The following is a 71233-nucleotide window of genomic DNA, read 5'->3' as shown; positions in this document are numbered from 1 at the left end:
GAAATAACTTCTGAGCCTCCTCAAGTGAAAGCATATTATTCTGTGAAACAATTTGTTCTTCTTGAATGAAAAAAACAAAATTCCAGCATTCATCATTTTTACCATTGTAAACTCCAATGAAGCTATACATGTTTCAAATTTACATGAATGTAAAAAAGGGAAAGATACATTTTTGGCTCACAGACTTTAAACTTGTTAAGAAGGCACAGATGCAATGACTGATAAAACTGAAGCCTACGCTTTCTTGCTTTGCTGTGCAAGAGAGGAAGTGGTTTTTCATCTAAAATGTGATACCACAAAGAACTAACTTTTTCCATGTCTGAGTTGTACAATGTTCTTTGTAGCTAGATTCTTGGCACCCATAAAAATGTGACTAATAAAAAGACTGCAGTTGAAGAGATATGTGCAGGATCCAGCTACTAAAATGAAGTCACGTTCATCTTAGCATGGTCATTCCTCATCAAAGTGCTTCTGAGTTTCTTCAGGTGAAGTGCTATTCACCCTCTCTACCTGGCTTTAAATGCTGATGAGGTGCAGTTTCAGGGTACAACTACATATGGTAGCTGTCAATAACTTCAGCTGCAATGAAGACCTGAATGCATGGGGTACCTGTCAGCTGCTGTAAACGTCCATTACATCGCACTTGTTAACCCCAAAAAAGGTTGGTTGTAACTGCTGGCCCCACTTTTCAGGAACAAATGGCATGTCTTGGGGGGTGAAGCTCTTGGATTTAAGGAGAAAGAGGATGCTGTGCCCGATATTTTTTCTGTGATACTTTACCTGAAGACAGTAGCTTAGAGCAGAAAATTTCCTGGGGAGGATGGACTCTCAGATCCAGGCAAAGGCCTTCTTTATGATCTTTGGAAAGGGTGGGGGTGCATGCAATCTGGGGAGGCAACCATAAAGCAGGGATTGCTGGGGGCTCTCTTTTAGCTCCCAGGACCAGCATGTTTCACCTTGACTGCTTTATAGCACTCCCCACTTCTTGCTTCTGATCCTTCTTGAGTGACATCTTCATGTCACATATCATAATGGACTGGAGAAATTGAACCTCTGCTCTGGCACAACCACTTAGAGGCTTAATAGTGGGGCAGAACTGCTCTGCAGGTGCTCCATGAACCTGTCTGGAGCATGCTGCAGCTGCCTTCTGGCCTACCTGATTGGTTTTCTTTCACATAGCAGCTAGACTGTTGAGAGGGGGAAGGAGAGAAAATCCTACACACCTTGCCACTTCTAGCATGGAGGTGGGTCATACACCCAGGTCCCTCAGTTTCAAACATAATGTCAGAATCACAGAATATTCTGAGTTGGAAGGGACCCACAGCCTTGGTGTTATTAGCACCAGGCTCTAACCAACTGAGCTAATCTCAGGGTTAGATGAGGCCAAAAGGTAGGTAGTATTGAAGTCTTTTATTTAGTTACATAACACCTATTAGGTCTAATTTTAATTGCGGTAAGGCCTTATTGCACTAATCTGAAGGGGTAAAGGTATCTCTTAATGGTATAAATTAGTTAGTTTTAATTTTAAAGCAATACTTTAATTCTTCAGTGTTGAAGAGTGAAGAATAATTGCATTGGCTTCTTATCACTACTTGATATATTCAGACTATCTATGTGCGTGCTGGCATATCTTGACAATGGCTGGAGAGCTTTAGTGCATGCAACAGAGCTGTGGAGCTGACTTAAGCTTTCCAGAATGTACCAGAATTAGGGTTTTGTCTCTGCACATCATTTAAATTATCTTTTAATTGATTTAAAAGAGAAAGTTTTGAAAGATGAAAATGAAAACTCTCTAAAAGCAAAAATTCCCTGAAGTCCACACAGTTTCTCAGGTTGCCTACGTGGTTTCTTGCTCTTACACCAGTCTGCTGAAACATGGCATTGTAAGAGCTCTCTCCCAGGTTCCCTTGACTACCCCAGCCCTTACAGAGGTCTGATGATGTTTGGTATTTCAGAATGCTTTAAGATCCATGATGAAAAGTGCTGTATAAATGCACCTTTTTACACAGAAAGAATAGTCTGTTTAGGACTCTGTGTGTGTGTATATTTATAGATAGATCTGTCTTTACTCCCATACCCCAGCTGCCCATCTAGGATGTAACGAAAAATTATTTTCCCTCTGTGCAACTGGGCAGGGCTGGGAGAGCAGGTAGAGTCATATTGCTGCAGCTGTCTGTATGATGCAAAGATCAATAAACCTCTTTACAAACAGCACAGAAAAACACCCCCATCTCCTCCAGGTGCAGGGTTTGTGCGTGTAGGTGACTTGCTGTGCTAGATCCAGGTGAAAATGAAGGGCTGCTGGTAGCTGGATTGCAGCAGCCAGGTGCCTGATCTGTTCCTTAATAATATGCTGTAGTTTGCTTCAGCTTTGTCTCAATGCTGGGGGGACTCCCCACCTTGCGTGATGGCATCGAGTGTCACTAGCTGGCACTGTAGCTTGCCTGCCAAATAATCAGGGGCTCTTCCAGCTGTTTGAAAAAACGTGTGGAAGTGGCCCATATTGAAGATGTACCGTGCTAGCTGAAAGCAACCCACAGGAGTAACCCTTGGCCACAGCCCGAGTGTGTGTGTGTCAGGCCCGAGTGTGTCAGAGAATGGTCTTGAGGTGGTGGGGAAAGACAAAGCAGCAGGGGACAGGTTAATTGTCTGGGTGCCTCTGTCAGTCCTGTGTCTCCATAATCAAGAGGCCTATGAGTTCTTAAATGTCTGTTGGTATTTGGCTTTGAGGAGATTGGGGTAGTTGGATGCCTAAACTGAGGACTAGATTTCTTTCTACCAAACAGCCATGGAAAATGCATGTTCCAAGGATATAAAGGGTGTAAAATACAGCTATTTACATGCAAGAGGTCTCTCATCAGACTCCTCTCTGTCTCCCAGATTTCAGCTGACTATGTAATAGATAAGAGTGTAGGAAAGATGTCATCAGGCCTGGATTATCTTCTTGCAGGGAAAGAGTGAGCACATATTTAGGAGATAGACTACACCCTGCACTGTGGTTAACCACATCAACAGGCAAAAAGTCCCCTTGCTTATATTAACAGCACGATCATGCTTAGCATCCTACTTGATAAAAGCATGTTTTGCTGAGCCTGTTTTCTGTTTCAGTATTTACAAAGGATGTAGGGCCTTGAATATGTTGCTAGAGAAATCCCATCCTGCTGCTGCTGTAGTCCTTGGGATCTTTCAAACTAGGATGGGAAGCACGGCATGGACCCATGTCTCCTGTGACTGGGTCAGCTGCTGGATCATGGGTTCTCCAGACTGGGTGGCTTTGGGTGCTCTGATAATTTTGCTGTTTGCTAATTTTTGTGTCCTTGATCCTAAACATAATAGTCATAACATCTGGCATGTGTAATGTGCTGTACATGGAAGGCAGGAATCATTTGCTTTTCTGCACTGGCAAGCAGCCTTCCCTTAGGATGGAGGGACTGTTATTTAACTGCCCATAGAAATACATACAGCAGCTGGAAAAGAAGTAAATATGAAACAAGAAGCAAAGTTTTTTCAAGAACTAAAAGGGTGGACTATTATTTAACACTTAGGGATGCTCTCTATCTTTCGTGATGCTCCCCGGGGGTCTTCTGAATCTAGGCTGGCCTTTCTGTTCATTTTAACAAAGGCTGGATGGATTCTGATGGAGTAGGTCCCCAAGAGAGTTGACAAAGGTTACCCAGGAATGTCAAGGGGGAGATGGCAAAAGAACATTTTTAGTCTTAGCGCCTGATTTCATTCAAGCTGGCACCACACCTGTACAAGGGGAAGAAAATCAACCACGCAGCTAAACTTGTACTTCCTTCTGATATAGCAATACATTTTGTTAGAAACAATCAGTCACTTATAATCCTTATACAACAGCTGCAGTTTCTCCTCTCAGCCTCGCATAGTGTGCCATTATAAATAGATTGTCATATTCCTTGCAGCACTAAATTGCTTTCTACATTCCCAGTCCCTGGGAGAACTGATTGACTTGGGAAACCTGCCATTTTGGTAGCCCTCCAGCTAAAGTGATTACTTATTTTTACATCTGTTGCCAAACGTGTATAAGTTTGTTACCATTAAAAAGATGGTATTTAACCACAATTACCATAAAGGGGTATTTGATATGACAGTTGTTTCCTGCTGTGTTATGTTTCTCTTTACACAAAGAGCAAATGGGTGGTTTTAATTAGAGGAGGGGGCCTTCCTAGCTATATCTACACTGTTTTGAACACACAATGCGTTCTTGTTTCTTTAACCAATGCAGTGATTAAGGATTTAAAAGTGCAGCCCACAAAAAAAACCCCGAAAACCCGAACAGAAGTATATCTGTTGGAAGGAGCACACAAGCAAGGAAATGTTAAGTGCCTAAGGGTGATGCTGGAAGTTGAGTAGTCGTGTGGCTGAGGAACACCAGAATAATAACAATAGCATTTGCCTGTCCTGTGGCCTAATACAGAAATGTGTGCATGGCAGTGTGCTGGTGACTCCAGAATTGGGGATATGTCTCTTTGTATAGCAAGATCTATTGCCATAATGGCCTGATCCAATTTTGGTGAGTCAGTGCAAACCTCTCCATTGAGGTGAATGGGTTTGGAACATACTATAATCCTTTAAAAGCCTTCCAAGACAAGACAATGTGCCTCATGCCTAGCTCTGCAAAGTAGGACACTTTGTGCTGCGTGATTCTTAATGAGACAATGTCTGTTGCATTTTAATAGCATTCTCTTAGGCATTGGCCCAGATAGGAGCTCCTTCAGTGGCTGTTTATACACTTAACATTGAGTGCTCATTGATTAAAACCCAAACACAACCTGAGAAGCAGGGCCCAGTCTGTCCTGACCAGGTTCCAGACTGATGTCCCCTCCATGCTTGTTCTCTCCCTCTTTCTCTCCAGTCCCATGAATGGTGGATTTTTTACTGCACAGTGACAGAGCCCCAAGGGGAGAGGTGAAGGATTGTTCTTGTCTCTGTTTTGCTTCTTCACCAACTCTCTTCCTAATGTGGACTGCATTCGGCAATTAAATGCCCCATGAGAAGGTATGAGATGGGCTGAGAAAGGAGCTGAATCTGTGCTTCCAGACCAGCTGCTATAAAAATGTGGTTAATACACAATGGCTAGGGGAGGAGGTAGCATCCCTAAAGTTTCATTTTTGAGAACTGATGACCATAGGAGAGGGCCTGCTGGACTCATCTTTCAAGGAAAGAGGAAGATAGAGGAGACATCTAGTTTATAGCTGAGGCTTGGGGTGAATATTATCAGGTTCTGAATATTATCATCTAGGGCAGCTGTCATTATGCAGGGACTTTCTGGTGAACCTGATAAACTTGCAATCCTACAGGGATCTCTTGAACATATGTTCCTTCAGGGCTTGGTGGCAGGTAAAGACTCTGTTTTGGGTACAGCTTTACACTTAGATGCTTCTCCTCTTTTGAAATGCTTAATTAAAATGAAACCTAAATACAGAGACCTTAAAAAAAGTGCTTTTTGGAATAGGTAAATATATTTATTTCATACTTTTCGATGAGGACAAGATTTCTAAAAATAGCCATATGTTTGCATCATCTGCTGCTTCTCTTATCTGTTCTTCTGTGAGGGATCCTGTTTGACATGTATTTTAGTATTGGATTATAATAATAATGGCCAGTCTTCGCGAACGAAGATTTGGGGAAAGGTCTTTCACCTTTCCAACCTGCGCAATGGATTTTTTTAGGTGAGACACAGCATGCGCTGAACTGAGCCCACCCTTTAATCCTAAGGTTCATCTGCCGGGGCCAAGCAAGTTTGGACAATGGCAGTGAGGTCCTCAGGACGTAGGTTTGTTTAGAGTGACCTTCTCTTAGATGGATGGCCTCACAGGGCTAACGAGCTCCATCTGCCCAGGGGACTGGGATTCGAACCTGGGTTGCAGCAGTGAGAGTCCTGCATGCTAACCACTAGGCCACCAGGGGTCCCCTATTGGATTATAGACAACAGACTTATACTTTGTGATTGAAGATAGAGGAATATGGGGCAGAAAACATTCATAGTGGATACTTACAAAAAGGTACAGATACACAAAATTCAATTGCCTTGATATTAATAAGAATTTAAAGTTACTTACTAGGCTGTCTGAATACCATTTTACATCTGGCCTGTGAAGTGTTTTAGCAGGCTCAGCCTATTTAGTTTGAGCAGATACTTATTGCATACTAATCAGAATACCTACTGATTTAGCACATTTAATGTTTTTCATTTAGCTAATAGGAATCTCTTTAGTTGTTCTTTTTCTCCATAAATACTTGTAATGTCCAATGCTCTTTTTTAATATACAAGTCCTTTCTCCTGAATCTGAAGAGCAAGATGAAATAGGATGCTTACAATATCACTTATAAATAAATAGCTCTATACTATTGAAAGCATCTGGCTAGTAAGTACTGTAAAATCAGCATCTTTTTGTACTTTCAACCTGAGCGTTAGTGAGCTTCATGGCTTGCTGTACTATCAAATGAAGGTCTGGGATAAGTGCAGAGATCCTAGAATTTTTTCCCAAGCCATGGAAAATAAGAGATCACAAACCATTACATATATACTGTATTTTTCCTGCACTACCTTATTGCTGAGCTGCAGCGCCTTATCAGCACTTCCTTCTGTCATTCCCTATCGCCAGACCCCTACAAAATGCCTGCAAAGCCTTTGACATGAAGCAGGAAAGATGATGCCTGTCTCCAAGTTATGAAGATTGTTTGCAATCCAAATATTTGAAGATGTTGCTAGTTATATGGTAACCAAAACCCGTGTAACTCAATGCTTTAATTAAAGGTTTCTGTTGACTGAAGCACAGATGATAGCTGATTTTAAAGCTGTTGCTGCAGCTAGGTTTTATCTACCTCTAAAGCTGACACCAGAAAACATATAATTCAGAGCAAATATAAATAAAGAAAAAAACTAACTAGTTGCTGACTGGTTGCTGTGCAAATGCAATCAGCCATTGGTAGTCTGGCATGATGGGAGGAATATCTCTGATGGGGAAAACTGCAACCTCCAAGAAAGCCTACTGCTTGTATTTTCTTTTATTTTGTGACTCTCTGCCCACAGAAAATGTCATCTGAACAACTTACTGTTGGCTCTTCACAGCTTCTGACCTCTTCTGTAGTTTGGCCAACATTGTTGATAATGGTATTGGATTTGAAGCCTCGATTATTTGTGTTAGTGAGAACCAGCGTGGACAAGCAGGTAATGAAGGACTTGGGTTGGAAGTCCAAAGGCATGAGCTCAAACTTTGCCAGCTTCTTGTTCCCAATAAATGTGAGCAGAAATCTTCCCTGAGGGGGATTTTAAGAAGGCATCAGCTGCTCTGGAGATGTATCCAAACCTCTGGACCTTCTGAGGTTTCCCCATCACTTCTTACAATTGGGAAAGAAATGCATGACTCTGTGAGGAAGGTATTTTAAGCTTATTTTCTTTAATCTTCTGGGTTCTGTGGTTGTGACTCCCCTGAGGTCATACGGATATTTTTAAATGAATTCTCACTGCTTGAATAACAGGGAAAAAACATCTTGGTTTTCAACTTCTGTATTCTCCAGCTTCCTAACTTTGGGCACTCCTCAGTGAAGCTGAAGTCACTGGGCCATTTCAAGAGTCCTTTTGTATTTACATTAATAACAAACCTTCCCCCTCAAAGAACATTTGCCATACTTCAAATGTTTATTGTTCAGCTGGGCCAGTGAACAGCTGTATTGAGCAAAGCCCCATGTGACACCCAGTGCATTCCTAGGTGATTATAGAATACTGCCAACGACTGTTTAATGTGTATGTTGCGGTAGAATCCGCACAGCCCAGAGCGCAGCTAAGGGGGAAAAAAAAAAAGCCCTTGCATCCCGAGTATGAAATTGTTACACGGGGATATAAAAAGCAAGGAAGAGGTTGTTGCACCCCTGGTAAAATGTCTTCTGTCCCTCTTTGTGCTGAATTTCTACCTGTTTTTTGACAGAGAGCACTCAGCCTGTGTATGCATGTGCCTCGTCACGGAGGCTTTGGAGCTGTTTTCCCCAGAGCTGGCTCAGAGCTTTTCTCCAAACCACATTTGCATCGGAAAATGGAGTCTGTCAAAATCGAAACATGTTGTGGGATCACACCAGCATTCAGGAGGTAGCAGGAGGGGATGCATGGCTGGTTTGACACCCTCGGTTTGTTCCAATTGGTGCCAAACTGGATTGATGTGACAAGAGGAAGGCATTTTGGTTTGACCGACAATGCTCCTATTATTTTTCATTTGGTCTATTTAAGTTGAAGGGAATGTTAATATTGAAACTATCAAAGGAAGCAGCACTTTATATTGCGGTATCATTGCAGAAGGGTGGTATTTCTGCACGTTTGAATTGATTTATTTTAAAATAATTTCTAGCTAGCAGAAAAATCTAAAAATTGGACTTTTTAGGTTTATCATGACACAGACTTGGAAATGTTAGAGTTGAATGTGTCCCTGAGACCACACCATTTCTTGCTCTGACCTGTGCCAGATATCAGTGTCTGAAAAATTAGATTTCCAGACCAAAACGCTTAGGAGACTTTTATTCACTGATTCACTTATAACCCTTTTTAAAATTTTTGTTGTAAGTAACACAGTGGGGCTCCCACAGAAGGTGTTGGTGCTTGCAAGAGGGAAGGGAACGTTTCCTCTGCCTAGTGCAACATGAGCCTCCTGCAGCCAGGTGTCCCTGAGCAAGACCAGCACATCTCACCTGTACCTGGTGCCCTATGGTAGGGTCTTGATCCCACTTTGGGGCTTTTAAAAAAATGCTTAGTTTTTTTCCCTAATTCTGTGTGCCTGTTTCGCCTTCTCACTTTTCCCTCATTCACGAGCAGCCTGTGCCACAGAGGAGCATCAGCTGGTGGTGAGGCAGGTATGGTTTGTGTCCTCAATTCTTCTTCATTAACTGCCTCTGCCATGGAGAAGGTGAAAGCACTGGAGCAGATTGGTTCTCAGCTTTCCTAAAAATAGAAATTTTTAAAATCATCCATGGTGCTTAGACTGCTGCCCTGCCATGAGCTCCTGTCTTGCTAATGTCATCCAACAGGCACAAGAAAGGAATGAACTACTGCAACTTGTTAATGAAAACAGTTTTAGCACTTGGGGTTGTTTCAAACATGTTCTGCTTGGATGGATTTTTGTGCTAAGAACAGTGTTTCTTCCTTACCCCAAAATCTTCTAAAACAAAAGAAAGGGCTATGTAGCTATTGATTGCCTTTTAGCAGTTCCCAAATAAAGAAGGAAATTATATTCAGGCAAGTCTCATCTGGACTTGTCTTGCGTGAGAGCCCTCCGCTTCACTAGCCTTCTGTGGCGTGCGAGCTGTCTATTCTCAGCTTGGCAAATAATAACGTCAAACATGGGTTAAACTGACAATCACCTCCTTAAAAAAAAGACTTCTTAAAATGGCTGTATGAGAATTTCCAGCAAGTCTGCAAAAGGTTTCAGGAAAATTGGATCTGAAATTAGCTCCTTCTGATTGACTTTCATGCAGCGGGGTATCGTGGTGCCACCTAGATTCCTCCTGTTAATAAGGCTTATTTAAGGGGCAGAATAATGATAATCTTGCAAAATGCCTGCTTTTGCAGGATTTTTAGTATGGTTTTGGTGACTCAGAATTATCAGATATGATTCTTTTGAATTAAATGTGGTCAGTAACTGTTAACATTTTTTCAGTGTTTTAAAGATTTTAAACATTTTCATGGTAGCATTTTTATTGGGAAATAGGAAATAAGGTTTTGCAGGCTGTGCCGAAATTTGATGCAGGTTTTGGTTTCCTTTCTTTCTGATGCTATTTTCTACAAAACAAAATACTCCTTAAAAGAATGTTTCCATTTGGAAAGAATAATTTCTCCAAACCTTACATTAGGCCATGGCTAATTAAATAACTTTTTTTATTTGGGAGCTATTACCTCAAGTCAGAGTCTTTGGGACTCACTTTCTTGAGATGGAGAAACTGGCAACAGAGCTGCTAACTGTGGTGCAGGCCAGCTCCCTGAACCAAGGGAAATAAAAAAATCACTTTTTGTGTACAGCTTTTGGTCTCTGACTTGCTAAGAAAGAAAGTTCTCTGGACTTCTACTCGCTATCGCTACCTTGATTTAAGTTAAGGTCTGTTCAATGCCTCTCCTTTTCTCTTTTTTTTTTCTTTTACCTGAAGTGGTGACTTTGGAGACCATTTTCTCCAAAGTCAGTGGGGACAGTGGGGAATGAGATACAATTTTCCCCTGAATTGCTTTCCTTTCCTGTTCCTATCTAGTCTTAATTAGCCCAGCAGGATCAAAGGGATGGCAGTTTTATTTTCTCAGTCGAGCAGGATGAAACTCTTAATGCCAGGGAGGTGGTTGCCCATGTTTCTGATGCAGAGTGGGGAGACGAGATATAAAGGGCTGTGAGCTGAAAATTAATCTGTGAGCCCATTGAAAGTTTGGAATAAAGATTTGACTGTGATATGGTTTAGATACAAACAAATCCATCAGATCTTTGTCTCAGTGAGGAAAATGCTGTTATTTGGAGAAAATGCTCCATTGCAATGGAGCCATGAGACTCTCAACCCTGGGAAAGGGATTAAAGATGCCTCTGCAGGTGCCTGGTGTCCATTGGGACGCCCTGACACATCCTCCCCAAGGGTGCTTCAGGGGAGGTGGAGGTGCAGCTGGAGCTGAGCCTCCACTCTGCCCCACGGATACTGCAGCCTGCACATACTTTCTGTCTGTAATATTTAGGGGGAAGTGTGGCGCGCCAATGGGAAGAGGCTAAAAATGAGCAGGCTAAATCTGTTTGGACCTGCAATGTATTTCAACTCTGACCTTTGATATCTCTTCTTGCCACTGTCTCGCGTCTTCTTTTATCAGAGACTTCCAGTCTCATGTCAATTTTAAGACACGGCTGAGGGCCTTGGGCAAATATTCACTGGAGATTAGGAGGAGACTTTAATGAACGCGGCGCAGCAGAAGTGCTTGCGCGACAGTGACTTTTCAAAAACCTTTCTCAGGGCAGTTGCAGCAAATCTGGAGCACGCCCTGATTTTGTTCACTTGAGATGCCAGCTGCAAGGCATGTTGTTCCATGTGAATTTTCCTTTGCATTTCACCCGCTCAAAATGTCCGCTCTGCGGCTGCTGGGGCCTTGAAATGAATTTGGGCACGCATCCAAAAAATGGTGGGTGGGTGCGTTGCGTGGGTGAAGGCTAGTGGGTGGAAATACTTGTCAAATGAGAGGATACAAAGAAAAGATGATGCCAGTGCATACCCTGGCCGGAGACAGAGCAGAGAGAGGGAAGGAACGTTCATTTCCACGGGGTGCATCAAGATGCTGACCCAGATTTGCGGTGCCGCGGTGGTGGGTTTTACGCAGCGCTGACTGCGCATGCAGCAACTCAGCAGGAAATGCCTGGTACAGCACGAACATTTCATCACATACCTTCCAGGGTGGTGAACACACTACCTGGGAGTCCCTGCAGCTTGACAGCCAGATTGGGAATTGCTTCCCACTTCCCACTCTCTTCCCCTCTGTAATTACTAAAACCCTGTAAAAAGGCTGAGCGGTGGGGTCTGGCTTCAAAGTCAGCTGCATCTTTGAGGCAAGCCCTGCCATGAGCAGGTGGTTGCACCAGATAACTCCCAGAGATCCCACCTGAATCAACAGTATCAGTGGCATTGTAACAGTGTGAGAGTGGTGTCAAGGTCAGGTCCCCAGGAACATACACACTGCTGCAGAGCTGGCTGCAGGTGCATCCACCTGCCTTGGAACTGCCTTGGTAAGAGTTTATCCATTTTACTTGCATCCTAATTAGTTGTTCAGTGACCAAGAAACGATCACTGCTTAGTGTTTCCTCACCATCAGTCATGGAAAACTATCAGTGTTATTTTATGCCTGGTACAGTTCTGTAGAAGAAAATGGTGCTATTCAAGGACCTACGTGATGCAGAATTTGGTCTGACCTAGAGCTTATTTAATAAAAGCTTTGTCTGTCAAGTGTTGCCTTCCTCTTTCAGTTTGAGTTACAGGACCACAACCTCCTTTCCTTTTCACTTACCTTCAGAGATCCAAGCTCAGACCTGTAGGAAGCACCAGGGAAAACAGGAAGGCTGGGCTTCCTGCTGAGGCAAGTCTAAGGTCTAACTCAGGCCCACTGAGACCCATTTCTACTGTCATGAACTTATGCTTCCCATTTTTGTCTCCTCCCTCTAGAAGGTAGAAATGATTGTACTGGCCTCTGTTATCAAAGTATTAAATAGCTAAGGAGTTGAGGCTTAGAAAAAACTTGAAAAGTGGCAGAAAAAGTACAAACCGTGGCAGCATCATGCAGTCCTTGAGAAGATTGTATTTGCTTCATCACACAGCAAGGCCACTGGGAAAGTCATGGCAGTTTGGCTTCTTGCTCAATCCCCCTCCAAGATTTGGAGGGAGACAGCCTGACTTCAGCAGTGAGCGAGCCCTTGGGTCTGTGGATGTGACTGAACAGGGTCAATTCTTGTGGTGTTTCGTGTTTTTTCAGTTTCCATTTATGATGAGGTAGCAAGAGAAGAGCTGGTGGTCTAGCTCCTTGTACTGAGTGACAGAACTGTCACTGCTCCTCCAGTTTTGGCAGATGAGTCATGACCAATGCTGTCCTAAGTAAAAATTACATTTCCTTATGTCCCATTAGGAGCTGTGATGGATATCTTCCTGCAGGTCCACTTCTGTAGTAACTTGGTCAAAGAGTAGTTGGGTCCCTCATGTGGGGCACCTTCAGGCTGGCAGCAGGTACCTGTTTTTTGGCACCATGCTGGGCCCTGCCTCAATGCATGAGATCACATTGCTTTAACCCTTTGTGTGGGGAGGCGGCAGCTCCCCTCGCTGCTGAAGGCCAACACATTAGTGCTGCGTGATGCCAACCATGTGTCTGCCCTCAAACATGCTTGTCGTGGCTGCCAGCATTGATTTCATTGAAGGGAAGCCCTCAGTTTATTGTGCCAAGTTCTTTCTTTGTGCCAAGATCTGCTTGGCACAGGAGAGAGGGGCGTTTGTCAGGAACTGCAGCTATCTCTGAGGTTTGCTGGTAGTTTTTAGAGCTGCTGCAGTCTGTGAATGACCATGGCACTCACTTGGTGGCTGCAGCTTCCAGGTCACCCAGGAGGGACTCGGTCACCCCACGCCTTGGAGATCTGCTGGGCTGCTCCTTCCAGCCAGCCCAGAGGGATGAGGGAACAATCCTGCCAGCACTGTACTGGTTAAGGCCACCTCTCCATAGCAGACCACTTAACGTAGTTCCTGAGGTCAGGATATGTCCCCTTTGTCTGGCTTCGGCTGCAGAAAGCCTGGGAGCATGGGGAAGAGCTGGGTCTGATATGTGTGATACTCCTATTTTCTGCCTCTTCAGTCTGAACTACCCAAGGCCTGCCCTGGGTAGGACAATAAATGCCAACTGAGGCACGCCTGATTCTTCCCTATCTTCCTCAGCCTGCACTTCTTTCCTTATTGGAGTGGCCAAAAATAACTTCTGCCTCCTTTCTGAACACTGTTCATGCAAGATTGGCCTTGCAGTACCCACACAGGAGAGTAAAGTGCACAGCTGGGGTTTTCTCCATAGACAAAGGGACTGAACCACAGCGAGCAGGGGATTTCCAGAGGCAAGGTTTGTCTGCAGCTACTGGGGATTTTCCAAGACGGACGATCCAAAGCAGAAGCCTTGAGTAGACCTCACTGCATCTGTTTGGTTGCATTTCATGGCCTATGTATCACAAGACATTGCAGGAAAAAGTTAGTGTTTTGGATTCAGAGGGCTTTTCTTTTTTCTCTTCTGCCATAGAATGCTTCCTTTCATTGCCCTCTTCTTTTGATGTGCTTCCTTGTGGTTATTAGATGCTGGCATGAAGAGGGTGACTGAAGCACTGGTGAAGAAATGCCCTGTGTGGAAACAGAGACCTTGATATGGGTAAATGGAAAGGGGCGAGATCCTCACAGGAAAGTAAATGCATGCAGAGCCTCTACCTACAAATGCAGCCATCCCTGTTTATGCTTCTCTAGAGACCTGTCTTAGAGAAAGCCAGCTGAGCTAGGGAGCTAACATACTTGAAAGGGAAAGTATGATGAGAGGTGTCTGTGTGTCCCGGCCACCTCCCAGTTGTTTTCTTGACTGCTCTTCTCTGGGGTGGAGGACATCTGAAGGACTCAGAGGTTGTTCCCCTACATAGGTGAACTTTCTCAGAGGTGACTGTTCAGGCCAGGATGGCTCAGGCACAGGGTGTCCCATGACCGTGAGTGCATTTGGGAGGTGTTGTGGGAGTGGCAGGGGTTTTACTGCATCTGGGGCTCTGAACAGAAGGGGGATGATGTGGCAAGAGCCTGCATGATGCAAGTGCCGCACATCTCTTGCATGTCTGGTGCATGAAGTATAAGGAAGCACGGGGAAAATTCTTGAGCTTTATAGACAGTTTTATTCATATCTTTCAGATAAAGATGAACTGTAAGGTTGCAAGTAAATCTCATTCCTCCAGGTGACTGGGAGCCCTTGTCACACTTTCTGAATCACTTTAGCTGTAGCTGAAAGCTTAGATGAACAGGGGTGCCACATGGACCTTGAACTGGGTCTCTGCACAAGGGGGACTTCTGTAAGTCAGAAAAGTCCACATTGTACAGCTGCATGTGGGAGGTGCAGGGAGATTAGGAGGAGTATGTGAAATGAGAATTTGTCTGTTTTGAGCTTTAAGCATTCAAAGAAACTCTGCAATTAAAAAAAAAAAGAACAAAAACCTCAGCCCTCCACCCTGTTAGTTTCTGTGCATCCATGTGTGTGTATTTGTATATAAAAAGTTATTTTAGAGGGATGTTCAACCATTTCCCATCCTCCATTCATTCAGCAGGGCACTGCTTCTCCTGGCATACTAGCATGTGGGAGAATGGTAACACAGGCTACACCTTAGGGCTAACAAAAGCATCACTTGAAAGTCAGGATTATAGCCAGGCTTTTGACATAGCGATCTCCCAGCATGACACTATGTAAATTTTTCTTCTTTGCATGATGTTCAAGCTCTTCCATTCAGCTGGAGACCTGTGGCGAATCTGTGGTATCTTCAGTAGGGCCAGGATGTTGATTTCACTGCCAAACCTGGAATACAGATTCTTGAACGTTGTGCACCACTAATGCACAATTGAATAACTCTTGTAATTATTTCCCAGGGTTTTTCTTCTCAGGTTACATGTAACCTGAGAATATATTAACAGTGCATGTAAGCTGGAGACAATGGCTCTGGCACCAGCTTTAACAGGCAAGCCTGGATCAGTGGCTGAATAGACCAGTGCTGCTGTTGTGCCCATCACTGCAGGCTGAAGATCTGGTCCATCCATACAAGTGGATATAGCTGGAGAGGAAAAACTCTTCCCTGAGGTCAGGGTCACCCAGCACCTATCAGGAGATTGGAGCAATATCAGAGCTGGTCACTTGCTTCTCTGAGGGAACAAATTGTTAAACTGTTGTTCCATCAGAATGGCTCAAGGCATGTGCTTATATGGAGTGAAGCCTTTAATCAGTAGTTTGTTACTAATGGGTTTGGTAGCCATGACAAAACATCTGCCCTTCTTTGGGATTATTAAAGGGATTTCTTGATAACTTCAACTATCCTTTGTAAATAAGGGTATGAGCCCCCAGTGGCATAAAAAGGCAAAACTCCCTTGGTGTCATTGCAGCTATTCTGCCCGTGAGAGGGGACATTGACCTCATTGTTACCGTTGGCCTTTGTTACTCATTTTTTCTGATTTCCACTCAGAATTACTCATACCATTTTTTCAAATGGGATATGTGTGGTGACTAAGCAGGGTTGGATGAGTCTAGCATAGTTCATTGTATCTTACACTAACATAAGATGTTGTTATTTTTAATGTATTGATTTATGAAAAGTATATATACTGGGGAGGATGAGTATTATATGTGAGTATACTATATAGGGGGACCTCTCCTTGTAATATCAAATTTCAGGCAGTCGATGCTTACTATTTTGCATGCAACTATATAGAGAATTGGATTTAATGCTCCACAGGGCTATGTAAAATGATGCACTAAGGGAAGCGGGATGCAAAAAGGCTTTTAAATTTGCTGTAATATTTAGCTCATGATGTCTGTGCAGAAGGAAGCAGTCTAAGATATTTGGCAACACTTGCCCACAGCTGTCCCAAGAAATACTGACCCTGGCCTTCCTACTGTATGGTGGGTGTGCAGTACTGATGGGTTATCGTGCTCCTCTGACACTGGAATACCAGTGTCTGGCTTTACACCCTTGGTGGTAGCAGCTCTCTGGTATCCGTTTGACTCGAGTGCCTGAAAACCTGGAAAAAAGTCCATCGGCATAGAAAAAGCCTACGAATCCTTTGTTTTCTGCCAACAAAGAGGTATCTTCAGAGGAAAGCAAAAATGAACTGCCTGATTTCATTAAGTAGATCTGAGCTGAAAAGTCAAAAGACCCATATCCTTCCTGCTTGTGGATTTATGTTTATGCATAATGTGCGCTCAGAGCTGAGCAGGCTCATGGGGTGATGGAGCTGTGGTACTGTACCAGCAGGAAGGTGTTTTGCGGCCCAAGGAGTCTTGTTCTTGAAATCTCTTGAGTCTCAGGAGGGACTGCAGTGTCCATAGGGTATGATCGTGTTTTATAGCACATCCACCCAACTGCTGATAAACTGTGGCACCTTGAAACCCTTGAGTACATGTTATCCCTTATATTGGAGGTGGCATTTCAACAAAACCTCTCTTTTCGCACCCTGCAAGAGTTATGTATAATTCTCTTGGAAAAGAAAATCCTCTCTCTGCAGGGTGGTGGTGACCTGGCAGGGTGTGAGCTGCACGAAGGGTTTGAGTATAGTTACTGAAAATATTCACCTCTTTTTTTGTATGGTTCACAACATTCACAGTGTAATTGCCACCTCTGTGACAGTTTTGATTTCTAAACGGTTAAAGCTCATGAGTCACCTTTTGTTTCCCTCTTCCATAGCTTGATAATGAATATTTTTCCCTTAAAGTCTAGCCATGACTGATCACCTCTAGTCATCACTGCTGTGAATGATTGCAAATTGTGCAATATTGTCCCTTGATGAAGACTTGTCCCTTGATGAAAAGGAGTGACCTCATTATTTAGGCCTCAGCGTGACTCTTCTCCCAGGCATTTTCTTCATTAGGAGGGGAATAAAGTCACAGAGGAGCAGGAAGGCTCCTGTAATGGGAAAGATCAAACTCAAAGATTAAGGAATGGCGCACTGAAACTGCCCGAGATTATCACAGCCCTTTTTACTCAGCTAACTAGCACGTGAATCGGGAAGTTAGCTCACCAAATTTTTATGGTGCTTCTTGCAGTGTGGGAGTATCCCAGAAAAATTAAGAGGCAGTGAATGTGTGTGGAGTAATAACACTGTTTTACACATGGCATAATTAACACATGGGAATTCCTTTTCAGAGAGAGTCTCAAGGTCAAGTGGCAGGAGAGAAGGGTTAAGAGAATGAACTAAACACTTAAAAGCCTAATAAGACTGCTCCAAACAGCTCTGTTAGAAGGAATCAAAGACTCTGAGGAGTCTCGCCCTTAGGAGCATTTGCCAAGGCTTGGATATTGTAGCTGTTACTTGGTTGTCTACTGAGGGATTCATTCAGTCTTTTGCTGAATCTCTCTGCTTTCAGAAGCTCAGTGACTGAGTAGTCGGTCACTGAGGTTGCCTGCAATGCCTGTTTGTTTTTTTAGCATGGAGGGAATCAGCCAAAAGCATTTTGTGTGTGTGTGTGTGTGTAGATATGCCTATGCACACAATGTAAATAGGAACCATTTAATATGCGTAGTTGTTGAAACCTCACTAAGTTTTATGGCTGAAAAGTCTGAAGGCATGACATTGTCAAGGAGAAATGTTGCATTTATCACCTTTTTGCTTGCAGGCTTCATTTTATATACTGACCTCAGCAAATGTAGCGATGAAGACAGCAATATCAAGGAAAAAAATCAAAACAAAGCTTCCCAGCTGCTTACACATGCATGTTCCCAAAGCCTATACTGAACTAGGTTTGAGTTTTGCAAAACCTTTTCTTTATAATTGGCTGAACAAGCAATCAAGTTAAAACAACGTCCTTTTCCCTTCCTCTCCCCACTCTCTCCCCAAATCTGCCCTAAATCTAAAATTTCCGAGCTCTTCCTGGTATCTGTGTTTGTTTGGAATATCTTAGTGGAATGTGCATGTCCTAATCCTCTGAGCAGTGGCTCAGGGTCCCTGCTGTTCCCCAGCAGGCCAGGCTGCAGGACATTGAGCCAGCCAGGATGACAGAATGCTTGGAAGCCCCCATCATTCTCCTGAGCCCAAGCTGAAGTTTATTTACACGGTTTGCCAGAAAAATGTTAGTCATGAATTAAATATCCATAAGATCACTGTCCTGCTAAGCTTTTATTTCATCTATTTTGAAAGGATGTATAATTCTATAATACAATGCAGTCTTTTAAGAAATGCTGTGGATGAGAGATGACTTGTATTTGCAGTGACAAATGGAACAGATGAAGAGACCTGTTGTTTATCGCTCATCATGGCAGTTACGTACATCCTTTGCCTGATGAAGCAATTCCTTATTGTGTATTGAGTGCTAATTGTTTGTGTTTGCTCTGTGTTTAACACAGAGGACATTGCTCACTCCCCTGGCATTTACAATTAGCGCTAATCATGAGCAGTGTAGTCAGACTACTACAGTGAGTAGTACACAAAGGGGTACTGATTTCGTTAAACCTATAGGTGGGAACATCACTATTTGCCGTCATCAGGAGCAGAGTTTATCCCTGCCACAGGTGCCCTGTGATATCCCAGGCCCTCCTGGGAATGAATGTATGATTCAGGAGTTGGGAGGGGGCCAGCCAGAAAACAGGACAAACCCCAGGATTTCTGGGAACTGCAGGACCCCTCTACTGGTCTTGATGCACTGAAAAGAGTGCAGTGGGAGGATGAGGGTAAAGGAGAAGCAGTGCTCAGGCTGTGCTTCGAATTAGAAATGTGCTTCCTGCCAAAGAAAGCTTTGGTGATTCATTATCAGAGCCTCCATGAGTCTGAAACAATTTTACTGCACGTTTCTCAATCCCTGTTCTGCTCATCCTACAGATAACTAGGCAACAGGCAAAGATTCTTTTGAGAAAAAAAAGTTAGAAATGAGAAGCAGCATCACAGCAGCAGCTGGCAGAGCTGCTGCAGATAAGGGCTTGTGACGATTTCCATTACCCTGTTGTCTGAGTGTGTGCGGTTCAACCATTAAAATTAGTTCAGAGCTAAAAACTGACATTGCGTTGCTCATCTTTAAAACTGAACACACAGAAGGTATGGTTTTTATAGCGTGGATTTCTCATTCTTGGCAAAATTTATTGTAAATAGATTTGTCCCCCTCTATTAGCTGAAGGCACAGACTTACATATACAGTTTGCAGATACAGGGCACAGAGCTACAAGGGAAATTATCCAGGTGTGGACTCAGGGCTTGTTCTCTGACCTCAAAACATGCAGGCAGCCATATGGCTGAGCATATAACACACTGCAGAGCTTCTCCATGTATGCCAGTGAGAACAAGCCCACACTGGTGCACTCAGCTGTGCCTACTGATGCTTTTGGACACTCGGGCTGAGTTGTGACATTTTCTGGCCCCTGTTTGGCCATGATGCCAGAAAAAAATATTTCTATTTAAAGATAATGCAAACCCTGTTTCAATCCTTTACATTTTTATTTTTGGAACCTGTTTAGGCGATAATCCATGCCCTTAAAAGGGTAATTAAACTCCAGTTCCCATCCCTTTCTGTCCTCCAACAGCAGTGCTGCTAATGCTAATAGTTGCTGAATTGTGGTTTAAGGCTGCCTGTGTGGGCAGGGAAGTACCTCTTCAGTATGTAAAGGGAAAAGTCCCTTTGGAGAGCTTATTTCTGAAGAGGTCATTCTGCACTGTAGGAAGTAAAAAAATAGAGAAGCTAAATCTTCCTGAACATGTGCTGCGCCTGCACAGACATGCGGGGATCTGGTAGCCTCTGTTGTCAGCATGTGTGTCTACTGCAATGTCTCTGGAAATACCTCTTGGAAAAATTTCTTTCTTAGTGATCTTCTGTGGTGTTGCTGAAACACCATGTGTGCCTGGTCACTGCATATGGAGTGGATTTTCCCTGGTCAAGCAGTAAAGCAAAATGGGAATGGGACTTTGAGAGGTACCAGGATATTCAAGCTGAGAAAGTTGGGGCTGTTCAGCGTGGAGAAGGTTGCATGGAGATCTCATAGGAACCTTCCAGTATCTGAAGGGGGCCTACAAGGAAGCCAGAGAGGGATTCAGGAACTGTAGTGATAGAGCAAGTGGGAATGGCTTAAACTGAAAGAGAGTAGGTTTATGTTAGATGTTAGGAAGAAATTCTTTGCTGTGAGGGTGGTGAGACACTGGAACAGGTTCCCCATAGAAGTTGTGGATGCCCATCCCTGGCAGTGTTCAGACTGAACGGGGCTTTGAGCAACCTGGTCTAGTGGGAGGTGTCCCTGCCCATGGCAGGGTTGTTGAAACGAGATGACCTTTAAGGTCCCTTCCAACCTAAGCCATTCTATGATATTTACACCAGATGAAGAGTGTAATCCCCTCTTTGTGAAGGGGAAGATCCAAAATGGATCAGGGAGATGGTGAGGAAGATAATTCTCTCATGGTATGAGGATGGGTACATTAACTGCCCCTCACTGAACAATAATCTCATATTGGCCAAGGGCTCAGCAGACTGGGTCTGTTGTCCCACCTGAAGACCGTAATCTACTCAGAGCTCCCCCAGGGCCTGTGTGACCATGACTTAATTAACACTCATCAAGAAAGAATCTTTCACTTCATTATATCATCACTTATTATTTTTACACTCCTTAGATTAAAACCTTGAGTAATTACTCGCACTGTTGACTTTGGCTTCTCCTCTTAGATCTCCAGGGACAAGCAGTGGGCAGTGACTCAGAGCACTGGAGTGATCCGTGGGCGGTGTCTAATTTAGGCAGTGACAGTCAAATGCCTCATCTGGGTGGTTTGGGTGCCTCATCTGGATGGCATTGCTGCCTGGAAAGGAAGAGGACTAAAATTCTGAATGAAAGTCCTTTGACAGTATTCGGAGCAGACCCACGTGATACCTGGGACGACAGTGTTTACCATAGTATCGTTGCATCTGACAGATGAAAAAAACCTGTTATTTACTTTCTTTCTGGCCAGATGGGATTAGTCATATTTGAAAACTACTTTAATCAGAATAATAGTAAATTTACTCCATCAGCTAGGAAAAATCCTTTCCATTCTTGAGGAAATCTGCTTGATTTGCCTGATGCAGCACAAATGATTAGCACAACTCAGAAATATTTGCACAGTGCTCTGTCCTGGTGTACAGGTGATTGTTTTACTTGCTTTTGCTATCAGAATCTTTCTCTTCCGCTAGGTTACAGCTGCTTACACTGGCTTCCACAGCATTTTAAGGCTGAGTCACCATCTCATAAAGAACATACAAAGTCCTGCAAGTTTTCCGTACCTTTATTACTATATCTCTGTAATTAATGGCCTTGTTTTGGAGAAGAAGAAGAGGAAGCAGTGTTTTTGAGTGTGTTTGTAAAAGCAAAGTTAATCGGGGCTTTAGGAAGAAGAGCAGAATTTGAACGCAATGATGAAAAACACCCAGGCGTTGTTTATGCCATCAGCCCATTTTAGTGTGTTCTTGCTGATGCAGGATTCATGTAGAACTGAAATTCTGATGAGTGTCCTGGCATGCTCTTACTGGTTTGATCTTGGGGCCGAGAGACATCTGGATTCTTCTTTCTGGGTCTGCTTCTCACCCTTTTATGTCCTAAACAGTCTAGTTTTAAGTCACCTGGGATCTCTAAGCTACCAATGACCCCTCTTTGGACAGGATCTTATATCTCAGATGGTCACTCTGAAGCCTACACGGCCACTTGTGGAGTATGACACCCTCTGACTGGATTGCAAAGTGCCAAGTCCTCTTTTCCGTGTCTCATGCAGGTGGCACAGAGGACTGGTCAATGTGCTGTCAATGCTCTGAGGATGTACAAGATCCATTGCTATTACTTCACACTAAACTGCCATTCAGTGGTGAGCAAAGAGGCCAGCCTGGGGGTTGCTGTGGTTGTTGTCATGTGAGTGGGATGGGCATCACTGTCTCAACTGTGGAGGACTGGTTCAGGTGCTGCTTTGAGACAGGGAAGGGGGCTGTAATTAAAGCTTGCCCATCCAGCTCTGAATATCTGCAGTTTGCTGCTGAGCATAGAAACAAGGGCTGAGCTGACCAACCCTACCAGCAGACACTGAAGTGGAGCTGCAGCAGTGCTCGTTGAGAGACTCCCGTTGGCAGAGCAGAGATGTGTAACCCAAAGCTGTGGCATGAACATCTCACTACGAGATGTCTTTCCAATACATTGCACCTGCTGCAGGGCAAAGTGCTTCTGGGATCTGGAGCCCAGGCCACTGCTTGCTCATAGGGATTGTATAGCCAAGCCAGGAGCAGCCATGTGGCTGCCTAGTGAGAATGGGATACTTATAAGGACCGAAGGAGATCATTAGAGTTCGGGAGAACTACAAGGATTGGCCTGGAGTAAGAAAAAGAACTAGTCAGGTGGTGGCTGCATGCCAAATTGCTTTCAGTGAGTAGCAGGGGGGAAAATGATTATTGCTCCAACCAATGCATTAATCTCTCAAGAAGGTATCTAAGTAGATGGTAGGCGTGGTGATAATCCTCAGTGGGCTGGGGAAGCAAGCCCATAGTGTGTAATCTCCGCTGCTGACATCTCGTGTGAGTCCCTGCACTGTGGTTTCACAATCTATCAGCTGCAAGATCATCAGCATGGGAAAACAGAAGTCACAAGAAATGCCTGGGACATTAATATTAACCCTAAATAAACTCGGTTTTATTTTTAGTACCTTGCTATATAAGAGAAGGGGACTGCGATTTTCTATTAGGAGCAGCCAGCCTAACCCGAGTGTGGGTAATCTACCTGCTAAGTGAGAGCAAGCACTTTGCACAAGATCTATATTTATGGCCAAATGCTGCTTGCTGTGGTCTCGCAAATGGGCACAAGGGAGCCAGCTTTCTCTTCTCCCTCGATTACATCATGTTGTTTTCTTTCTACCAAGACTGGTAGAAGTCCCTTAGGAAGTCCCTCAATCCTATGAGTCAACTGAGCACGATTTGCCATAAAATGTTTATCAATTGCAAGCATTGATTATACTGATTAGCTGATTATACTGACCCACTGCTTTGTCACTGATTTAGGTGGTAAGAGTGTAGTCTGCTTGCTTGAAGTTTGGTCACAAACATGAACCACGGAGGCAAGGTCATCTGGTAAGAGCCACATTGATCTGTAGTTTTCTCCTAACCTCTTTAACACCCAATGTCCTTCCCTCATCTCCTGGTGGCTTTGGTATATATTCACCTCCTAAAGGAAGAGGGGACACCTGAACCATGGTAAGAGAAGGTGCTGTTCCCCCTGGAACAGCACACTTTTTAGAGGCTCAGCAAGGCCAGAGCATCACACTAAGATAAAAGTAGCGGTGACCTACCAAGGAAAGAACTTAGCACCAGCAACATGTGAGCTGGTGATCAGCATTGCATCACCTCACCTGCAGGGATTAGCAGGGGCTTGGCCTCCTGTACCCACTCCAACAAGTCTTGGCAGCCCATGGCATCACAGTTGATGGGCCAAAATTAAGGGGGATCCCAAGCATGTTGTGGGACTCAACTGGCACCTGTGGGAGCAGAACGAAGTAAGGAGTGGTTTTCTGGTGAGAGGGAGGCTCTTTGGAGGCAGAGATGCTTTTGATTAAACTGTCATCCCTTTCAAAGGGAAAATTTCTTCAATGAAAGCTGTGTAAACGCAAGTGGGGCTCAGTAGCCTTTGGCACAATAGACTGGCAAGGGAAGCACCCTCTGCAGTTAAACTGGTTTGTCATATTGGCATAAGGAAGATGATGAGAGTAATTATTGCTAACCGCCTCAGGGAAGCAGAGGAGGAGGAGGGAGAAAAGCTCGTCCTGTGACCCAGAGCACTTTGCTCATTCACTAATGAGTTGAAAATCTTGAGCCTATTAACATGAATTCCACTTTCCCTATTGCCTGACCTTGGCTGCATGGGGCTGACCGCTGGTCTCTTGACAGTAGTGGGAGGCATGGGATTTGTGAGACAGGCAGAGGGTGCCCAGGAGCCTCTGCTGTACCTGCTCACCCCATGATGGTGATAAAGCAAGCTGTGGCTTGCGCTGTGGTAGTCATAAGTAGAACAAGGTCAACTGCCTATTTCAGTCAACATGACAGAAATAGAGTTGATCTCAATAAGATCCCAGCTCTTTCTTCCTGTTAGCTTCTCAGTTCCAATTTTAGGATTGCTGTAATCAAGATGAGGAAGAAGCCATTTATCCCATGGAGGTAAAGTTGCTTGAGGCCCAGGCAGGAGGAGAAGAATTGCTTGAAGTTGTACTTTAAGAAACGCATCTCTAGCCCCTGGGGAGAGTCTGTGTGGCTCAGGGGTTGTTCCCATCCAGCCATCAGTGTGGCCACACAGAAGGTACACAGGTCAGAAGATGACCTCTTCTCCTTCCCTTCTGGCACCAGCTGCACTGAAGGAGGGAGGTGATTTGGTTGAACCATCCAGTCTGGCCAAGCACAAGTTCGCAAGTCTGCACATCCATGGAACTGTTAAAACTCTGGCTTTGCATAGAGCCTCCCCTGCCTGCTGCCAAGGAATATTGATGTTCTTTTCATTGGAGGCCAGATGCTGACAGCTCTGTCTAATACAGGTGGAAATGGGGTGGGGTGGAAACTGGCACTGAATGTTAATCTAAATGAGCAGCAACTTACAGTACAAAGCGTCCACCATAAACAAATTAGCTAGGATGTTCTCTTAGGACAAACATTTGGAGTGGTTTTATGGTAGTTCAATTAGCTTCCTCCGAAACACCTGCAAATGCCAAAGCAACAGCACTGCTGACGGCTGATTGATGCACTTTCCCGTGCAGCCTGCCTGTGCATGTCCTCCATCCCCTCATCTCCCCTGGGCTGGAGGGAGGGTTGGGAGCCTGTCATCTTTCCACCTGGATAGTTAAGTGGGTGAACCGTGTCAGTCATGCCTTGAAAAAGGCTGATGTAGGCAAAGAAGTGGAGCTGGTGGTTTCCCTGCTTGGGTGATGCTTTGCCCATGGAGTTCTTCTGCTCTGTGCCCCTCCACTGTTCCGGCACAAGTGATGGTGCAAATTCAAGAACAGACTTGGTGCAAGGAGAGGTAGAGGAAGGGGCATCTCTGTCTCTTCTGTTGGTTCCTGTCTCAGTGGGATGAGCCCCTGTGCCTCATCTGCATACATGTGCAGTCCAACGCAGAGCAGGCAGCGATGCGGAGAAGCAGCTGGAAGTGACACAGGCTGGGTTAAAAAGTTGACTGTAAATTAGGACAGCTAATGCCAGTTATCTGGGCTGCAATTTGACCCCCAAAAGTCAGGTCACTCATGGCAGTGAGTGATGCTGGTAAGAGCTCAGCTCTTACCTCAGCTATTGACACAAATCTGCTGTCTAGCAGGGCTTCATCTGCATTGCATTTTTTCACACCCCCAACCTTCATAGCCTGGCTAGAGTTTCCAGCCACACAGGACCAAAAATCCTGTGGTCCAGGTGAAAGATCTAATGTGGAAGCTTGCTCTGGAGAATGAGAACCTTCTCATGTAAGTCTATCCTTCCTGAAGGAGGGCTGTACAAGGCTGCTGCTGAAGCAGCTACAGCGGTAGTTGAAACCAGTATCTCTGATGATCTGTTCTGGTACACTTCCAAGTGCAGATAAGCCATAAAGGTCATATTCCTGTCCTGCTTCCCCTTTTGTTTATGGGGGTGGAGGCAGAAATACTCAAGACAGAGTATTTTCACTGTTGTGGCTCAGGAGGGAGGAGCCACATTGGTCCGTGAAAGAAAAACCAGGAGGGGGAGCGCCCAAAAGGTAACAGCTGTCACTTCTAGCAGGCAGGGAGTCATCCTCCCTGGCATGAGGAAGAAAGGCTTTGGCCCTACCTGGCTTTGCAGAGGAGTAGTAGCGCTCAGGTCTGCCCAGGAGCACACCTACAGTTTCTCTCAGCTGAGGGCCTGAAAGGACCCCCAAAAGTCCCCTGTCCCGCGGTGTCAGCTGCAGCATGCCCTCCTCTACCCTGTGTATTCTGCCTGCAGTTCCCAGGCTGCCAGGACAGGACAATTGGATATTTGCCTCTGGGAAGGAGACCTTGTGCCAGTGCACGGAAAGGCAATATTTGCTCTCAGCTGGATCGATCGGGTGGTTTGGGTGCGAACAGAGAGCGATATTTGGCCCAGCTGTCTGTCAATAGCACTGCAGCGCTCTCAGCTCACAGTTATTGTCAGGGCAGCGACTATTCACACACTTATCGTCTGACAGGGCCAATTTGAATAATTCACCTTCCCTGATCTCTTTGTGAAGCCAGGAGGGACTAGCCTTTATGACCCCAAACTGCTGAACAGAGCTGTAGGAGTGACTCCAGCTGGACTTTCTCCAGTTCTCTTACTCTGCTCCTCATCACCAGTGTCTTCCCCTTTGGCTCTCCTAAGGAGAGCCAGTGTGAGGGATCTCACCCAATGCCTAAGAAAAGGAAGTAAGACCATGTCTGGCCTAAAGGCAATTTATAAATAAAGACCTTCAGAAAGCAGTTCCCTTTTTCTTTTCACGCTCTTTTATTTCTTCCCTCCCTGGCCCTCATGGCCCCTCCTGGGCAGCACAGATGTGCCTCCTGTCCTATCCTGTTGATGTGCTCCTGGCGTTGCTTCATGCTGGTGGTGTGGGGGCTGCAGGAACACAGCTGAAGACATCTTGTGACCACAGTCTCTTCTGCTCTCTACTGTACCCTGGGGAGGCCAGTAACTGCCTGCTCATCCAAACAGCCACAGCTTAAGTGTGGAAATCATAGTGATAAAAAAATCACAATGTTAAAAAAATAATAATCTGTGTCTGTCCTGCTGAGGTTCCTGGCCAGGCTACAGCCAGAGATGATTAGAGAAGCTTAGATAAAAATGAGCAAGTTGGACCCAGGCAGGTTTGAAAAACTAGCTGACTTTACTGAAGCAAACTCTTATTTAATCATTTGTCTGTTGCTTTAAAGGTGGCATATACTGCCAGGTAAGTGGGAATATGTTTATTTTGAAGCCCTGGGTAAATGTCATATAGAGGAATTAAAATGTCAATCTGTAGCTGCATTTGTTTAATGAAATTGTATAAACAAGACTGTGAGCACATATCATCTCACTCAAGCGCTATGTCTTCAAGGTGTTGAATCACTTGCCACTCCTTCCAGTGTTCAGCTGTCCCCACACTCAGCTGACAGAAGGGTCACAGGGGTGCTGATGGGACTGCTGGAGGCAAATTCCCCCAGGTTAGCTTGTCCGCTACTTCATCAACCTAACCCATCCTGCCTGCAGCAGCTCAGGGTTCTTGCAGGATGGTCTTGAGCTGTGGTCTGCCACCAAGGTCCAGGAAAGCAAGGATGTCTGAAACAGCTGTGGGGTGAGCATCTGACCACAGCCCCACGGCAGCAACCGGGAGCTAAACTGGAGCAGGCGTGGAGGTCAGCAGATAGGGGTTGACTTTATCTGTCTGACTGCCTGCATTGTTGCTTTGTTTAAAGGATGCTGTTCACTGCCATGACCTCCTTGCCCTAATTGTCCTGTGGTGTGCCTCAGGAAAGGGACACCTAGCATCACCTTGGTCTTAGCAAACCCATGCAGGCTGGTTGCTGAGTAGCAAAAGCACCCATGTGGAGTTACAGTGCCAAATAGCTGTTGCGTTTTAGTTTCTCACTTAGGTCATTTTATAGCAGCTTCCCCACTGGGGATAAGCCATAAAAAGCAAGCGGGAGTACAAGGATACATCTTTATGTTTACTACTGGATCTCATTTTCCTTATAAATTAATTTTGTGCATGGCTTTAAACCCACCCCCTTACTTAGAAGATGAATTGTGTGTCTAAAACAGGTTATCTTTTCTCTCGCACTAGAGGATCAGTTAAGAGGGAAGTTTATATTTTACTGAGGAAGGTGCCTTGAAAACAGACTTCAGAAAAAAAGGAAAAAGAAAAAGGGGTATCCTTTTCATGCAAAAGGCTAACAGAAACTATGTCCATTGGTTTCTCACCTTATCCTGTGTACTGAAATAACATTCCTAATGAGGACAAATGAAGGTGCAATGCGGTGCATTAAAACCTTTCAAGAATCAAAGAGTGCTTAAAAAAAACAAATGGGCAAACTTCATTAGTGAACACATAGAAGTTCAGTCTGTCCCCCAGGAAATCTGCTTTTAGCCAGTTCAAGAGATACCTGCTAAAGTGCAAGATACTGGTTTGCAGTTTAAATATCATGCTGGTTAGCACCTTTTCTGCTCTACAGTATAAGATGTTGTGTATCTTTAGACAAGTCCCTCAACCTCTTGCTTCCCATTTCTGCCAGTAAAATTGGGAACTTTCAGAGATTTGAATGTTTGGCTTGGAATAGGACAGCAGACCTTGTTCTCTGCTTAGGTGCAGGGCAAATTCTGTACATGGCTGTGTTGGCAAAAGTAATTATGGATTTCTTTTAATCCTAAACAAGAGAAAAAGTCCATGATTGTAGAGCAGAAGAATGGTTGACATGGAAGAAATCTTTTAATAACAAGGAACTGTTTAGTTTGAGAGCAGTTAAGGGATGTCTGTGTTATTGTCAAGAATTTTGATGGCTTCTTTTTCACATCTGTTAAATATTCAGCATGTGTTTTTAGCAATCTTTACCCTTTTTGTGAGGTTGAACGGGTCTGATTGGATTTTATGCAGTTAGTGTACTGTGAGAGTTTGTGAGGATTTGCTTCAATTCTGAGATGATTTCTCTTTGTCTGCGTGTGGTTTTCTTCAAATATCTGAGCAAGTGCATCATGATGGCAAAAGCATTTGAGGAAAATAAATGTCAAAATCCCATGTCCTGCTACTGCTGGAAATGAGAATTTAGCTAAGATCTGCCAGCTTTCATAGTAAGAATTCTTGTGTGCTTTTCAGAAAATAGAAGTTTAGTTTTTAGGGAATAGATAAGTCTTGTCTGTTTGGGGTGTTGAATTACAGAAAGCAAAGGCATTTAGAAAGCCTTCACTGAATATGCTCAGAAAAAAAATCACAGCGGGTTGTGGTTTCTGAGAGCAGGAAAAAGGCCAATCTTATGTCATAGGCTAATAAAATGTATTAAGCATGAAGTCAGTAAAAGTTCTGTAGGAAATCCTCTGAAACTGGGGAGGAATAGCAACCTAGAGTCGACATTCTTAGGAAAATAAAAAGTTAAGTAAAATATGAGGCAAAATTACATTTGGACCCCGTTTGTATTGTAAAAAAACTTGGCAAAGGCTGAGTATCGTTCAGAAAGGAGAATCGCTTGCTGTGAGTAAGCTCTGCACAGCTCTTCTGTGAGATGAGGTCCTCCACAAACAAGTCACAAAACATTTCCTCGGTGCACACATTTTTAGTACTGAGAAGTTTGGTCAGAAAGTAAAAGATTACTAAATGAATGATTCCAAGTGTTTTCTAGCAAATATTTGCTTTAGGAGATGTCTAGCTTTGGGAGATGCACTAACCCAGAAACATGGTTTCCAGCTCCCCTGGTTGGAAGGACCATTTCAAGCAGTGAATTGAACACAAGCCCATGGGGAGCTCCTTCTCCAAGCCCGAGTGTGGCCTGAAAGGGACGTTTTGAGGGAGGCATGAGCTAACCCTCTCCTGCAGTGAGCCCAGTGCCAACCTCAGCAAGCCACAGACAAAGAGGAATAGAGAGCATGGAAACGCTACAGTGGTGTCTCACAGTGGCACCTCTGGGGAACTGAACAATGTTTGTGGAGTCTGAGACCAGTGCATTTCTCCATTGATCTGTTTGCTCTCTCACTGGGGAGGACAACTGTTAATGCAGCAATTGCACACCACTGTTAGAAGCCTGGTTTGCCTTTATGCTGGGTAGCATTTTATAAGCTTTCAGAAGGTAATACCTCCAGATTATGGTCTTTGCTGTGTGAAGATTAAGCCATTCTGTGACTTAATTGCTCAAAGTCCTTGCCCACATTTGCTCTCACTGGTAGCAGATTGCTGCAGGTGAAGCTGTTGCATGTGAGAGCTTTCTCCTGGCTCCCCTTTCCTTCCAAGTGTGCAGGAGAACTGTGCCCTGGTGTGGCATCACAACACTGGAAACCAAAAGCTTGAATTTGTGCTGGATGAGTCACTGTCCGAAAGAGGAACATTTAGAGGAAAGCAGCTGATTGTTTAAGGAATGGCTATGAGGAATGGGATTTGACTTGCCGTTTACCTTAGAACCATTAATCAAAAAAATCAAGTATTCAGTGCTTCTGAAATCTTCCTACCTGTTTCCATGAGATCTTTTTACTCCGAGTTGCTGAATGATGATATTACTGCATTTAGACTATTTTTTTTGCTATAGATGCAGTTGGATTGGTAGTTAAAGCTTGAAAATCCCAGTTGAAAAACTAATTATCTCCATATATCCCAGAAACAAAACCTTTGGGGGCTAATTTAGATTCAATGTTATCATGCTGACAACTTCTTATCAGCCCTCACTTCACCCTTCCTCCTCTATCTAGCTCAAAGGGTTTGCATTCACGGTTGCAGGTGAAACTCTCTGGCACTCCCATGGTCAGGGAGGACATGGTGGGATGCATCGCTCGGGAGATGGCACTTTCCCTCTCTCCGACTTGGTGGATTGATATGTGATGGACTGATACATGGTGAGACGTAGTTGCGAACCAGGAAATGTGAAAATAGATTGCACAGCAGGGGAGGAAAGGGTGCGAAAATCTCATGCTGCTGCCAGGTACCTTCCTAGTGTTTGATGAGCTGATCCATATGGCTTGAAAATCAATTCTCACCTTTTGCCTTGTAGTGCACATGTAGCAAGGGTGAGAGCTCATTATTTCACCCATGTCAACACCTGACAGAAAGGATGAAAGGGATTTATACCCGTCCTTGTAACAGATCCCTAAAATCTTGTCCTCAAGCCTGTATTGCTTTCCTTTTTACACTGGGAGAGTCCAGTCTAACCTGAGCACTCATGATCTTTGCTGGACAGTGTGCCAGAAGCTGGATTTGATCTCAATTTCCATAACATGGAGCAACTGGATCCATCTTTAACCTGGGGGTCAAGCAGGCGAGGACCTCCAGGCCTGGCCGTCTCTGAGCAGGGAGCAGGGCACACCTCCTGCCCTCCCCGTGATTTACCGCTGCCGTGCGGGGAAGTTCTCTTTCCACTCCAAGTATCTCATGCATGCTTGTTTTTGTTAGGGGAGGATTGCTTGGAAAAGCACCTAGAAAGCATCCTCCTCCGTTTGGCCACTCGTACACTGCCGAGGCACTGCTGTGGGGCTGTGGGGGACAGGCAGCACGGTCCCCTGCCCCGGGAGCGCGGGTGATGCTCTCCTGGCGCCAGCCGATGGTCTCGCTGGCCCCTTCCCGTGGGACGCGTACACAGCTCTGCCCGAGCGCCGTTCGCGGCCGTTCCCGCCGCAGGCGCCGCTCCCGGGCGGTGTTTCCGGGGCGCTCCCCGCCCTGCGGGGGGCGCTGCCGCTCCCGCCCCCGCCCGGCCCCGCCGAGCGCCCGCTGCCCCGGGGCGCGGGGCCGGCGTCGCGCCCTCCCCATTGGCTGTCGATGACATCACCGCCCCGCCCCGAGGGCCCGCCCCCGCGCGCTGATTGGCCGTCGCGGCCGCCCGTCGCGGCGGGCCCCGCCCCCGCCGGGCCGTACATTTACGCGGTGGCAAAAGAGAAAGTAACGAGGATGGTGCGGGCGGCGCGCGGGGCAGCGGGCGCGACACGCACCGGCACCACCACCACCAGCGGCGGCCGCCGCCACCAGCACCGGTGTCACCGTCACCGCCACCACCACCATCGCCGCGCACCGGGCCGGAGCGCGCCGCGCCGGTGAGTGCGGGGCAGCGGCGCGGAGCGATGCGGGGCGCGGAGCGGAGCGCGGCGGGCTGCGGGAGCCCGCGCAGGGGCTGCCGCGGCGGGGAGCACTGCTTGGCGGCAGCGGCCCCGGCTCCCTGCGCTCGGGGGCAAAACTTCAGCTTCCCGCTTCTCGTGTGCTCTTCAGTTGTTTGCCCTCGCCGAGCGAGCCGGGTTGTCTCCCTCGCTTATTTAAATTTTTCAGTTGCGTCAGGCGAAGGCGCTCAGGGATCTTTTATCCGCTTTCTTATCCTAAAAAGAAAAGCGAGGGGAGGTTTGGGGAAAGAATGGGCTGGGAAGCCTCACGGGTGAGCCGCCGGCAGCCCCGCTTTGCCCGACCCGGGCACCACCGCCGTGCCCCGGGCGGGCGGGTCGCGGCTTCTTTCCCCGCTCCGGAGGTGCGCGGGTTCGCTCCGTACAGCGGTGGCTGCTGCGGGTGGCAGTGCCCCCGACCCGCCGACATGTGGATGGGGCATCTCCTTGCCCCTTGCCGACGGGCCCGGTGCGGAGCCGGCTGCGCGGGGCTGCGAGCGCTCGCACCGCTCCGGGGGTTTGATGGAGTTGGCGAAGTTGGTGCTGGGATGTGTTTTTCAGCGAGAGCTGCGGCTGCTCCCGAAGTTGCTGCTGAAGGAGAGACACTGTCAGGGCTGGCTTAGGTTGTTTTGCTCTTGTCGTCTTCCTTCCCTCCCGAGTGGAAATGGGGGGATTCTAAACCTGCGCGCTGGATCTTAGCAAATGAGAAGGCAAAGGCTGGGCAGGCAGTGACCTTGATTGGGGCAGAGGGGACCCCTTTTTGTAGAAGCTGTGAATTGTGGTGGGGAGCAGGGAACTTGCCTCATGGACTGCCGGAGAACAGCAGCCTTTCCGGGCCTGGAGCAGGGGGCTTCACTGGGGCTGGATTCACCTCTCTCTCTAGCAGGGGGATGGAAGTGCAAGGTGTGAACTTATTTTTTTAAAAGGATCTCCGGAACCCGATTTTCTCCTTTTCTTCTGGGTGTTTTTTGTTTAGCCTCATGTGTTCAAGTTTGTAACTATCTCAGGAAATTTGTTCACAAGCTAATTTTATTCCATCTTGCTGGAAAAGTTGTGTATCACCACTGACACATTCAGCTATTCAGCTCTTATGCGTTCCTCCCAGTAGTAGAGTCAGCCCAGTAGTTTCTTCCCTTGCAGTAAGCAGCGGGATGAGAGAATGTGCCCTTGTCATTATCAGTAGTGTGCCTTGCAGCCTGGGGTTTCAGAATAGCTCAGCACCATCTGCATGTAGCCAAATGCCTCCTCCTGGGTGTAGCTGCACATCCAGGCTAGTTGCCTGTGTTCTGCGTGCCATGTGTGCACATGCAGATAGCTGAAGTATTTGCTGCAGGATTGAAAAGGCTTTTTAGCAACTACTGTCAGAAAGGGCTGTTAGGTTGAGGATAATGGGTCTTGGCAAAGTAAGTTGTCCTATCTGTAGGTTTATGTTGATTTCATGATCTGTTTTCATCACCTGTTTCTTCTTTCCCCTCCACTTTTTCTTTTGCAGGGTGATCTTGAGTTCTTCTTAACTTGCTAGTGCTCAGCCTCCTCATGCCTCCGTCTCCTCTAGACGACAGGGTAGTAGTGGCACTTTCGAGGCCAGTGAGACCTCAGGATCTCAACCTCTGTTTAGACTCTAGCTATCTTGAGTCTGCCTCTTCTGCCGGTGAGAGCCACTCCAGTCTGCTCGGCGCAGCTGTTGTGTCCCTAAAGACTGCTAATCTCACGTATATGCCCTCATCCAACGGCTCTGCACGCTCCCTGAGTTGTGGATGCAGCAGTGCCAGTTGCTGCACTGTGGCAACGTACGACAAGGACACTCAGGCCCAAACTCAAGCGAGCACCAGCAGCACCCACGCCGGAGCCTCCACCGCCTGCCCTGCCAACCAAATGGTCAACAGCAATGAGAATGCCGGCAGCCTGAGCCCGCTGGGCGGGGTGGGGAGCCCTGTCTCGGGCACCACCAAGCAACTCACTAGCATCAAAATCATTTACCCCAATGATCTGGCCAAGAAGATGACCAAATGCAGCAAGAGCCACCAACAGAACCAAGGACCTGTCATCATTGACTGCAGGCCCTTCATGGAGTATAATAAGAGCCACATTCAAGGGGCTGTCCACATTAACTGTTCTGACAAGATCAGCCGGAGAAGGCTCCAGCAGGGCAAGATCACTGTCTTGGACTTGATCTCCTGCCGGGAAGGCAAAGACTCCTTCAAGAGAATATTTTCCAAAGAAATCATAGTTTATGATGAGAATACCAATGAGCCAAGCAGAGTAATGCCTTCCCAGCCACTCCACATAGTGCTAGAGTCACTCAAGCGAGAAGGCAAGGAGCCCCTAGTCCTAAAAGGTAATTCGCCTCGTTGCCTGCATGTAGGCTCATAGTTTGCTTTGCAGCATGTACACTCTGCTGTCAGCCTCACTGATGGCTGAACCTTGAAAGCATATGCTTATCTCTAGGAAGGCTTGCGTGCCTCCAGTCACTGGTGGCAAAGCAAATGCTGTTCGTGGACAAATCATGGAGCTGGTAGCAGGGAGATGCTTGCTTTTCTCTGAATGTTGTCCTTGAGTAGCAGGAGGGGTGGGAACTGGAAGGAGGAGGAAACGTGCTTCCTGGTGTCTGTGCAGACAAAGAATTTCCCCCATTGCTTGTTCTGAGTATTTATAGCCCAAGGAGCAGAGGTCCAGGAGGGGTTAGTTCTCATTTATCTTGTCAGACTGACCTTTACTTAGCAGCCTTATTTTAGTCTGTATAAAACTGAACTTATAGGTGCTGGAGATGGGCAGTGAGATTGGAGAAGGAAAGACAAGGGAAGTCACTTGGTCTGAGGCATTTTGTCATGGACCAGTCAGCAAAACTTGAGCAATCAAGCCTTGTTTTGGTGGTATGAGGTGAGAATAATGGACAGAGGGAAATACTGAAAAAAGTAATCTGAAAGTGTTGTGTTTACATGTATATGTGTTTATATATGTGTATGGCTTTCCTGTAAAGGTTCCTGTTTTAATGTGGTGTTTGGTTTATCCCTTAATGCTTTGGTGGAAACGAGCCCCACCAATTAAGGCAGCATCAAAGGACAGTTCCCTTTCTTCACTTCATTCTGTAGATCCTATTTATAACAATGCTGCCCTCTAGATTGAATTTCCTTTCCCTTGGGTGTTTATGCCATTCGGAGGCATGGTTGGCAGAGACTGGCTGTGGCACTGAGAAACTATGGAGGGATTTGCTGCTTAGCTCATACTGTATGTATTTAATTCGCTTAAATTTTTCTGTGCAGCTTACTACTTCCAACCTGCCCAATGTGGCAGGAGAATGGATTGGGCTGATAGTTTATCCCCTTTCCTCAGTTGAGTTTCTTAGCTTTGTAGGAGCTAAGGGTCCTGTGAGATACTTCTGTGTGGGTGTATCTTTTGGAAGCTTAAAACTGCTGAACTGTCTCCTTGCTCCCAGCAAGTGTATGGTCATGCTGGGCTTGCTTTGATACTTGCTGCAGGTTCCCTATATGCTTTTATTGAGTCTCTTGGGTTATGGTGGTGACCTTCATCTGTAAAAGAGGGAGATGAGGTGCTTAGCAGAGGGAGATTGTTGCTGGAGTCCTGTATTTCTGGTGGTAATCATTCTGTTCTACAGCCTTTGCCACTAGATATGTGGTTGTAGTCTGCAAGCCTTCCTATCCTCAGAAAAATGGTATGCTGAAAGTGTTTTCAGAGGAACATGGGGGAAAACACTGAAGCTTCTGTGGACCTCAGACTGGTACTTTTTCAGTACCTGAAGTAAGATCCTGATGGAGATGAAGCTGCAGAGCTGTAGTTGGGCAGCACTGAACTGTTGAGTGCTGTGGGCAGGTTTTGGCCAGCCCTTTCTCCCACCTTCCAACTCTGGGTGCTGCACTGGGTTTGACCAACTGCTTGTGAGAGTCCTTGGGCCATTTTTGGTTTTCAAACATTGAGAAATGTTAGCATCTACCTAAGAGACCTGCTTAGCAGAAATCCCTTCCCCAAACTGGTCTGCCAACAGATCTGGAAGCATGCCAGAGGAGAGAGAAGACCCAAATCCTTAGCTTTTTCGATGTAGTGATCATCTGGGTCAGAGCAAACCCCACCTGGGGGAGCATATAGTGAGGAGCTCCCCCTATCACCTAAACTCCCTTCCTCTTCTTTGAAGTGGAGCTCAAACTGGGGTCAAATGGAGTTGAGCATGGGATAAAGCAGCATTTAGGAAGGCTGCTATTAAGCTTCTGAGCGGGAGGAGTGGTGCTGGAACCACTCGTTATTTAGTTTCACTTGACAGTTAGTGTTTTTTCCATGGTGCTTCGACAACCTGGGAGCTGGCACATGCACATACCTGGATTCAGGCACTAAAATGAAACTGAGGGTGGCTGGGGAGCCCTCTTTGCCTACGTTTGTTATTTTGAGTGATTTCTCTTGCTCTCTGCTATCTGCTCCTAATTTATTGCCGGCCCATCTGATCCCCTGTGTTGTGTTTGCAAACAGTGGTTGCTAGCCAGGCTGTCCAAGTTTATGTCCCCCTGATCTGGTGCCACCTTCTCCATGTTTGGTGCTGCCTGTCAGCCCGTGGCCCCATTGCCGTTTTCGTGGCACGGTGTCACGTTGTGGGGTGAATCCGATCGGCAAAGCCGAGGGTTGGGTTACATCTTTGGCTGACAGCACGCTGGGGTAGCGATGTGGCCCTGTGTGCATTTAGTTTTTAGGTGCCCCAGTCTTTTTAAGCAGCAGAGAAATTCTGTGCTGTTCTTCAAGGCCAGGCTGTGATCTACAGATAAATGTATGTATGGTGTACCTTATTAGGTTCAAGTTAAAAAGAGGTGGCCTGATGTATTTTTAATGTAGCAGACCAATATATAAACTAGCATTGTGACAAGAGAGGGTTTACGTATGCTGTGGTATAGGGGGATTTTAAAACCCGTGTTCCTCCCTTTCTGTTCATTCCTCTCTTTGCTGCTTCCTTTAACGTAGAGCATATTTTTGGTCATAAACATAATATATGCATAATTTTGATTTAAGCTCTTTAGAAGAAAGATTTTCATGTTTTTTTGTTCACAAGGCATAACAGCACTTGAGACAGACATAACCCCCCTACTTTTACGAAGAAAATAAGCCCATAAGAATCCTGCATTTCACGGGCTGTAGCAGGCTGAGCTATCAGGGCTGAAGCTGCTGCTTAGCCTGTTTATATGCAAAATAGGGAGAAGTCATGTTTCCCCCAACACCCAGTCACACCGTACTGGACCCTGGTATTGCATGCTTGCTGAAACCCAAAGGCCTCACTTTTTTGGATGCCTTTTTTTTTCTATTTTTATTTTTTTCTTAGCATTGGAAAGGAAAGGGAGCAAACCAATGATGTGAGCCCAGTGTCCCTTCTGCTTGAGGTGAATGTCAAAGCTGTTGCTGAATTTGGGGAGGGAGAGAGCATGGCTCTGTGACCCTGGGTGGGATCAGCAGCCCTGACCCTCTTTGGTGGGATTGTGCTCCTTTCCCTCCTGCAAACCCAATGGTGAGGGATCTCTACCTTCCCTGAGCACTTTGGCTCAGAGGAAGTGGCCTGGAGTCTTGAAGGCTTGTGTGCTAGAGTTTGCTACTGGGATCTAAAAATAGAAAGTGGGAAATTCATTTGCATTCAGACGAAAAGTGTTATTTTTACCCTAAACTAAAATGGTTAGGTTTGGAGTTCAGCATTTTTTTTCCAAGTTAAATTAAATCTACAAAGGAAACAAAAATGAAAAATTGAAGCATCTGTGCCAACACATCTTGACAACTTTCAACACAAAAGGAGTTGCCTTGGTGTCCCTGACCACTGTCTGGTAGTATTGTCTCCATCTTGCTGTTCCTCCTCTACCTTTGAGGCCCGGCAGTGGGTGCCTTGAGAACCTGCTCAAGTCTTGTGTTTAGTTTGTAAAGGCTTCTGTGTTTGACTGCAGGGTAACAACTGAATTCAAAAGCAGAGGTGCAAAATGTAGTTTGGCAAATAATTAATTCTTTTTCTTCTCCTTACATGCTGTAAACTGATGGCTGGACTGCTGCAAGGGAGATGGAGAGGAACTGACTGGTTCCTCCTCAACAACTGATTGATTCTCTGTTCTTGTTCCCAGTCTGAGGAACTTATTTATGCTCTGGCTTTCAATCTTCTCACTGCTCATCTAACAGGGAAATAAATGAAGCAACTTGCTCTCATTATAGTGGGTAAGACCTGCCAACAAACCACTTCATGCTTTCTGCCATGGTCTAAGAATAGCTTCAGATCTCTTACCACACCAGAGTCACATATCAGCAGAGTTGAAACAACTACAGAGGGCCTGAGGTGCCTACACAAGGAATAAGTACCTGGTTTATGTTCCCCCATGTTTGTGTAAAATACTGTGAGCAGCTGCCTTAGAAATACCTGACCTTGTCATAATCTGTGCAAATATATCATTTATTGTTATTATTATTAGCTGTATAATTCAACAGTGTCAGTGTTGCTTTAAATCCTAATTGGATTACACTGCACTAGACTATTTGAAAGTAAAACTTGATGTAATGGTCAACAAATCCAGCTGACCAACAAAACATGTGCCTGGCACTTATTTCCACCAGAGATCTCCACTGAATAAGTATTAGGTCATGGTTGTAATAGGGAAATGTGTAGTTTTAAACACATTGGATGTCTCACATGCATTACTTAACATTTAAAAATAAAGCGTGTTCCCTCTGTGCTGCAGAGGAAATCTGGCCCCATCAGTCGCTAGGGAAAAAACTTCTGCTGGCTCTATTGAGGCTGAGGTTTCACCTTCAGTTTTCAGACTGATTGCTGGAGCTTAAAGTATCTTTCTACTGGAATAAATAATCTTGGCCATAATACTTGAAAATTGATTGTGTGTCTGCACCTTTGGCATATAGATAAATTGGGGCGATTGTGTGGTTGGACACCGCGGTCTTTACTGTATTTTGAGGGGATACTTCTGCAGAGTAGTGTACCTCTAAACTTTGCCTATTCATCAGTAATGGAAAGAGTGGCATTTCCTCCCAGATAATGGCATCTGAGAGTTTGAAGAGCTGGCTTACAGGGTACCTATCACATTTAAACTGTCCTTGGAGGGAAGAGAGCAATGACACTGCCTTGGAACAGGAAGGAGGTTTGTTTTTTGGTTTTGTTTTGTTTTCCTTTTTTTGGCTCTCTAGTTTGTCCTACCCTTGGAAACTAAACTAAGAGTTAAGCAAACTGTTACATTAAGCAGACATCTCTGATGCTTGTAAAGAAAAACTGCTCCAGTTCTGTGTGAACTGGGGGAACATTCCCTGTGATGTTCCTGATAGGTAGATGTTGGATTATAATTAGCTGAATCCTTCATGTGCTGCCCTTACCCTTACCCTGCCAGAGGTGAGAACTGTTTTAGTAAAATCTTTATAGGACTGCTGCTGGTCTGTTTTCTGGCTTTTTACTCTTGAGGTGACACAGCCTTTTGGAGAGGTTTAGGGTGGCTGTATCTTAACTGATACAGATAGAATTTATTTTTTTTTAGACCTATACATGGGGAGTTTGCCTTCCAAAGGAGCAGTCTAAGTTTTTATGACACTTAAGTAGCACAAAAAGTTTTAGTGAGATCGCCTTGGCTTTATGTTGCATTCAAAGTGGGGGATCATCTACTTGTCTTCAGGCTACAACTCTTTCTTGACTCTGTGAAAAGCCTCATTACAGTTAGGGGTTTTTATTTATGCAGGCAACTTGGAAGTAAAGAAATTCCATAAATATTAGCAGCATGCACACATCATAATATCCGTCTGTTTTGCAATTTCACTAGTCAGCCAGCAGGGAAACACCTCTCAAATATTCAGCATCAGCTTGCAGGGCTATAGAAGTCATGCTGTTTAAAGAAATAGATTATGGTAATCTGAAGATGACCTAGTGCATTGTCCCTTTGTGTGTAAGATAAGATTATGCGTGGTGCTGTGGCCTTGTTGGGAAGTCTCTGGGGGGCCTGGGAGAGTGCTGGCTACAGAAATCACAAGGATGACCTGAATTACTGCAAGGAGTTGTTTTTCTGGAGCTTTGATTCTGGGTGCTCAACTGAATCTGTCTTGAGCAGATTTTTAAACACCTCTGTACTGTAAAAATTAATTTGTGGTAATCACAAAGGTGTTTGCTAAGATGGGGCTTAAAGAGCAGTGTTTATCATGGATATCACCTTTCCCTGCCTCGCCTAAAAGTCAAAGCTGGCAAAGAGTCCCATTGAGAGTAGGCTGGATAAAGGTGCTGTCTTGAGCATTTAACTTGCTTCAGCTTCCTCTGGCAGGCCTTTCACCTGCTCTTGATCCATTGAATGCTGAAGATTGTGGGAAAGCTGAAAACGTGCGCTAGTGCCTTTGGGTTCAGCCACCAGTCCTTGCTGTGCTCTCAGCACACCCTGTATGGAGGCAGAACCGGGGACTGCTGTGAGCAGAAGGCATGGAGGAATTCAGTGGGCCTGTTTCTGCAGCTGGGAAGTCCTGGGGTGCTCATAGTCTCTGCACAGGGTGGCTGATCAATGCTAAGCTTGGGGGTTTTTTTTGTTTGTTTTGGATTTTTTTTTGTTTTGTTTTGGTTTTTTGTTGTTTTGTTTTGTAGGATTTTTTTTAAACCTTGTGACTTTTTAGTACAGGAAACTCTTTGTTTCAATTAATATCTGTGATGAAGGCAACCTCACATCCGGAAGTATCTCAGCGCACCAAAGGTTGGTTTTGGTGTGTCCTCTGCTGTTCTGAAAGATGTTGATTCCCGAGGAGCCTTTGTCCTGCCAAAGGTGGTCTGACCTGGTTCTGCAACTGTATAGCAGCATTTTGGAGCTTGAAGGAAAGGGGAAGAGCTGGGAGAAGCAAGTCTGTCTCCCATATGGTGCAGAAAGGAGGTAATCTGACTAGAGGGATACTTTGTGCCTGTATAGCAGAGTGGTCTTGTGGCCAAGTGAGCTCTGGCCAAGGCCGAGTGATGGTTAGTCTCCTCCTCTGTGACTAAGCATGCACAACAGACTTGCTGTGAGGCCTTAGAGAACTCATTTTCATCTGACTGGGCTTTTTTTTCTGTCCTTTGCACTGTTTGTTACACTGAGCTCATTTCTCTTGTTGACATCGGCGTTAAGTGTTAACCCAGGTTTGTCCATAGTCACAATGGTGCCCTGGAACAACGCAGTTGCCTGTTGCAGAAAGTGGGAGACGAACTGAGGAGCATCCCCTTCCTCCCTTCCCTTGCTAGTGCGTTTTTGCTAAAGTAATAAACTGTAGGCTCTGATTTGCCTCTAGGTGGTTCTTGTGCTTTTAAAAATTCAAGGTTCATTTTCATGTGTTTCTCTGCTTGGGTGAGCAGGTTACCTCCTTTTTGAAGGAAAACTCTGCTCACAATGAAGAAACTAAGATCCAGAATGGGGCACAAGCTTCTGGTCTCCTGGCACTTGGTTTTAGTGAGCATGTTCCAGGAATGTATGCAGAGGAGAGACCCAAGTTGGCAAATCTGCAGGGAGCAACTGGGACCTTGTAGGTCTAGGTACCATCTAGTCCCTGGGGCAGTGCTAGCCTTGTCTATCTCAACTATCACAGCTCCCTGCAGTGGGAGCTCCCCTGTGACCCTGCACTGGACTGTCACCACTGGACTGTTGTCACAGGAGGGGTCTGGGGTTAGTGGGTTGTGGGGAACTGTAAGTCTGTTATCATCTGCTGCTGGCAGGGCACAGATGTGGACAGGGGGTGGGAAGGGTTGGGAGCCACTGCTCCTGCTAGGGTTAGTTGTTGCTTTGCATGTATGCAACACCCTGTTTCCAAGATCATGACTTTGAAGGAGGAAGTTGCAAAAACTAAATTAAGAGAAGAATAATAGTGATGTGAACACATTGGTTCCAACTCTTTTATTATGCCCTAGCTTTAAAACATCTACAGCATGCTGGGATTAATTCCCACTTGATTCACTGCAACAGAGAAGAACTGCTTCTAATTAAAGGTAATAAAAAGAAGAACAAATGTTATTCCTTGTCCACACATGAATTATCATATATATTTTTTAATAATGCCTTAACTTGGAAAATAGAAGCTAACTTGCAAGCTTCTGTAATATCAGTCGAATTGGTTGTCTCCAGTTCATTATGCCAAAGTGTGATATTAAGGCTTATGTAAGCAGTTGAACACTAATGTTTTAAAAGCAAAAGCTGTTGTTGAAGCAGTTGATCTATACTGTGTTGGTGATGGGCTCTAATTCCTCTTGGTCTCTGTTAAGGTAATGGGAGTCTCTCTGTCCAGCTGATGAAAGCTAAGAATAAGATTTTTGCTGCTGCTTAGAATTCCACATATTTTAGGTACAAAACCACTATGGTTGCAAATGTGAGGTTAACTGTAAGTTTGCAGGTGTTTGTGTTAGTCCTGCAAAGCAGAGCGATATCTCTGTTGGGGGATAACACAGTTCTTATGCTTCCTGGGAAACATTAATGTTAACTCACCTGTGGAGACCAAGGAGTTATTTTATTTGGAGACAACAGTTGATTTTGATCTGGCTGAAGATATTCCTTGTTTTATTGCTATTTAGGTCTGGCTTCTGTAAATATGACTTTTTCTTTTCTTCCCCCTCCTCCCCCTTCTGTCCCTTCTTCCCTTGACTCTGGAGTATATGGATGCAATCTGGGTCAACTTTCTCTCCCTATGGAGTTTTTAGGGGCCTTGGTTTTTAGACTTGGTTCCTTGACCATTATGATTGGGATTTAAGTGTCAGCAGGGCTGGCCCTGGATCTTGTGTCAGAGTGGAGGCTGGCATGCACCATGCTAGTTCCAGTAGCTTGCTGCTTTTATTTTTGGCTATGTGGCACTGGAATATGTCAAGTCAGCACCCTTTATTTTCTGTTTTTTCTTCATGGGCTTTGAAATACCTTGCTGGAAGGTGTCAAATTGGAGCCAGGTAGTAGTATTATTTGTAGCCCAAAGGGTAGAAGCTCTTCAGCAGGAATGAATGGCACTCCCAAATGCTGGTGTGGTATATCAGCACCTTGTTTTCCATTCATATTAATGTGAATGGTGCTGGTGTTTCTGAAGTGGAGGAGCAGCGGTTTGGATTGGAAAAGAGCCTGTGTTATCCTCAAGAGAAACAAAGCAGCCTGCTCTGTCATTAGAAAGAAGCTGTCCTGAAGAGGTTGCCCTTAAAAGGGTAAAGAGAATAAATGGATGGCTGAACCATGAAAATGTCAGTGTTCTTGAAAACATGCAAATTAAACAGAAAGGTCCACTCCTACAAATCCAGGATTACAGATGTCTGACACAGTGCTGGGACCGTTCTGCCTCTTCAGACATGCTGAGCCACAGAGAGCTGTGGCTGTCTGCATGCTGCTCGTGTGTCGTCGCACCGGCTGCTGGCTGTCTCCAGGCTAGTTGCTTGAGAGATGCACATGGTGATGGGCAGGGAGAGAACTTGTAATAGATTAAAAACCAAATAAAACTTGATGTTCTGGGCAAATCTGCTCATCTCTACCCCTCTCTGTGAAAACAGACCCATAGCTCTTTGCCAATATAAAACCATTTGTGGTATTTTATTACATTAAAATAGTTTCTGTTCCCTCCCCCCTCACTTCCCCTTGCCTCCTTTGTACATAGCTTTAGCATTTCTTGATGACCTTTTTGTTAATATGATTTCCAGTGGGAGCATTTCACAGTAGAAGTATGTATTCCTTCAGGGTTTACGCTGACATTTCCAGTGATTATTTAATTGGACTTCATGTTAGCCTACATCCCCACGGGAACGCATACTTTTGGTATGAGGAGTTGTAATGTGTCTAATTTTGAGTTTCTGCTATAAACGCTTGCCCTCCAGGGAGGGTAAGTCCAATCCTCCTCTGTGGCTGCAGAGTTGTCACCGTAGTGTGTTTGGGATGTGGGGTTTCTTGTCTTGTTCCTATTTACATTCTTACATAGTTTAATCCTTGTACCAAAATTTGGAGCAGGCCTTCTCCTCTTTCACCTTCCTGACCACTCCCCAAGGATAACACAGTGCTTTGAAGGCTGCTGGTTTATTTTCCCATGAATACTTTAGTTTTTTCTTTAAAAGGGGCAGACTCAGCACTCTCATAGCATAGGGCAGATTTCCAGTTACAAGCTGGAACGACTGTCTTGAATGCAGAGATGTGGTCCAGAAGTATTCAGAGCAGCTTCTGGACAGGCTGGTGAGTAGTCCAGAAGTTAGTGGCATCTCTTGGATGCTCAAGGTCTGAGGAAAAAACCTAAATTAAAGACAAAAAAAAAAGGCATAAAGAAAGAAAAAAAAGAGAAAAAAACTATATTTAAGAAAAAAGAATCAAACTGAAAAACTGCAGAGCCAGCATCTCTGGCCCAGCCTGGCAGGGGAAGGGGCTTTTGGTGACCTCTTTCCTTCCTCCCTGGGACGTGTCTCTAGGACAGCTGGCTGTGCTGTTCCTGGTGTCAAAATAAAAAATAAAAGTAGATGGGACCAGGGACCTCAAAGACCAACAGGAGAGGATGTGCTGTGGCAAGGGGTGTGAGCTGTAGTGAGATAAAATTAGAAATAACACGCAAACGTGTGCATGTGTCCCTCGATGCTGAGGGGAAACCTTTCCTCTTTATCTGGTGTCACACTCTTGACTTCTAAAGGAACCTCAAAGCCATTGTGTCAAGGATGTGCTTGTAAATTCTCTAAGCCAGAATTTGTGTACAAACTGACCTCTCAGGATAGTTCCCACACGGGAAAAAAACTGACCTTGTAAGTTCTTCGGAATGCGGAGTTTTGCCTTTTTTTGAAGTGCTGTTGGCAGCTCGATTAGACGGAAAGACTAGATTAGATTGAGTGTATCGAGGTGGAAGCTGTTCTTTGTGAACTGTTTACTTTTACTTTTTTATGTTTGTTTAAAGCTTAATCTTTCGCGGCAAGGCTGATGCTGAATGCCGTGCGGGCGACAGGGAGAGAAACCCTGCCATGGGTCTTTCGAATGTTCTGCAGACAGGTGAGAAGTAAACTCACAGGATCAGGAAGTCAGACCTATTTACTTGCTATCAGCAACAGAAATAAAAAAAACTTTCAGTTATGCCTTTGATTTTGGAAACAGGGGGGCAATGTGGGTTGTTGAGGTAAATGTGGATACTTATATTGTAAAAGGATAGATTTTTTTGTTGTTTTTTTCTCCCCCTTTCTTTAACAGCAGGAATGGTAAGGTGTAAAGCAGTCCTGATGTCACTGTGGCCTCCCTGTACTGTAGAAGGATGGGCTCCCCTCTGTTGTCAGCTTTATCTCGTGTAAAGCTCCCTCCAGTGTTTAAAAACAAACAAACCTCACCACAATATCCTTGAAATCAAAGGAGCAACTCCTAATGTCACCTGGTGACTATGGTCCCATAAGTCCCCACCCTTTTGGACAGAGGGGAGTTGCCTTTCCCACTCTGTGGGCCAAATACAATATTTTCAGTCATGTCAAGCTTTCATGTAGAGTGAACTCTACAGCAGTGAGGGCAAGCTTTGAGCACTGCTCACCAGTAGCATGGTGAGGAGGACATCTGCGTGAAGAGTAGGCACTGACCTGCTTGGATTGGCCCTCCTGAACTATCCTTCCCACACTTCTAGTCCTTCATGAGAGCAAGGAGAGCCCTGGTTGGATAAAGAAAGTCTGTCTTGTGTTATTAATGAAATCTAAGCATCTCTTCTTTAAGTACCTCAAGATGAACAGAGCATAATCCTCAGTATGGACCATGAACCATCTTTGCTCTGGCTAAAATCATGACAGCGAGAGCTGTGAGCAAGTGTCATGGCTGGATCTTCTACTGCAAGGTGGTCATAGCTCCCATGCCCTATGGGTGCAACCCCAGTGCCTCAGTGCCTTCCCTGCTAGTGCCTTTGCTAGTCAGTAGACCTACACCTGCATGCATAACTGTGTAGGTGGGGTGGTATGAAGAGATGGTCTAGGTGGTTGTCCATATCCTGGGAGTGGATTTGGCCTATAATGGCAGAATTCTGCTTCAACCTGTACAGCAGCATTTTTCCTTGGTGGAAGACCCATCGTACAGGAGCAGCCCAGATTCTGGCATTATTGTGGTGGTGGCTCAGCACCAGCGTGTCACCCTGCAGCAGGACCTCCAGACACTGGTGGCAGCATGGCAGGGGGTGGCTGAGGGACCTGGACCCTCCTGGCAGCCTGAGGAAGGGGGAGAGTGCCAGGTGGGTGAAGCATCTGGACAATACCTAACCTCTATTTTTACATGCTAGAGTCACGTTTGCTTAACCTTGAGGCATCCTGTGCTTTGAATCAACTTGACACAAAGTCATCTGTTCATTAATAACACAGGAGCAGTTTAATTGTTGTCTTAGTGGAAAAATACATGAGACTGTCATCAGCTGTTGCTTCTGGCAGTGCTTTTCTGCAGTAATGTAAATAAATGAGGTCACAGGTTTAAAGGAACAGGCTGTACTTGCACAAATTGAAAGCGTCGTCTTAAACAGATATGCACCAATTGTCTGAGTGTCTCTGTCCTGCTCCCCAAATGCTCACTGTAACACTTCAACCTTAAACACACTCAAACGCAGCCGCAGGGGCTCGGTGTGCTATGGTGGTACTGACAGGGCACATGCTGAGTGGATGTTTTAAAACTTGGCTTCATTCCTGAGCGAGTAATGCCTGGGGTGGCCAGAACTGTGGTATTGCCGAATTCTCTGCTGTGCACCCTGCAAGAGCCCAGCAACACAAGAGGAGGGGAAGTTACAGATCGAACATCTTTTCTGCTGATGCTTCCCAGTGTCCTGGGATTTCTGCTCTTGTTGCCTCTGTGTGTATTGCTTTTTTTTTTTTTTTTTTTTTTTTGAGATGGCTTTGTGGTATTGTAATCGAGGATGAGCAGATCCAGAAATCCGCCTGGACAGATTTGAAAGCTGTATAAAAGGTCTGGTTGTCTCCCGAGACCACGTGTTCTGTCTAAATGTGGCTCCCACATCTGCAGTCTGTCATGTATAAAAGTATGTTCCTGTTTGCAGTTGTAGCAGGAACACCCAGTACCTGCCACGCTCAGAACAAAGTATGTCCACAGCGATGAGGTAATGCAAAGGTGTTGCTTTATTGTGAGGGCATTTCATTGTAGCTGCCTCCCTCTAAGCTCTCTCACTGCAGAGGGAACAAGGTCGTTTACTCCCTTGACTGTGGGGTAAGAGCCCATTTCCAGATAGGAAACATATTGCAAATCTCCCAAAGCATATTGTAAACCCACATCCTAGTTTGCATATAGTCACACAGCTAAAGAGCAGCAGTGGTGGCAGAAGGAGGTGCCAAAGGAGAGACAGAGGAGGAGGGCAGGTGTTACTGTACTCCTTGTACTTAATTCTCAATCTTCTCAAAAAACAAACAACAAAACCCCAAGCTAAAAACCTACAACAAAACAACTACAACAAAAACAACCCAAATAAGCAAACCCCCAACCAACCAATCCTTTTTTATAAATGTGTACAGGTAAGGTTTGTTTTTCTTGCTTTCTTCAAAGATGGTTCTATTGCAGGGTTACAGTCCCTCATAAAAGCTGATTGCCTAGTTCCTGCTCTACCTTTTGTGCCTCCTCTGCATTGTATTTGCCCTCTTCTGATGGCAAATGACAGACACTGTGTTTAGCATGATTTTTATGCAAGCACCATGCTGCTTGTCTTTTTTTATTTGTTCAGAGCTGCTTTGGCTCCTGTCCAGCCGCTCACCTGGTCTCGTAGTGCTGGTGCAAGCCTTGGGCTCCTGGATGGCTTTGGGGCTGGGAAATCTGTGTGCAGCTGCTGCCCGGGTGCTGCTCAGCGGGGGAGTTTGAGGAGCATTAAGCAAGATGTTTATGGGCCGATGGCTGCGAAGAACTCGAACAAGCAAGTGTGAGTAGCTGGAGCACGTCCGGTGCTGACTTGAAACTTCCTAAAAGTTTTGAAGTCTCAGACAATCGAAAGTCTGTTGTCACTCACTAACTGTTCTGGCAGGGTAGGATGCTGGAAGATGACATGCAGTTATAATTGCAAAAATACCTGGTTTTTGTATCAGTGGTGAGCAAGAGCTCTCAGTCCTATATTGTGTCCTGCTGGATACCAGGCAAGGCCATCTGCCAGGAAGGGTCCTGCTTCATTGGTTCATTTCCTTATGCAAGAAATACTTTGGGTTCCCCAGAGTGCCGAGCATCCTTGTATATCCATCTTTGTTTGGATATTGGTAGGTTCAGCCCCTCTAAACGCCTATCCAGCTGCCATTTTGGCACAGAGAGTGCACAAAAGCACTTGGGATGTTCTCTGCACCCACGTGTGGGCTGCATCAAACTGACTGAGCAGTTCAGGCTTTTTGCTGTACTTTGGTTATTACAGCTGTGTGGTGTGTTTAAAGGCAGAAGAGACAGGCTACGAGCGTGACATTGTGTTGAAGTGAACATTGGTGGCTTATCTGGCTGCTGGCATTTTGGTTTGTCACTGAAGGTAGCTGCACATCTGAGTCTAGGCTCCGTGGCTGTGGTTCAAACAGCACTGCCTTGCATGCTGATGGACTTTCATGGTGGATATATTATTATACTGCCTCTTTACTTAGGCTTCCCCTATATGATGAAGGCTTTTTGCACCATCTGAAAAGCTGCTTTTAAAATATAGCTTATCTCTGTGCTAGTGAGAAGCTTCTGCTAGGCTGTGCCTCTTGGCCACAGGCGCTGTTACTGCCCTGTATAATGCTTCCTTCATGCCCCAGGGTAGGGAAGGCTTGGGCAGTGTCAGCCACAAAACAGCTTTTGTTACAACCACGAGTGGAGTCTCTGCATCCATGCCTTGAGCTTCCTTGTTATCTGGAGTTGTGGTCAGTAGTAGTGATACGTCTTAGACTTTACTGAGTTGAATTAATCAACTCTTAGACCAGGAACTATGTGTTGGCCTCCTCTCCCAACTCCTCTACCCCTTTTACATGAAGTCTTTAAGTGCTGAAATAGCAGCTTCTTGACAAAGGAATACAGATGCATTTGAATAGCCTGTACATTGTATTTACCTTCATGTGTTAAGTCTATCCCTCTTTTACTCTTTCTGACTGCTCATAATTAACTTTACTTGGACCTGCTTCAGGAAGTAATCTCATAAACTTTAGAAAAACTAAGTATTATGCGTGTGTGAGCTCCGCTTAAATTACAGTAGTACCTCATAAATCAGCTAGGTACGAGGATTGTGTGTGGTGAGAGTGGAACAGCACTCATGAGGTGTCTGGATCCTGTTTTGGGACCTGCAGGACTCATGTGGCAGTGCAGATCCAAGCTCAGCTCCTGCTGTTGGCGTAGGATTCAGTTTCTCTCCATGACTGCATCTTGCTGCCTTCTTTCTGAATACCAGTGTTCTTGTGCAATCTTCGCTTGTTCACGTGTCTGAGCCAGTTCAGGTTAGTAATCCTCTCCCCAGTAATGTGTTCTTTCAGGGACATTTGCTCTGAGAGTTGCTTGGGTATAGTACTTTAAATATTCCTTGAACTAACTTTTTAACTCCCCACCCATATGAGGAGGTGAACAAGGGGAATGGGGGATGTGGCCTGACATTAGGAATAGTGATCACTGGCAAATGCCTGGAAAGAAATTGTGGGTGAAGCTATTATATATTTAGCTTCTCCACTTGTTTGGGCATCTTCCACATGCTGTATTTGGGGTCTCCTTCCCATCCTTTGTCCTGATGCTGCTGCTGGAGTGGTGGGGATTGCCCTACACCTCTTGATTTCTTCTGAGTGCAGTGATAACAGAGGAGCCCTGCACAATGTAATGGTCTCTTGTCCTCTCCTCCATGTCATTTGCTGGACCAAAGCTCACAGTGAGGAAGAGTTGGTAGCAGGAGTAATAGTGTCTTCTGGCCAGTGGGGCAGGCAGAGGACCTGAGAGTAGGACATGGGTGGTGAGGAAAGAACTTGCTTTAGACTCTCCAGCTGTGCTGTATCTTACAAGGCAGCTGGTGAAACAGGATGGTGTCTGCCACACCATCAGTGTGTCTCCACCTGAGGGATGAAACAATGGGATCCTACCTCCAGCCACCTATTCCCTAAAGCCTGCAGGAGAGGTGGAAAATGAGCATTAGCTCTGGGCCACTAAAGCAACTTTTTCAGGGGTTTTCCTGAGAATCCCAGCATGCTCCAGTTACTGTTCAAATGGCACTATTGAAGCTGAATGGACTGCTTGCCTACGTAGAAGGATGGGAATGTGGGTTAGGGCTTAGCCTTTAGCCCAGACTCTAGGCTGGGGATGTTGGTTTGGATGAGACTTCAAACATCTTCAGCTTGGAGACCGTTGTCTTGTTTGTTTTCTTAAGTGGATTAAGAAGACTTTTCAGACCCCGTTGAGGCCATGTGGTGCAGTTGGCAGTTGAGCGCAGATTTTTGTCCTTGCTTCTTCTTTCTCCCCTGATCCCCCGTTGTAACAATTTTGAGAGTACAGATCCTTAAGGCAAAACTGTGTGCTCTGTGTCCTGTAAACAGCAGAAACAGCTGAAGACAAGCACACTTTCAAGGGAAGAGGAAATACTCTACATTTTGTAGACATTTCAAGGATTTCTGGGAAAATGAGTTACTAGCGGAATGTGAAGAACAGGAGTCTGGATGTTTAGAGGGGCTCAGACAGTTGTAGCCTAGTCTGGGTGCCTTGTGCCCATAGAGTACAGAATAGGGCACTGAAATGGCCCTGGCTGAGTACCACCCTATGGGCAGGTATGTCACAGACATTTGAATTCCAGCACTCAAAATGTAGGCATTGGAGCCCTTTGCTGTGTCTGATCCAAAGCCTGAGTGACAGCATGTTTTTCTTTGTTTTAAACCTTCGCTAGATCACTGTGAAAGAGCACAGAAAAGACAAATAGCCTCTCTTTTATTTTTTTTATTTTATGTTATTTTTCTGTTTAAATAACATTATTGGGATGGTGACATTCAGCATTTATTTTGGCTAGTGTAGCTCTTTCTAGTAACTTCAGGGTAGCTCTCCCCCCTCCTGGGTTTTTTTTGGCTTGCAGTTAACAAAGTGCAATTGAGTCTGAACACTTGGCTCCTCTCAGTGCGGAGCATGACTTCAAGTGTCCTGGTACAACAGCAACGTGCGCTTTTGCGGGCGAGGTGGGGGGGGATGTATCACTGCATTCCTCCTCTTTCCGCCTTTTTCTTTCGGAGGAGCCACCTGTTAGCATTACATCAGCGGCTCCCAGGAACGCCACTGCCTCCTACCAAAGGCCTCGCACAAAGTAGTAGTTCTTGTATTGTTTGCACTCAAAGAGCTGATGTCATGCCAGCTGATGTCATTGTGTGCTTTGTGTAATTGCTATGGAAACCAGGCAGGTGGGGAGCCTGGGGCTGATGTCATTCCCGAATGAGGTGTAGAAAGAAGGTTCCCTTTGCTTGCTCCAGCTCTGCAAAGCTGCCCTCCTCAAAAAAAAAAAAAAAAAAAGAAAAATGGAGGGGGAGGGAGATGGTGCTTGAAAAAGCCAGCAAGGCATGCAATAGAGTCAGAGGAGGCATGAGTTGAAAAAGTGACTTCTCCCTCCCCCCTCAGATTCATTTTCCAATCCATATTAATGTCCTAAAAATAGCTCTTGCTAGATATTTTCATGCAGCCGGGGCAGCAAAAGGAGAGCTGTTTGCCACATGTTAAGCAAGCACCTCAGCCTCTGTTAGGTTACAAGGAGTGGTTTTCTTTTGTTCGAGTGCACAAATGTGTACGTACTGTTCCCTGGAGCGATGCCGGGGTGAGCTGCACCCATCCTCAGAGGTGTTGGATGGGGGGATGCCCTGCAGGGTTTGCTCCCACAGGCAAATCTGCTGTGGACAGGTAAAGCTAAGACTGTCCCAGCTGGCTTGCTCCTCTGCTTTAGTGTGCTAATAGGCCATTTGCCCCTAGTTTTGGTGATGTTCTCCTTGAAAAAATACCTTCCTTCTCTCACAGGCTGGTAGGTGAGGCAGCCGCAGCACACTGATGTTGCACAGAGGCGTGTTTGTCTGTGAGCCTGTTCCTTGGCACCGTGTGCCTCGCAGAGGGGAGGACAATGCCTGCTGCTGATTTGTGCTACCCTTGCTGCTGACGGCACAGCATTGGTCACTGTGACAGTGGTAGTGGGGACAGTAGAGCCAGCTCCAGTCCTGGTGGTCCCAGCATGTGCTCTGAAGAAAGGTGGATCCAAAGCGTTGCCACCTTGGGGTATCTAACCAAAATATCTGCTTGGTCTCTCTTCCCAGGAGGACTCAGCGGTTTCAAGCAGAACCACGAAAACCTCTGCGATAACTCCCTCCAGCTGCAAGAGTGCCCGGAGGGGGGAGGAGGGGGCGGTGCCTCCGCTGTGCCCCCCATGCTACCTCAGTCCATCCCCACCACGCCAGACATCGAGAACGCTGAGCTCACCCCCATCCTGCCCTTCCTCTTCCTCGGAAATGAGCATGATGCTCAGGACTTGGAGAAAATGCAGAGGATGAACATAGGCTACGTAATTAATGTGACCACCCACCTGCCCCTGTACCATTACGAGAAAGGCATGTTCAACTACAAGCGGCTCCCGGCCACTGACAGCAACAAGCAGAATCTCAGGCAGTATTTTGAAGAGGCTTTTGAGTTCATCGGTAATTACCCTTGACTGGAAATACTCCTGTTTGTTTTGGGGTTTTTTTATTTTTACCTGTTGTAAGAATTTAGAGTGAATTTTATGCTTCTCCAACTACTCCGAAGGCTGAATAAGGCCATATTTACTTTTGTTTAGGTTGTCAGAAATGCTGAGCAACTCATATGTCTTTTCTTTCTCATCTCTGGTGTATCCAGTTAAGTAGCCTCGGGTTACAATTTTTATGCATTGATACTGACTCCTACCTCCAGGCTTTAAATTCAGGAAACCCGAGAAAATTGAGACTTTTGTCATCCCCTATTCTTGATTCCTTTGCATTCCCAGTTTCCACAGTGCCTTACAGCCAATTTTTCATAGTAACTATTCTCAATGATGGCTCAGTCTTTCCTAACTTAATGAGAAAACTGTCTGACAAACTTTCACACTTTGCTTGTTCCACAATTAGATTTATAGCTTCAAAGTGTATGTGTGGTTGAGTGGATAGTGATGGAAACTTGCATTAATAAGCTCCTAAATCCTGTAGGCTGTGTGAGAGAGTTCACCAGAGACATGCAGCTTGTTGCAGAAGTTGCTGAGGAAATGACCCAGCAACATTGCCCACGTTATTCTGAACCTTGCTAGATCAACCCAGGACAGCCTTCAGCCAAGTTTAGGGCCACACTCAGCTCTGGTTGGTCAGCTAGGCTAAAGCCAGATGGCCACTTTAAGCGAGGGCTTCAGGATGTGATACCAAAAGCTTTTGAGGACCACATCTTGCCCCTCTTTGTGGACACCGCTTTTGTGGCATAGTGAATGTCCACCTGTGCTGCTCCAGCAGAAGTATGTGCCCTGAGAGGTTTTCTGAAATATGCTGGTGGGACCACTGATATATAATTTTACTTTTTTTTGCTGAGGCTGGGCTAATCTCTTTGTCAGTACTTCAGGCTTGACAGTGGAGGACTAGACAAGGGAAGTGTGTTTCTGTGCTGCATCACAGCTAGACCCCTGACTGACCCCATACTGAAGTGGATGCAGAGCCGTGTTCCTCCCTGCCCTCAGACCATCAGTGTTTATGGTCTTTGAGTCAGGGGGTGGGTTCATGGCTCTTGAAACTCAAGCCTGTTTGTGCTGGCTCTGTGGAGGTGCTCCCAGGCTCATCAAGGATTGGGGCCCAGTTGTGGGACTGGGTCCCAGGACTGGAGGTCCAAACTCAGCATGTTTTCCTGAGCCCTTCTGCCCCTGCTGTGTGCCTGGGCAGGGCAGACAGCTCTGAAGCAGATGGCTCGTGAGCCTCCCCTGGCCGTGTTTGGGTTGGCAGGGGACCGTGGTGTGCTGACGTGTGTGGCCTGTAGCTGTGCTACTTTAGTGAAGGTGAACAGAGAAATCACTGATTATGCTGCAGTTCAGATGGAGAGCAGCATTAAAGCCTGAGTCTTACCACTGGGAGCTTCTAGTGGGAGCCCTTGTCCTCTACAATGTGAAGGACCAAAGAACCTCTCTTTAAAACCAAATTTTCCCCAGTGTTCCTAACCCAGCCCCAGCTCTATCAGTAGTGCTGCCAGCTCCCCAAGCTGCTGACTATGATGTGCATGGGAAGGTGGACACCCTGTTTTGGGTGAGGAGTAGGGGAGAGGGAACCTAGCTTTGATCCTCTGGGAAAAAAGCTGTGCCAAGAAATCCCATAAAACCTTAAATTTTGAGTTCAACAAGATGGGGAGATGCAGTAGGCTAAGCTTACGTAAAGAGACTGCAAAGCTCTACTGAGGTCCTTTGGGAGTAAGATGGAGATTTCTGCACCCAGCATTCCTATGAGCTGAAGGATTAGAGCTCTCAAAGCCACTGAAAGATAGTGTTTGGTTTGTGACCTTACCAAGGGCAGAGAAAGCAGCTTTGCTCTGAAAAGGTTTAGAAAGTATTTCAAAACCCATTTTACTTTCCTTTTTAATAATTACGGCTTGGGGGTCTGTCTTCGTTTTTAATAAACAAATATTTCTCCACTGAGAGTTTTTCTCCATAGCAAATTTAGCCAGCTGGGGAAATAACTAGTCAAAGCTTTCCCTTCCTCTGGGTAAACTTTAAATTGCATTTGAGAAGATTTGGAAATGTTTAAACAGCAGATTGTTGGCCTATGTTTCTTTAAATATGTCTTAAAAAAACCACAACCGACCCCAGGTTTAGCTAAGACTAAAGCCATAGGAAGTGAAATCATCAGAAACTCTCTGTGAAAGTGTGTCAAAATACATTAGAGAGTTTCAGCTTTCTGAAATACTAACTGCCAAAAATGTCTAGAGGGAAGTTGGCTTCATTTATGCTTTCACAGTACAGGTTGAACATGTGGGGTGGGATGAACTGTACTTTTGGTGGGGTTGGATTGATGCCAAAACTTGCAAACCAAATTCACACTCGTCCTGTGGATTAAAACAAAAGAAGTAGATTGAAGGGTCACATCTTGAAAGTTTTATCTCCTGTTTTAAAAGCAAGCTATGGGAGATGAGGGTGGTATGGTAGTGACTCCTCTTTCTCATGTCCTGTTAAGTGGTGGTTACAAGGACTCTGTCCTTCCTAGATCATGCCCGGGTTGCCTCCGTCTAAGTGGTGTATCTCGGTGGAGAGCGTGTGTCTGTGTGTTATCCAGCTCCTGCTTTTGTGGAGGCAACACAGCAGAGTGCCCCATTGAAGCTCATTTCAAGAGTAGCTTTGTAAAATCTTCCAAGAACAGGGCTTTGAAACAGATATATTGTTATGAACTGAATCTGAAAATACCTGTTTGTTAAAAAGGTGGTGCCCTACTTTGAAAGACAGGGAGGTTGAGATGCCAATGTAATGCAGCGGCAGAGGTGGAAATGGAGCCTGATGCTTCATCATGGGCCTCGACCTCCCAAATAAATGCTCCCTGGCACCGGCGTGAGCAGTGCAGCAGCAGCTCTCGCTGTGTGGTTCATCTAATAAAGAGATAAGGATTTGGACATGAGGATTTTCAGTGTCAGAGTGGACTGGCAGTTTCACGTGCAGTAACTCTAAAACGTTGGAGGAAGATGGGCTGGAGGGAGGGGGGAGGAAATGCTGCTGTGCTTGTAATCAAATCAAGGGACTTTTCACATTAAGTTACTCTTAATTGCACTGAGCTTGTTCTAATTTATGAACTGGCAAAAATCTTACTTTCTTCTGTCTTTCTTGTTTCTAGAGGAAGCTCATCAGTGTGGGAAAGGTCTCCTCATCCACTGCCAAGCTGGTGTCTCCCGATCTGCCACCATAGTTATCGCTTACTTAATGAAGCACACACGCATGACCATGACGGATGCCTATAAATTTGTAAAAGGCAAACGACCAATCATTTCCCCTAACCTTAACTTTATGGGGCAGTTACTGGAGTTCGAAGAAGATCTAAACAACGGCGTCACACCACGAATCCTCACACCAAAGTTGATCGGCGTAGAGACTGTCGTGTGACGGCAAAGCTGTGAGGTGGCGGTCAATGAAGGGGTTAACCTATTCTTCACCTGATTCGGGGCAGTGATGGGTGGCTTGTGGGTTTTTCTTTTTAGCTTTCAAGGGGAGTTTTGTGGCGAACTTTTTGTGAATAAAAACCTTTTTTGTAAGGAAAGGTTTTTAAAAGATCCAAGAACTTTGCTGGGTTTGGGATGCTGTTGTGATTTCCTTCTCAGACACCGGCAGAGCAGGGAGGCTTCAGAGCAAACGGAGTACTTTTTAAAATCAAAACAAGAAGAAGAAGAAGAAGAAGAAGAAGAAATATTGGGCTTTTTTTCTTTTAATTTTTATTTTTCCCACCTCTCCAGCTACTTGTAGAGTTTATGGCTAAGTAGTCTGTGCAGGTTCATAGACTGAAGAAACCTAAGTTGAAGACAAAACACAAACAGCCAAAACAAAGCAGAAAAAACCCTCCCTGAAACATAAGGGCCTTCATTCTGCAAAGGCTTTGCTAAAGATAACCTAGCAAAATGCTCACCAATGCAAAGGAAATCAGAGCAGCTTAAAAAGTCTGCAAGGCACTTTTCACACTCCTGACTCAAACTAAAGAAGAAAAAAAGTTTATTTGGCGTGTTTCATGTTCCAGTTCTATTTTTCTATTTTGGGGTGTAAGGTTTTAACAGTAAGGGACTTCGATCATTCTATGCCATATGCCTTCACTGGCTTCTTGTGCAATAATAATTTGGGCTTTGATTTGAGTGTTCAAACCAATTAGAGTTGGCTGCCCACTAATAATAATTTTTAGTCTAATAGTGCAACAGCAGCCAGCTTGGTTCAGAAAGGATAAATGAGAGCAATTATTTCGTTCCTTTATATGATTTTGATCCTGGTTACAGTGCCATAAACCTTGTTACATATGTATATCAGAATGTACAAAAATCGAGAAGTTTATTTAAAAATATTTTTCGCACAAAATATTGGTGTGTTCAGTTGTCTATGTAAAAAAATTTGATTATAAAAGAAAAAATCTTTTGGAAAATGTGTGTCCTTTTATTTCTTTAGCAATTTTCCATTTTCTATGGGGTGGGGTTTTTGTTTTGTTCCTTTTGGTTTATTTTTTGTGGCATTGTACATCTCCTTTGACAAAATTGGTATCTCTTGTTTGGCATCTCCTCTTTAGTGTTTCGTTCCTGTCCTCTGCTGGTGGAACATGTTTTCTTTACTTTTTACTGTACTCTTGCATCTTTCGATTTCTGTAACCGGATTTTTCTCTTCTGTTTGGCTGAATTGGCACTATTGGTGAGGGCTCTTTGGGACAGACCTGTTATTTCTACAGCTCAGTAGCCATTTGGAAAAATAAGAAATAAACATTCTCCACTGATTCCTTTCCATATTCCTGTAATTAGCTTATCTTCTATGTTAAAAAATTGTCTGGTTTCTAGAAATGTTGGTCACGTGTGTGCTTTTCCCCTGCCTCTCTATAGCCCCCTCGTTTAGCAGTTCCACAATTCCTAGGAATCCTCTTCCTGGAATTTTTCCCTCCTTCTTGCCCATCGTCCCTTCATCCCCCTGCTTTTCCAGCTGTGTCAGTGTTGTGTGGTGTGTATTGTAGGCTGCTGTTTCTGCCTGACAGTGTCCCTTGGGTGGCTGACTTTTGCTTTCTTTGTTTGTATTTACTTTTTTTAAAAATTTTTAATGATACGGTATAACCTGATCTCTTCTGGACTGTTACGAACTCCAAAGTTTATTTGTACGAGCCTAAAATGAGTTAGAAAACATTTATCATATGATTCTGTTGTGCAAACTGATCTATCCCAGGAAGTCTGCTAGCAGTAAGGCTTTTCCTAGATGGACTGAACCAAGTGTGAAACAGGACCTGTTGGAAAACTTAATGTATAATCACAGTAGACATGTATATTTTTGTGGACATTTTACTTAAAATGTTGTTACTATACAGATATTTTCTTGAAACTTATCCCTTTATTAAATTATTTTTCTACTGGAGTTGATTTTTTAAAATTTTTTTTTTCTTTTATATGATCATTATTGGTCTTTTGGCTAAAAACGCCCTCAGGAGCAAAACCTCGTGGACTGTGACCACTCCTGGGGCTAAGGAGAGAGTGGCTGGACAGAGAAGGTACCGTTGCTGGTTGGGAGCCTTTTGCTTTGGGAAAGAAGGAGGTTCCTTAGCAAAGATGCTCTGCTCCCTTCCTTCCCCACTTTCCTTGTGTTTGGGCCCAACCTCTTCCAGCTGTTCTCCATGAACTGCAGGTGCCAGTTGTTTGATAGGCGGGAGGAGGTTAGTAAACCTCTTTGTCTCTTGTCAGAGAAGCAAAAGCAGCTGCAGTAGGGCCGAGGGCTGGCTCAAAAGTTGGCCCTTGCAGCCTGTGTTTGTGGCCATAAATGCGGTGTAATAGTGCCAATTCTCTGCTGGGGAAACAGGTTATTCAGCAAGGGGAGCATGCGAGCTGCCTGCCTGGGACTCAGCATGAAGGGAAGGAGGACTTGATTCAAAATCGATCTTCCATGTTACTGCTTCCCTTGTTCCTGTTCTAAATGGCCTGTTATGAACATCTCGAGAGGGAGGAAGGGTATGCTGCACCAACATGACTCATAGCATCCTCTCTGGTTCAGCCTTGCCCACCACATGCTCCCATGGTTTAGGATGAAGTTTGCAGCCATGTAAGTACTTGTGTTTAGTTTTTACTTAAGCCAGTGAGCAGGCCTCGCAGCCTTGAGTAAACTACTGGCAGCAGGGGATCCAAAGTGTTTGCCTCAGTAAGGCTGAGCAGTGCAGCTGCTGCTGTATGCATGGATGTGGAGTTGGAGTTTGTGCTGCAGGAATCCTGTCAGCCTGTGTGCTTGTCTCGGTGAGAAGCAGTGCCTGATTTTGTTCTCCAGTGTGATGATCTTGGAAATGATGGGGCAGGACAATGCAAGGCTGTGAGTGAGCGGAGTTTGCTATGGGTCTGTTGATAGCAGAGACAGGCTGATCAAAACCCTCCTTTGTGCAGACCCATTCCCTTTTCAGGGGCTGGAGCTCCCTCATTTCTGGGAGAGAGCAAGGCTGAAGGGGTGGGGGCCACAGTTGTGAGGGGGTTTAAGCAGACGCTGGTGTTACTTTGGCACAGGAACATCCAGAAAGGTTATTTCTGACTTTGAGATCAGAATTGAGGCTTGATCACCCATCCCCTGCTCTTACTGCTGCCTGCAACACCCCCCTCAGCTGCTCCAAGATGAGGCACGGCTAAAAAGAAATGGGAAAATCATTGAGTAGCCTTTGTTGTGCACGTGGGTGTTGGTGAGGACAGGACCTGCTTTTCCCTGCTTAGCGTCAGCATTGTGCGCTTGTGTGTGAAGTGCGCTAAAATAGACACGGTCCTGGAAAATTGGTTCCTTTGTAACTTATTTTCCATTTCTCTCCTGAGTGCTTGTTTCTGGGAATATTGCCCTCGAGATCCAGTTCCTGTGAGTGGGTCCCTGAGATCCAACTTGCAAAGCAAGGCAGTGGGAGCAAGTGCTGCTTCTGGTTGTGAATTTACTTTCTCTTTACGAATGGTGACCTATCAGCGTGTGAGACTGTTAAGACCTGTTGTGAAGCTCTATTAAGGCAAAACATGTTCAATTTAACCAACTTGAAAACTATTCCAATTTTAAGGGTTTGGCTTTCAAAGTCAGGAGGTTGTTTAACTTTCTGTGCTAAGCAGCTCATATGCTTTATTCTTCTTGGTCACACCAGGGCTAACAGAATCCCCCTTTTTGTCTTGGCAGACGATTTTCTGAGGCTTCCGTGGCTTTACATTTCACAAATGTGTCAACATCTTTTGGGGAAAGACGCATGAAAGGTCCCTCCCCTACACACTTGACAGATACAGGCTAGGATTGTTCCGAGCTGAAACAATCCTGTGGGAAGCACATTGGTACCTTATGGTCAGAAGATCTGCCAAGGACTCACTGTAGGGAGGTGTGTTCAAAAGCACAGGCAGCAGCTGAAGAGAGTGAGTTGGGAGCCACAAGGGCTGTGGGAAAGGGCCAAGCAAATGAGGGAGTGTTTTGGCCTCCAGTCCTGCTTAGCCGTGGTGAAGCTGGCTCTTGGTGCGTGTACTACCAGCAGCAGGAAAACCTCTGGGAATTGAAGATGCTGATTCAGTAGGGGAGACAAAAATAAAGCATACTATCTCTTGACTGAGTTTAGGAGGTAATCAAAGAGAGGGAATGAGATGGCTGTCTCATTAGCAGGTATCTGCTTTCCTGTGGCCTGTTTGCCTGCTGTTCCTGTAGGTATCACAGAGGAGGTTACTGATGAGCCAGTTTCAAGTGGTTTGAGGGCAGCTTGAGATCGGTAACCAATAATTGGTGCCATTTTTTTTGCTCCACAAGAGTGCAGCTGTTGGCAACAAAGTTCAAGCCCTGCCATGTTCCCCGGAGTGGTCCTGGGTGCTGCCAGCCCCTGTCGTCTTCTCACTGCTGGATGCAGTATTAATGCCTCTGCTCAGTCCAGTGCTCCTTTTGCTGAGGGGTTTCTTTCCTCTGCTATCTCTACTCCTTCTGTTGGGTCCTTGTCCCAGTGGAGCATGAGCTGGAGGAGCGGGTTCCTTTCTTGTCTTGCTTTAGCTGTCTTCTGCACTTTTTCCAGTCGTTCCTCAGACTGGAGGAAAGCAACTTAAAGTCAGTTATTTTTAAGGCATATTGCAGCAGGATGAATATTTCCAATGACTCTGGGCTCATGGTTTGATTTGGTTGTTATCCGGGCAGCATCTTTCCTAGGGAGCCCAGAGCCCAAGACCTCTTGCAACAATTCCATCTTGCAACTGCCTCATTACTAGGAACAAGAGACACTGTTGAGATGGCAAAATTGCATATTGCAATCCCTTGCTGAGCACCACGTCAGTCTCTAGTTGGTGCTGCCCAGGTGTGCCGTGAGCCGTAGCAGAACTTACCGAATGTGCAGCCAGAAATCCTGCTATTTACTCAGTGACTGATGTGCTTTTTGCATCTTTATGTATCCTGGAGTATGTAGAGATGCAGTCCCTGGCTTTGGAAACAGTCTGAGGTCCTGTTGAATTTGGCTGGATCCAGTCTGGCTTAAATCCTCCACCATGAGATGCCCATCTGTTCAGTGTCTTCCCAGGCTGAGATATGAGTTTGTCAGATTGAGCAGAGAGCCTCTGAGCTCCTGCCTCAGGGCTAAGTTCATTTTAGTGATGAGGAAAAATAACCTAAAGGTTTATTCCTGAGGATAAGAATGGCTGCATCTTGGAGGGGAAGAGTTCAGTGCAGTCCAGAAATACTTAAAAAAAATTCTTAACGTGAATCAGGGAGTAAAGTTAAAAATGTAACAAACTATTTCTGATGGATAGAACCACTGAACCAGAGGTTAAATATAATTTGACTCATATGCCTTGTCTTCACACTTCTGTAACTTAGCTTTTTTGATTGTCTATATATAAGAGGTGACATTGGAGAGCATGGATTTATCATGAAGATTTATTTGTCATGGAGAGATGAAGGAGCTGTCTGGCACTTGTGGGTTTCATATCAAGTTGCACTTCTGGCAGACACCAGTGGAGCTTTAAAGAAGATCACATTGTAGAGCAGAGTAGTAAGTTGCTATAAGGATGGGCAAAGGTTTATCTGTGATGCAGGGGCTCTGAATAGAGAGCTGCTGGATTGTAATATCTCTCTCTGGTCCAGGACACATGCAGGTACAAAATGTCTAGTCAGAGGCATAGACAGCGGCTTCCCCAAGAGCATGTTCAGGTCATTTGTTAAAATTCATTGGGGTGATGGAAGGGGATGCTGGTCTGAAAAACTATTAGATATTGGCAGCTGGCTGAGGAACTTGCCTGGAGCCATTCACGTTTTCAGAGGTCTGAACAAGATTTGACAGTCCTGAACCAAGCTTTGCCCTACTAGCATCCATTTGAAAGTTCTTTTCAAGGCATCCAGCTTTGACACAGTGTTGTGCATCTGCCTTGAAATGCTTTACTCTATCTTTTAACACCTCAACACTTGAGACCAAACTTATGCAGTTACTGATAGCAGCTTGCAGGGATTTGTTCCCCAAGCGAGGTGCCTAGGGGCACAATGATGCTTTATGCCCCTTCTCCAAACCCTCCTTGGTTTTCAGCTGCGCTCCCTGAGTGATGAGGGCTGCGGCGACCATCAGGTCATGGTGTGGAATCCAGCTGGAGAGCAACTCATGGAGAAACCTCTCTGGGCCTAGCTCTTCTTGGCTGGGATCTATAACAGTGCCTGGAAGGAAAACTCTAGTGTGCTGGGTGAGTACTTGCTTCTAGCTGTCTTGGCTGAACTCTAATCCATGAAGAATCAGTAAAAATGTCAGAAAGTTTGAAGACAGTCAGTTCCTACTCTGAATCTTGATGTGTATTGAGGATTTGGTTGCAAGGTCATGAATACATAACCTTTGTCAGGGAATCTAGGCTGATAAACAGTTTAAATCTCTATAGGGTGTGTATATAGTACGTTGGATATAAGAGAGGATTGGGTTTCTTTGGCAATCCTCTCTGCCTCTAAGTATCACCCACACTTGTAAATAGCAGACAACGTGGAAGCAGGAGGCAAGACCTCATCCCTTAGATGGGTGTTGTCCCTTCCATTTTGCAGCTGGGGTAGATGAGAGGCATGTCCACAGTCACTGGTCAGAGTAAGGAACAGAAGCCAGGAACTAGAATTCTTCTTGCTTTACTAACATCACATAGCCATTTCTTAAAACTTCAGCCGGTTGCTGATAAATGTGGTGATTAGCTGCAGCTTCAGACACTGAGACCCTTCTCCTTGCAGCCGGAGCAAATTAGGTCCTCATTGTGTCCGGCTGTCCTCTATGCACTGAAAATGCCAGAGCAATTTTAGCTTCCATGAAGTGACACTGAAGGCTTATTAGTGCCATTCACTAAACCCCTTTGTCTGCTGTGTGAGCATTAGCAAATGGTCCTCCACACCTTAGCTCCAAACGTACAGTATTGCATATGTGTGGCTGTTACCATCCTATATTTAACAAAGCCACGATTATGTGGAGATACAGAAGGGGCTGGTAAGCTGTTTGAGTACTCTGCAGAGAAATGGCACCAAAATAGTTGTAGTGTTGTTTCTAATTGCAATGGATGAGCAGCCTGGCTCATTAATCCTCCCTATCAGCAGCACATAGCCTGTCTGCACCAGAATAGCCCTGATCTCAGCAAACCTGCATCCAGCCCTGGCCTTCTGTTTTTGACGTATTTGGAAAAGATGAGCTTCCAGCACAGCCCTGAAGGGACTTCTGTTTGGCCAGGCTGCCCATCCATGGCAGAGATGACCCAGGGCATGAGGGGTTTTGCAGCATTTCAGGAGGCTGCCAGGGTATATCCGGATGTCTGTGAAACCCTGATTTTAGGCTCAGTAAGAGTGCTGGTTTGGCAGATACTACAGTGCAGGCAGTCATAGTATCATAGAATTGTTAAGGTTGGGAAAGACCTCTAAGATCATCAAGTCTGACCATTAACCACCACTGGTGAGCAGTGAACCATCACACCAGAATTTCCTGTGACTCAGAGGGTGGTGGGGCTGCTGCCTGTGCCAATGACCATCACCTGTGTAGCACAAGCACCTGTGTGGTGGGAGTTGCATTCCCTCACCCCCCTGAATATAGCTGGCATGGCTTTACACTGCTACAACCTCTGCTTTATCGACAGGGATGTAATTCAGAGAGCACTGTTCGGTGAAGGGCCTCTGCTATTTTGCTTCTCCGTACTCTTTTCCCCTTTCTTCTTCAACACTTACCCAAAGCTTTTCCAGAGACTATAGTGAGTGCTGTTAAAAAGCCAGGTTTGTGTTTCCTTGCTGTCATCAGTGACTTCAGTCTAAGCTGGGTTTGCAGAAATTTTCTCTTGAGATACATGTGAGATCCTCTTGAAAACTCCACCTGAGTCTTTAACAACACTCAGTACTGTTGCAATCATCCTGAAATCTTCAAGGTAGGAGCTTGAAGTCAGGGACTACACACGAGAAAGGCAAAGTAGTGGTTGACAGTAGGTCAGGAAACATTCCTGCTTATGGCAGAGGCTGTGCAGTGAGTCCATCAGGATGCAGAGTGCTGCCTACCTGGTGTTTCAGGAGGGAGGAAGGTTGTGCAAACCAGGGACCACAGTGCAGGGCAAGCACGGGTGTGATGGTACCACTGCTTTGGCTGCTCAAGGGACATCTAGTCTTCTGCACCCATGTGGTGTGCAGCTCACAAAGTATTGTGCAGACAGGAGATTTGGTTTGGGGACAGGATAATAATGCTTGTTGAAAGCCAGGAATTTTTACCTCAACTATTTTCTTCATTTTAATTGTACATAACATATTGGCTCCGAAGACTGCAGGGTTAGACAGCAGCATCTTACAGCACACCCTGATGAGGTGGGAATGTGTGGGCTGAATGCTGGCAGCCAGCTGTGTCTAGTTGGACAGTACCAGCCCGTCTCAAGACAGGCATCTGTAGAACTGAGCCCTTCTCCACCGACCACCTTGTACAGAGCTGCTTCTTGCAAGCTGTCCAGTACAGGATATGCTCAACCTAATGGTGCTCCCAGCTGAAATCCTGAGGTGACTGGGCGGGATGTAGCTGGATAAAGCACTGGGGAATCAAGAAAGTAAACTCCTGCTACCTTTGCCTTGCTTTCACTAGGATGACCACACATTGTACATGAGAAAGCAGAGGAACCATGACTTGGTGCAATCTGTCAGAGTAAGGGTCATGTATGGAGAAACTGGGCAAAAGGATTTCTGGGTCATTCTAAGATCCCAAGGAAGTATATGATAGTATTTTTCCTTCTTTAACTTCTCCTATTCTATGTTTCTGTCTGCCAGGTGCTTTTGGTAGCACTGCAGGCACATGGTCTTCGCTCACAGAGTATTGATGTTTTGCTTATTAAAATTCTCCTTTCTGTTTCAGCTGGAGATGGTGTTTCTCTTTGCTTCCTTTTTCACCCTTAAGGTGAAAAAAAAAATCAGGCTTTTAATGGTTGGAGGTGGAAAAGACATAACCACTTTATTGAAAAGAAAGGGAGATGTGAAGAAGCAGATGATAGCACGCACAGGGAAAATTGGGCACGGAAATGAGAGTCCCTCCTCACCTGGGTTTGAGGGGCAATCTCTGACAATCTTTGATGGCTCTCTGCCAAGTGGTAGAGAATTGGGAATATCAGCTCTGGCAGCTGATAGCTGGACCTCTTGCAATGAGCGCTGACCAGAGAAAGAACTGGGTCCTGGGAACTGGGCTGGAGCAAGCCACTGGTGTTTCTTCATACCTTTGTTTATGATATTGGCCTGCTTCAGGGAGATGAAAACAGTGACCAGATAGACAGGGAGTTTCTATGTGGCCAAAAGTCCAGCTTAGTCCCTGCTCTGGGCCACAGGGAGAGTTGGGTTGAGATTGGATACCTGTAGAAGGCAACAGAATCACTGTGTGCCGAGGGTTTGAGAACCTCTTGGATCCCCAGCTTCCCAGGAAGGGCCTGAAGCTAGCTGACTGAAAGCTGGTTGGGTCCTAATGCTGGGATACAAGGTTGGATGTCCAGCTCATTGGCAGTTTTGCCCACAGGAGAGCCATTTTGGCTTCCCTGCAGCCCTTTTGCCATGAAGGTTAAATCCTGTCTCCTCATGTAGGGGACTTGGGCAGGGCACTTTGTCATCACCCTGCTGGCTCTGTTAGTCTCACGGTGGTTTCCTTGTACTTATCACAAGAAGGCTCAGGTTTCAGTTCCTTATACTGAACCTGAGCTATTTGGGGCTAAAATTTTCCATGCTGGGTACATGCCAAGGCTGAGCACCCCTTTGGGCACATCTGAAGCTGATTTGCTGTATTGCCATTGTATTCTTAGGTAATTCTCTTTTAATTTTAACTGATGAGAATTTTTGGGATAAGATGTTTTGATTTTATTCATTAGGAAAATGAAAATAATTGAATTTTCATTCGGAAAATGATTAATTTCATTAACACCAAGGCATTGCGTGGAATGCATAATTCTACTGAGGTTTTTGTTTAGAAAATAATTGGAAAGAAACCTTTTGATAAGGTCAGATCGTGTCGCTTTGACCTTTTTTGCAATGAAACTGTTCAATTGCTCACCTCAAAAAAGGACTTCATCTTCTGAATGCATATCTAAAATGAAATAAAGTTGCTGTTGGAAAGAAGTGCTCTGACTTTCCTCAAAACTTTTTGGTTATCTGTAAAGGAACCATTTCTTTTAAATGGATCAGTGCAGGTAGTTAAATGATGGTGTTTCTTCCAATAAGGAATGTAGTGGATAATACCAAATAGTAAATGTGTGTGAGAGAGGAGCTTTGTCTGCCTGTCTTGTTTGCTTCACAGTCTTTGAAGCACTGTGAGGGTGTGGAGGTGCCTGGCAGGCACCTGGGTCACCAGCAGGACCACTGGTGCACAGCCTCCACTACCCAGATCTGTTAATGATGCCAGAGCAATGTGCTGACATCCTGAAATGTGGCTGCTGCTCTTCCAGGTGAGTCCAAGATTTCACTTGTGGTCGAATTCAGGCAAGAGAAGGGTCCAGCCTGGCTATGGTGGGAGAGAAAAAAGAGAAAGAGGCTCCCATGTCCTATTTGTATTGTTTTCATGCAGTTCGTCCCACAGTATGGACTCTGCAGTGATGCTGCTGCTAAACCAGACTTTGTAGGGCTATGGCTGGGAAAGGAAAATGTCCATGTCAATGGCAGACAGGGCTTGCATGGTGACTGTGCCTTGCCTGGAGGGCAGGTGTTGGCAATGTGTTTGTTCTACCAAGACTATGTGGTTCCAAAGGGGGGTCCAAATAGACACATATCCCCGAATTCAGTCTTAATGTGAAGGTGAAGTTCTCCTTATAGAAAATAATGACATATTCTTATGCACATGAGAGACCTTAAAATAAATATTGACTTACAGAGGCTCCCCAGAGTTTCAGGCTTTCCCAAACTACTACTTCAGTCTCTTCAGCCTGTCAGACTTCGAGGGAAGTGAAGCCTCCCTTCTAGATGACAGTTTCTTACAACATATTCTACGTGGGTATTTCTTTTCTTCCTTCCTAATGTTTGTTTGTCTGATCCCCTCTGGAGCACTCACTCAGACTAGAAGCATTCAGCTATGTATGCTGGCAAAAGCCTTCAGCTGATATTCTGAAAATGTAAGAGAAGGACTTATGGGAGGTTTAAGTTTGTAGTCTCAAGAAGTGCCATTCCTTCTTTGCTATTGACCCGAGGCATCTGTTTGAGCTGGACATTCAGTGTTGGATCTCTATGCAAGGGTCCAGCCCAGCTGGGGGCCCTGGAAACTGTCAACTCCAAGCCAATATCAAGAGCAAATCATGCTGCCAGTGGTGGTATGTGGCTGTAGCAATGCTATGCTCACACTGTGAGGGATGTGAGCTCCTTCAGCCCTTCGCTGAAAGACATCCTGACCTGAGGCTGGCCACCAGCCAGTGCAGGGTGTACAGCAGGGGCTGATCTCCCTTACTTGAGATCTCACCTTGCAGCTATGTCAGGGGAGGATTGCTTGTTTCTGGTCCTCTTTCTGGGCAGGCAGGTATTTATGTGCTGAAGTATGGTCTTACTTCTCATCCTCAGCATTCTCATCTGTAGAATATGGGAAGGGAGTTGCTTATATCTCAGGGGTCTCCTCACAGGAAGTGTGGATTGAAGAAGTTAGGTTGGAAGCCCTCCAAGAGAAGTTGTGGCCTAAGCAGAAAATCAAGAAACCATAGAATGGTTTGGGTTGGAAGGGACCTTAAAGATCATCTATTTCCACTCCCACCATGGTGCAGTTCTCTGGATTCACCCTGAAAGCGCTTAACGTGCTGCATGTTGTAACGGGATAGGAATGCTTATTATTAGATCAGGAACACTAATAAGTTTGTGAAACTATGTTATGCAACTGAAGTCAATACAGTGCTTTGAATTGCCAAAGACCAGTTCAAGAAGCAGGGAGTATCCAAGTTTGCTTGCTTGAAAGCCAAGGGCCTCACATTGTCTAGGGTTGACTTGTTCAGCTCTGCTTTCCTCGTGCTCAGCTGGGCCGAAGCCGCATGCCTGAAGTGCCGTGCTTGTTCCGAGCTGGAGGGAAAGCATGTTATTCCCTTTGCAAGATGCTAATAAGAAATCAAGGTATGCCCGAGCACCAGGCAAGAGATACAGGCAACACATGGCTTTTATAATTTGGAGCATTTAATTCATCTTGGGAGAAAAAGGTTCCTGTTGTCTTTTCAGCTCTATGACCCCTGTGCCTTTGTGTATAATTATCCTGGGTCATTCAGAGATGCAGCAAAAGGGTTTAGGTATTCACTAGGGATGATTAGTGCTGAATTAAAGGAAGCTTGACGTTTAATGTAGTCAAGAGAATTGTGAAAGGAAGAAAGCATCATGTTAAAGTTGGTTTCTCTGCGATGAAAGAGAACAAGCAGTAAAAGCTGGTACAAAGACCTGCAATACAATGTAAGAAAATCATCTGAAAATGTGCCATAAAGAACAAAATGGTTCATAATTATGATGAAACCATAATCCTGTGGAGAACCCTACATCTAAGGCTGAGTTAGAAGCAAGCAAATTATGCCTCAAAGAGATTTTAATATCTGATTAATTCAGATATGTGTTCTTTAGTTGGTATTTTGCCTCTTATTTTTTTTAAAGTGTCTGCATGTTGTTTGCAGGACAGCTGTCGGGGATATTTGTTATATCTCCTACAGATAATTCCACTGATGAAGTAAAAGGTATTACTTTAAATAATAAAATATTTTTCCGGCAACATTTCTTCATTAAAATGTAAATTTCAGAATTCTGTGTCTTGTTTGCACAGTTTTGGTTTTGCCTGGGTGATAGTAGGATTGCCTCCTCTGAATTATTTTGTAGAATTTTATAGCATTTTTGAACAGTGCTAGCAAAAGTTTTACAAACCTGTGATCACAGCATTTAACGATGTAATTTCCTCAAAACCATCCTTGCAATTAGCAGTTTGAGTAAATTTTTAAGAAAGTAAGAGACATAGAGTCTTTGTGCCATGGCATTTTCTGCATAGGAATGTTGAACAGTGGCCTCAGGAAAGATATATGTGGTTTCTTGAAGACCCCAGTTAGAACTTGTCCAAATATTTGCGTGGCAAAGAGGAGCAGACACAAGTTCAGAAACAAGAAAATGGAGGTTATGGCTGAGGTGTCCCACCTGTCAGGCTGGTGAGCCCCTGGAGATGGCACAGGCACCCTCTGCTCTCAAAGAGAGATGGTATTTCACCCCAGTGAGACTCAGTTGTGGGAAGTGATGTAGCTCAAGAGATTGTCTGGTGCTTCTACATCTACAGCTCCATGCCCTCTAAAAAAGTCCAGGTGACCGATGAGTAAACTGCTTTTAAACACCTTATTTTCCTTTTACTGCCTTTGGACTGAAGTCCCCAAAGCTTCTAAGCTTCTGCAAGGTGAAACCCTCTCAAACCGCTCATCTCAAAAGCCTTGCCTGAAGCTTTCAGGGAGCTTTCAGGGAGCTGGAAGCTTTGATGCCCTTTCCACAGACCTGGTTCCTCTTACTCCTCTCCCTAGGTTCTGGAAATGTTCTGTAAATGGAAACTTCGAGATAGTTCATACGGAAAATAACCTTTTTCTTTTTCTTTTTTTTTTATGTTAGATCCTCCCTTCTTATATTTGGACTGCTTGATTACCCTGTTCCAGGCAGAACGCAATATTTCTCAGAAAAGGTGGTCCTTTTTTTCTTCCTTATCAGCCCCACTCTAACCCAGAAAATAAAACAGTGAAAGTTCAAATTCCAATCTAGTTATCAAAATCACGGTATTGGAGTTATTACAAAATATGTCTGCCTCTCTGTACCCATGCTTTTAAAATTACTCACTAATGTTGGCAGGTCAAGCCAAAATCTGTGTATTTATTTGAAAATGTTTACTTCTAAACCCAGATTTTTAAGCCTTGTCATGTTTAGCACCAGCTTTTTACCACTTGCTTATAGCCCCTGACTCCACAGACGGTGACAACTGTTGGTCACACTCACAATTTGGTCAACCTCAAACCACTGACAGCATATTTTTCCTGCTACTGGTAGTTCATGCTATTTTGCGTTTGCTCAGCTTTGTTCCTTCATAATCTTCTCCTTACCTGACCCTGAAGTTGAATGCCACAGAAATAACCCTCCACAAACAATTAGCCAGCCTGCCTTCTGTCCTCCTAATCACATACTAGCTGGCTGATTGACTAATTTTATTTCAAGCTTATTCAGTAAGCTTTTAAGGGATTTCTTTTTGAATGCAAGTAAGGAGATAATTATTTAATGTAATTATTTTATTAACATGCTTTACAACATTTTTACCTTAATTGCGTTGAGGTTTTTATATACTTACTGCATTACAATCCTGATAGCAATGCTGGGTTTTGAAATTCCGATGAATATCTTAAATTAACTTCTAAGTTGGAAAGAAGTAAATGCCTTACTACTAAGCTACTCTGACCTGACAAATTCAATTTCTGAAGCACCGTGTTCCTATGGTCTCCTCTCTCCCTAATGGGCAGCATGGTTTCTACTTGAGAAACTAATTTGGTATTGAGTGTTAACTCTGTAGCTTATGCTAACCATGTGGCTCAGCAGAAGGGTGACAGGGTAAGTCCATCTGTATTGTCAGGTCACTTTTATTAGATCCAGTCCAGCCAGGTAGTTTCCAAAAGCTGAGACATACCTGTGGCATATGAGAAATGTATCAGTAGTGAATAACATCACTAAAACCCTGCTGTAGGCTGGAACTTGCAGTCCTCCATTAAAATATGCTTTTGCCTTTTTTTTTTCTTTTTTTTTAGTGTGTAAGAAATTTAATAAGTGGCAGCTGGGTCTTCACAGTTTCAAATTAAAGGCATTGCTGTTCTTGGTCTGTGTGCACGGGCAGGGAAACTGAGCTACTGCCAACCTGAAGGAAGTTCTTTATCAGTAACACTCTTGCCCACAGTGATCACTTGCAGCCTATGAGTATTCCATAAAAATAACAAACAAATCTGCTGCCAGAATCTATAGAAGCCTTTTCATAAATCCTGAAGCAAACTGGGGCCGTAGTAATTGCTGCTAGGCAGGACTGAATAGTGTTTCTTAGTGGCATAAAATTTGGGGTGAGAAAGCATTGAATTAAATATCTCAAAAGAAGCAAATTTAAGATATTTAAAGAATAAGTGGCTTTCTGGATAATAAGCAGAGCCATGATCCTCTCTCCACATCTGTCCCCTGCTGATCCCGAAGGGGGTACTTGTTTAAGAGGACATAGGTTATGACTGA

At 45.1% G+C, this 71233-nt stretch overlaps 1 protein-coding gene across 1 annotated transcript; it reads left to right on the top strand.

Moving 5' to 3' along the window:
* The first annotated feature begins 31882 nt into the window (after positions 1 to 31882).
* Positions 31883 to 56987, top strand: DUSP10 (dual specificity phosphatase 10). Its single transcript, XM_027681911.1, has 4 exons — positions 31883 to 31945; positions 33495 to 34340; positions 52164 to 52541; positions 55704 to 56987. The coding sequence occupies exons 2-4, from the start codon at positions 33539 to 33541 to the stop codon at positions 55967 to 55969; spliced, it is 1446 nt and encodes a 481-aa protein (XP_027537712.1). The 5' UTR covers positions 31883 to 31945; positions 33495 to 33538; the 3' UTR covers positions 55970 to 56987.
* Positions 56988 to 71233: the final 14246 nt, after the last annotated feature.

Source organism: Neopelma chrysocephalum, unplaced genomic scaffold (genome assembly GCF_003984885.1).
Source record: "Neopelma chrysocephalum unplaced genomic scaffold, ASM398488v2 Primary Assembly neopelma1_61b, whole genome shotgun sequence".
NCBI classification, from domain to species: Eukaryota; Metazoa; Chordata; class Aves; order Passeriformes; family Pipridae; genus Neopelma; species Neopelma chrysocephalum.
This window is presented reverse-complemented; position numbering and strand designations above follow the sequence as displayed.

Coding starts and splice junctions, on each gene's coding strand:
- DUSP10 (XM_027681911.1), top strand. CDS start 33,539: ATGCCTCCGTCTCCTCTAGACGACAGGGTAGTAGTGGCACTTTCGAGG. Junction 34,341..52,163: donor GGAGCCCCTAGTCCTAAAAG/GTAATTCGCCTC, acceptor CTCTCTTCCCAG/GAGGACTCAGCGGTTTCAAG. Junction 52,542..55,703: donor AGAGGCTTTTGAGTTCATCG/GTAATTACCCTT, acceptor TCTTGTTTCTAG/AGGAAGCTCATCAGTGTGGG.